At 45.1% G+C, this 70,003-nt stretch overlaps 3 protein-coding genes across 4 annotated transcripts in view; 2 read left to right on the top strand and 1 right to left on the bottom strand.

Annotated features, from left to right (window-relative positions):
* Positions 1-3,386: 3,386 nt before the first annotated feature.
* On the bottom strand, positions 3,387-9,552 carry RWDD4 (RWD domain containing 4). The gene is made up of 7 exons (XM_075421821.1): positions 9,418-9,552; positions 9,158-9,238; positions 5,876-5,985; positions 5,621-5,765; positions 4,651-4,765; positions 3,639-3,688; positions 3,387-3,475 (listed from the first exon to the last, which is right to left on the bottom strand). The coding sequence occupies exons 1-7, from the start codon at positions 9,439-9,441 to the stop codon at positions 3,437-3,439; spliced, it is 564 nt and encodes a 187-aa protein (XP_075277936.1). The 5' UTR covers positions 9,442-9,552; the 3' UTR covers positions 3,387-3,436.
* A 250-nt stretch (positions 9,553-9,802) lies between these two features.
* TRAPPC11 (trafficking protein particle complex subunit 11) lies at positions 9,803-36,793 on the top strand. 2 transcript variants are annotated; one of them, XM_075421822.1, is made up of 29 exons: positions 9,803-10,164; positions 11,034-11,203; positions 11,637-11,707; positions 12,558-12,672; positions 14,768-14,867; positions 15,649-15,722; positions 15,948-16,044; positions 16,896-17,029; positions 17,351-17,498; positions 18,342-18,435; positions 19,776-19,855; positions 19,946-20,024; positions 20,113-20,167; positions 21,561-21,706; positions 22,863-22,924; positions 23,027-23,159; positions 23,876-24,006; positions 24,507-24,662; positions 25,173-25,360; positions 26,041-26,189; positions 27,753-27,874; positions 28,516-28,635; positions 28,994-29,059; positions 29,159-29,315; positions 30,941-31,049; positions 31,765-31,856; positions 32,752-32,885; positions 33,269-33,436; positions 35,812-36,793. In XM_075421822.1, exons 1-29 carry the CDS (start codon positions 9,961-9,963, stop codon positions 35,854-35,856), a joined length of 3,399 nt encoding a protein of 1,132 aa, XP_075277937.1. In that variant the 5' UTR covers positions 9,803-9,960; the 3' UTR covers positions 35,857-36,793. The 2 variants fall into 2 exon arrangements, with proteins under 2 accessions (XP_075277937.1, XP_075277938.1); XM_075421823.1 differs by lacking the exons at positions 31,765-31,856; positions 32,752-32,885; positions 33,269-33,436; positions 35,812-36,793 and having other exon boundaries at positions 30,952-31,026.
* Positions 36,794-55,434: 18,641 nt separating this feature from the next.
* Positions 55,435-70,003, top strand: part of LOC142361511 (storkhead-box protein 1-like) — a 19,046-nt gene continuing 4,477 nt past the window's right edge. Inside the window, exon 1 of the mRNA XM_075422110.1 lies at positions 55,435-55,765. Coding sequence (XP_075278225.1) covers positions 55,435-55,765 — 331 coding nt within the window. The remainder of the gene's footprint in view (positions 55,766-70,003) is intronic.

Genomic DNA, 70,003 nt, shown 5'->3' on the forward strand with positions numbered 1-70,003 from the left:
TTCACCAGAGTGTGTGATTTATAGGCAGGCTGGGAGCTGAAAAATCAGGCACTTCACAAGGTTGACAAGTTTGCCGTTACACACAGTAATGCTATAAAAGCAAGAGATGTGGTTCTTATTCGTCCTTCCTAACTAATCTATCCAGATAAATTGCCACGGCAACTTGATTTATACACCAAGGATACTAGCAGAGACAAGTCAATTCTCCTTGGAGATGCTGCGAACAGAGAAAGTCCTGCCCGTTCTGACGCTGGCAGAGACTAAAGGTAACTGCCCGTCCCTGTCAGAGCCTCACCGTGTACGACCAGCGCAACTTCTCCCCGCAGCGTTACTCCCTGCCGCACGCTCAGGCCGCAGCCATGAGCCTCCAGTTGGTGTCAAAGGCAAGACTGCATCATTTGGAAAAAGTCCTCCCTTGTGTACTTTACCAGCTTTTACCAAAGGTGAGTTGAGTTCAAAAAGATATGACTTTCTGAAATTAAGAATTCTTTAAGAATTCATAGTCTTTTCCTAATTGAGGATGCACATGCATCTACCGACTGTAGCACAAGTGTTTCAGTAAAAGCTACAGCTTCTTGCTGGACGACAGCAGTACAGACCATATTTCTTCCAGGTCTCTTCACAGTCTCTTCAGGAACAGTAAAAAGCACAGAACAAATTAATTACTTTTTTTTTCCTTCACTTGCAGTCACAACATTTCACGTGACTTTTTTTCTTTCTATATATGAAGACAAGCAGTAATTTTGCAAAACATTTCATGTGTCCTCCTTTGTTAAAACAGAAATAATTTAAGAGAATTTAAGAGAACTGTATTAATGTATGTTGCGTATAAGCTCTCCCGACACAGACAGTAGCATAAGCAGTTCCACTCCACCAAGTGAAGCCCTAACGTGACGGTCATGTCAGCTACCCCCCTGCTCCTGGCACCGTTGATCAGAGCGCCCAGCCTGCACCCCTGACACCCCCCTCGCCCAACGCCGTACCCACGGGTGCAGCGCAGAGCACTCCGTCAACGAGACGCGGGACTTGCCGTGTGTACTGAGCGTCACAGATACTCTGCTGTGACTCTCGGTGGGACGACCGACCCTCCTATTCATAACCATAGAATCATAGGTTGGAAAAGACCTCTAAGATCATCGAGTCCAACCATCCAAATACAGCTGCCCTGAAGAACACGCAAACATACACCCAAAGAGGGAAGATGCAATTCTTCCACCAGTTTTTAAGAACGCTTTCTTTGTAATAGAAAATCCTTCGCAAGTCCAGACTTGGCCCTAGAAGTGCACTAGACAACACGCAATTTAAAACAAAATAAAACACATACCACAGCAGATAAATAGGCATTTATTAAAGTTCATCTCAAACCAAACAAAAATAATAAAGGACATTAAGGCATCTTGTATTCAGCAACCATTCATATAATAAAGATGACTTCTCCTTCTGATACAAGAGAGCAGACTAAACAAAAAAAAAAAACACCTCTCCCATCACATCTGGCAGAGCGCTGACTTCCACTGCCCCATCACTCAGTCAGCAAACCCCACCGAGGAATGCCCATTTCCCCACCAAAACAGCTACAAAATCCCAACGCTCATTGCGACGTGCGAGAAAGCACTTTCCCCCGCCCCCCAACTCGGGCACCCATCCTCCGGTAAAGATGCACACGGGAGAAAGACTAACAGATGGGTAGGCAGAGAATAAAGCAGACATACTCCTGCTATAACCACTCATTTTTGAGCCAACTAGAATGCTTGGCCTTGCTTTCACTACTATTTACTATTTCAGCCAGTAATTAGTGAAAATGGGACCACAAGCTCTAGTCTGTATTGCAATGTAACAATTTTTATGTGCTCCTTCTACTTTCATATTAGATAAACAAATGACAAAGGTCTTGTTTCCACGGAATAATTTATTTTGATGAATTATGCTGTCAAGTGACCAATCGCTGTTATAGTGCTTTATCTTCGGGTGGAGTAAGAACATCAGGAAACGTTTACAGTATCACTGGGCTCACTATAACAGGATTTTACTACAGAGTAAAATATAAATTAATAAACACTGCATATAGCACTATTCACTTCACCACATTGGCTCTCTATATCCTTTGTCACATTCTAACCTTCATTTAAGGCAAGTTTGTTTTGTTTTGTTTTTTTTACCAGAGAAGACCACATAGTCTCTAGATAAACTTGTGTGATTAGGTTTACGAGTTAGGAAATTGAGCTTTATAAAATGTTTACTTCAACAAATATGAAAGTTATTAAGAGAAAGATGGTGACCCAAAATTGCACTGTATTAAAAGGTCGAGTTTCCTTGTACCAAAGTCCTTTATTCATCATCTTTAGAACCAGTTTTGCTTAACTATAAAAGAGACACAAAAAGAAAGTATTCAAAGTTTAGACTGCCATTCCATTTATTAGGAAACAAGAACATTATCTCCATCTTACATAGAACATATGTATACTTAATTAATAATACAGACTGATGGTGCTACTGTACCAAGAGACTGAAAAGCATCAAAAATTACTTCTTAAGCTTAGGCACTAAATGAACTTATTTCCTGAACGTGAAATCTGATTTTAGAAAAACAACAACACAAAACCTCAGAAAAACCTCAGACTACTGTTTATATTTAATTTGAAGGATCCATCACCAGCTCTCCAAAATAAGAAAGGTGAAGTAATGGAAGAAGTATCTCCACACATCTCTGAGAGAGCTCCCATATAGAAATTTACACAATACGAAAGGAGACATTAACTTACTATTTCTCACTTTTTAAAGCTAAGTTTATAACTATTAAAAGTAGTGCATCTATCTGGAATCCAAGACATCCACTACAAATGGCCACTTTTAACTCAGAAGGACTCTGCCCAAAACCACCATCATCATTTACTTGCTCTTACTTAGCAACTGGAATCGGGGTTAGGTCTTACACCAAGAATAGTTGTGTAAAACAAAATACGTTTGCTTTCAAAATCGTCAAGCAGCTATACTGATTTCCACTGAATCAGCAAAGACAGGGTGGAAGAAATCAATACTGAGGGGGCAAGTAGAAAAGAACTATTCACTGGAGGAGCTGTGGCAGAGAATGCTCAGGCTTGCAGGGGACAGCGAGGCGCTCCCACTGGGGACAGCTCCCTTTTTCTGCTTATTATCCATTGCCCTCCAGAACCTGGCAGCACCACTAACTTTATTTTACATCTTGTTGCCATATGAAGACAGAATATTCACAGCGCATTTGGCTAGCAAAGCTCTCTCATCATAAAATTAAAATTTAATTGCTCAATAAATAAAAAAGAAATACTAAACCAACAAAGCTCAAAGAGAAATCAAAGTCATTCTGACTCTAATATTTGGATATTCATTTTAAAGCATTTCAGAAATATGTAAATTAGAATCCAAAATGAGCAAGAGTTCTTATTTCTTGCAAATCTTTTTAATGATAGAAAAAAGGTAACTTGAAAATACTTACATGCTGGACGCATACAGGAATTAATTAGACACCACAATCAAATCCAAAGTTAGGAAGAAAAGCAAGAAAAAAAATCAGATTAGTTTTCTTCAGATATCAGCACAAATTATATTTAATGCATATATGCAGTATTTTCTTAATACTGTATTTAATACAGTCATGTTACCTTAATTACGTCCACCCAGTTCCATCCTCGTGGAAGCTCCCCTTTGTTATCTGCAGAATAAGAAGGTTATATTTTCAACACAGAAGCTAAGGAGAATCTTTATTTTTCCTTAAAATCAGCACACAAAATTCTCAAAGATCCAAAAACCTAAATTTCTTCACTACAAAGCCGTGAGGATAAAAATAGGTATTGCTGTCTTAAGCCAATCTTGTTCCCCAAAGTAATTCTGTTTAAATAAAAACACCTCAGTCCACTCGACATTTAACTCAAACATGAGCTGGGCTGACCAGCCATGATGCATTCTGTCAAGGAACAAAATTTTACGTGGCTTTTCCATTATACAGTCACCATTTAATCTGCCAATTATACATTAGGTTAGATAAACCATAGCAGAAATGGCTATCACAGGGTACAACTTCTTGCTGCAATAGTATAGTATTATCCAGATCATTATTAAAAATTAAGGTTGAACACATAAAAGTCACCAACGGGATTAGCTGAAATACTGAATGCTTTTCAATCAAAAAACCTACTATCTCACTGAAAACATAAAATATCTGCAGCAGCACGCCTGTTTTGAGCATACAAACTAAATTAAATGGTTTATTTTGGGTTCCAAAACAAATACTTTCATTTAGAAATTACATTTTTAATAATGTGAATTATTTACAAGGGCCCATCAAAAAACCACACCTTTTGTTGAAAGTGAATTTTTAGAAGTCCCAAATGCTCTCGTCCCATAAGTATTTTTTGAAAACCTCACTTTTGTCACAAATTGAAATTAAAAAAAAAAAAACAAAACCAATGACATCTTGAAATCTCTACTCTATAGAAAGTTGCTTTGACTATAACTAACATCTCTGGCAAGAATAATTCATCTAAAACAAGCAAAATAGAGACCTCAGACTTAAAGTAGTTAATCTTATAAACAACTGACTGCTGATTCTGGCTCTAGCAAAATGTCACTGCTATAAAATCTGGATTCTCAGACAAAATATTACGGTGAACAAACCTGTTTTGTCGGCTAGTTTTCGTTTCTGGGTTTTGGATAACTGCTCCTTTTTATCTTTTTTCTTACTTGCTGGCACATCAGGAGTTCCAATTGCAATACTATTGCTTACTGAAGTCTGAGAAGGATAAAAATGGTTGTTAATATTTAGCATGTTGGTTCCACAGGTACCTCTGTGTGTCAGTACTGAAGCTAACATACTAAAATACCTTGACTGTCAGAAAGAAGCAACGCTGTCAGCAGTCTGCAGCTTTTAATCATAGAATCATGGAATGGTTTGGGTTGGAAGGGACCTGATAGACCATCTAGTTCCAACCCCCCCAAGATGGGCAGGGCCAATCATGACTGTAGTTTTAAAAAACGTGTTGGGGACTGGAATTATTCCCTCTCAGGGTTGCAAATGGCACCTCTTACACTTTGTAAATTTAATCATGAAGTGCAATTTAGTCTGAAGGGGTTCAGACTTCCCAAACACGGAAACCATTCCTTCTTGCTCAGAGAAAATCTGCAGCACCACGGTAGCCAATAATGCCCTTACACAACACAGAAGCCACAAACAGACCCAGCCTGACTCATTCAAGACCCCGGAGGTGCGCTTACGCAATCCACTACGTCCCGGGAAGGTGGCAGTAATTTGCCACTTCCCCCCACCCCCAGCAGACACCTTTTATCTCCGTTTCAGCTCTCCATAGTTTTGCTTCTGCTCCAAGTCTCCATTTTTATCTTAGTCTGTGGGACAGAACTACAGCCCACAAACATTTTGGTGTAACAGCAAAAGAACAATTAAATATAACAATTATGACCACAGAGCAATGTGGCACCTCTCTCTGTGTGTCACTGTTTCGCCACTAACGTGTGTATACCCAATATACTGGTGAACAACCTAAAGACAGAAGTATCTAGGAGTTGTAATAACCTTTTTTTTTCTGCAGTTTTAAAAGCAAGGGATTAAAATTTGAATTTATCTACTTACCACAGTGTTAACTGGCTGATTTTCCATTAACACCTCTTTATTATCTTTGGCATATTCAAAAAGTGTGTATGTCATAGCAGTTCCAAGATTTGCTTCAACTTCTACCATTAACTTATCCAATATACTTTGTTTAATAGCTGAAGATCTAAAAGAAATCATAAAACTCAACTATAATCTAGACAGATGACGAAAAGCTTGTCAACCAAAAAGCTCCCACATACAAGGCTAGGGAGTGAAGTTGTCGTAAATACTTACATCGTGTTGTTGAAGAAAGCATCCATCGATATGACTGGTGCTGTTTGTGGATACGTTTCCGGCCAAGAAACTTCTATTAGAAAGGCTTTGGGATCTCCACTTTCACCTATCTGAAGTGAGAAAAAACACTTTATAAATCAATGTTTCCAGTCACATATCAAGGACTACAATGCCAGTATGCAAGTCTTTCACTTAAGACTATCCAAATTCCTTAAGATAACAACTATTTTCATAAAGTTATCAGTTAGAAAATAAAGCTGTGATCTAGAAAAAGTATTACATTTCTGACATTGGTGTTAACCTCTACCCTGCAGTTTTCATCCTAGGAAAAAGAGCAGAAACATTCAAAGCTCTCTTTATGGGGCTTTTTTTTTTTCCAATTGCTTCATTTTAAAAGCTACTTTGTAGCATCTGCAACCCAAATATTATACGATCATATACAAGAACAGAAAAGATGAAGCCTTCTTTTTCCCCCCATGCATCCAAGCTCAGAGCAATACGAAAACAAACCACAGGCCAGTGCTGAAATAAAGATGATGATAAACTAGTGACCTAAGAGAGCAAAAATAATAGATAAGAATTTCAATATTTATGTCTCAGACCTACAAATATTTTATTTCACTATGAGAAAGAATAAGTAGTAAAACATTCAAGAAGTCAGTAGAATGCGACTAGATAAAATAAATCATAACACTAAACAGAGGCACACTTTAATATAAACAATCACGCACATCAAAACAACTTAGTGAACCCAGATTACATATACAATCCTTACAATTATGTTATATTATACAAAAAACTTTTTTAATTTAAAAGGAGTACAGGTGCTGGCATACTATACAAACAGAAATAACCGTTTCACACAAGGATTTGGAAGACTAGAGCAACAAAGTTGGTTAAATCCGTATTGTAAAACCACACGAAAGTTCTCCCTTATGTCCCTCATTATAGAAAAGGCAAAATCTGGCTTGACCAAATTATGTGGAATGAAGCGTAGCCAGAAGAAAAGTCCTAATCAAGTTAAGGCTACTGTACTTCAAAAAGGAAAGGAAAAGGGAAAGGGAGTTGGTGCTTTTTTATTTACAGTGTCTGTTTCAGCAGAGTGGACTAACTGACATTCAGAAGCAACTGTTTTAGGGGTGAAATAAAGAAGACTTTAGTTCAAGAATCTGCAACGTTTCTCAAGACGTCATCTACAGAGTTGCAGTCCATTTCCCAGCGCTAGCAAGAAGAGCAGTGGCAGTAAGGTTTGCAGAGGTCTTTTAGCAAAGGACTGTCTGTGCACCCAGCAAATCCACACAGAAAGCTGCGTGACCATGCTCCTCCTTGTCAGTGCAACCTAAAAACTGGGTAGCCTCACTTTAAACGATGCTGCTACATTTTTCTCAATATTTGAAAAATCTTTCTTTAATCTCAATTTTATAGCACACTGATTACAAACCAGCTGTGCTCTGTACGTGAGACACGAGGCTCAGAAAAACGGCATACAAATTCTTTCTACCTTCTCAGGCACTTGCTTGCATTATGCCTTCTCCTAATACAAATTCTTCTGCAGGGGAAAGACGTATTATTGCATTTGTCTGACACCAAGTTTTACAGTATTTAAATTGAGTTCTCACTTTTGACAATTATTTTTCGTCTAGTAAAAATTAGCAATGATCAAAGCTAGTAAAAAGTCGAACGATACACTGTAGACTTGTAGGCGTGTCACATTACTCTTTTGAGGAAATTAAATTTACTAGGAATGGGCCTACCAGTGAAGGAACACTGCACTTACATGGATGGGATTCGAGTGTTATTAATTAAATTGACCTATATTTCATTACAATTACTGATGTTATTCTGAGGTTATTTGAGAAGTAACAAAAAGGTGATTTTAGATGCTTCTTCCCCACTACTGGCATACGGCACTTTAAGAAGCCCCCCTTCTGTCCCATGGGTGCCTAAGTTTTCATCAGCAAAGTTCTCTGGCCATCCAAAGATCTGCCTCAGTCCATGCTCAGAAGAATTTCCAGGTCTTTAAATTTGAGAAAGCTGGCAAGAATTTCACACCAGAATCTAACTGAATATCTCAAGCTCAGCACTCCCTGTACATCTCCCCTGAGCAGATCACATCAGTGCATGCACCCAAAGCATTTTGCGGATTTCACAGAATCATAGAATGCTTTGGGTTGGAAGGGACCTTTAAAAGTCATCTAGTCCAACGCCCCTGCAGTGAGCAGGGACATCTTCAACTGGATCAGGTTGCTCAGAGCCCCATCCAACCTGGCCTTGAATGTTTCCAGGGACTGGGTCTCCACTACCTCTCTGAGCAACCTGTGACAGTGTTTCACCACCCCTTTCTCTCTAGCAGTTAGAGAAGGCATGTCAGCTACCTCTGGACAAGAGACTAGAACCTTGTAACTGGGCAATGAGAAAGGTTCAAAGCGTTACACATAAACGTCTCCGTAAGCGACGTTTCTGCTCAGTGCAGTCCAGCAGGCTGGCTCCTTCAGCCGGTCTGACAGTTCTGGCTATGCAGTGCATACAGTAAGATGCCTGGCTAAGGGATGATAAACCCGCACTGGGAGCGGGTCCTTCAGCATAGAATCACAGAATCATAGCATGGTTTGCGCTGGAAGGGAGCTTTAGAGGTCATCCAGCCCAACCCCCCTGCAGTGAGCAGAGACATTTTCCATTGGGTCAGGTTGCTCAGAGCCCTGTCCAACCTGGCCTGGAATGTTTCCAGGGATGGGGCATCGACCACCTCTCTGGGCAGCCTGGGCCAGGGTCTCACCACCCTCACTGTAAAAAATGTCTTCCTTCTATCCAGTCTAAATCTGCCCTCTTTTAGTTTAAAGCCATTACCTCTTGTCCTGCCACAACAGGCCCTGCTGAAAATATTTTCCCCATCTTTCCCATAGGCCCCTTCAGCTACAGAAAGGCCGCAGTAAGGTCTCCCCGCAGCCTCCTCTTCTCCAGGCTGAACAGCCCCAACTCCCTCAGCCTTTCCTCGTAGGAGAGGTGCTCCACCCCTCGGACCACCTTTGTGGCCCTGGCCATAGATCGAGCTCGGAAAAGACCTCTAAGCTCACCAAGCCCAACCGCCCCCACCGCGCCTGCTAACCCCCGTCCCCCGTCCCCACACCTACGCGCCTTCCACACGCCCAACGCGCCGAGCGTCGCCGTGCCGAAGACGCCGAGCCAACGGCCCACGGACCGGGCCTCCGCCCGCCTCAGCGGAACCCCGCTACTGCAGCGACCAGGCCGCGGGATCCCCCCGAGCCCTCCGCCGCGCCTTACCCGGTACTGGAAGGAGACGGGGCTCAGCTCCCTGAAGCACCGGTCCCCCTCGTAGATGGAGCGCAGCGCTTCCAGCTCCATCTGCGGCGGAGAAGGCGGTTACCGACGCCGGGTGCGCGGCCATCACGGTTCCCGACACCCCCCCCCACCCACCCACCCACCCCGCCAGCCGGGCCGCCTCCCCTCCCGGGTCCGGCTCTCCCTCGGGCAGCGGCGCCTCAGGGCCTCGCCGCCCCGCGCGGGCAGGACCCGGGACTCACCTCCTGGTCCTCGTTGGCCGCCATGGCGGCGTGCGGGGGTCCCCACACGCACCCCTCCCCCTCCCCCCTCAGTCACCGGGGCCGCGCGAGCCTCGCCGGGGTGGTGCGGGGCAGGCCCGAACGGCCCCGCCCGACGGGCGCGCCTCCGCCGAGGGCAGCGCGGGTCACCCGGGCGCTCGCTGCTATTGGTCCCCTGTACCCGTCGTCCGCCCCTCCCCGTCTTTCCATTGGCCGGCTCCGCTGATCTCTCGCCGCTTCCTTCTTTAGCTAATTGGCTCCTTCGCCGCGCGGGCGCACTTTGACTGGCCCGGCGGTGGAGCTGGGGCGCCGATTGGTCGCTTCAGCTGCCCTTCCGATGCCCGGCGCCCGCTTCCTGAGGAGGGGAAGGAGGCGGCGGTCTTCCCTCGCCCTGCCCGTGGCGCCTCCCGTGACCCGCGGCCGTCAGCCGTGTCAGCGCCCGGCCAGGCCCCGGGGAAGAGCGGCCGGCCTGGGCCGCGGCGCCGAGAGCCGCCCTCCCGCCGCCTCCCTCTTCCTCCTGGCAGGATGACCCCGACGCAGTGGGACTTCCCGGTGGAGCTGTGCTGCCGGCCCATGGCGTTCGTCACCCTCACCGGCTTGGACGTGGTGTACAACGCCGTGCACCGGGCCGTGTGGGACGCCTTCTGCGCCAACCGGAGGGCCGACCGCGTCCCCATCTCCTTCAAAGTGCTCCCCGGCGACCACGAGTACCCCAAGTGCAGGACGAAGGTAGCGCGGGAGGCCTGCGGCCCGGCGGGCAACGTGGGGTGCAGGCCCGGGGGGAGCTGTGGGCTCCCCGGGGGCAGGGCCCGGAGCGAGGGGCCGGGCCGGGCCGCCCGGTTTGCAGCTGGCTGATCCCCCGCTGCTGGAGGGAGCCTGAGGCCTGAGGGGAGTTGTCAGGGCGAAGGGGAAGCCAGGGGCGGTGTGGTGGGGTGCGTGGGTAACAGGGGTGCCTCGGCTCATCAGGCAGAGGCAGAGAAAGCCAAGATGATCGACTGCCTAAAGTATTTGCTGTTTGTTCACTCAGCGTTAAGGTGTGCTCGTGAAATTTCAGCTTTAACAAAACCCAAAGTTTTACTCTGGAGAAACTAGGTGTTGGAAATCGGTGTATTCTGAAAAAAAGTAAAGCCTTCAAGTAAGTGAAATGCGGCAGAAGGAATGTCTCGATCCACTTTCTGCTTTGCAGTGGCAGTTAAGCAGCAATGTCAATGGCTTTAACCCTTGGAAGATGACAGAACTCTGTGATGCTGGCAAAGAACAAGACTCCAAACTGGCTTCTCCTGGCTCTGTTTGAGAGTCCTCTTCTAAATTGAGCCTAATATTTCATGAAAGTGTGTGAAACGTACTTCTGAACTTGGCCCTTTTCTCCAGTCTACCTGGAATCTGTTGTTCTTTGTTTCTGGTGTCTCAGACATCAGGCCCTGATGCCAGGTGATGAGGGGTATGCCTCAATAACAAAGGTTTGAGGAGAAGAATATAAAGGAAAGCTGACAAACATATTCTCAGGTGACAAGAATGTAGCGACAATTCCCTTTCTCCTGCTGTAAATGCCTGTAAATGGATTTGGTAGCTTGCTTTAATAACCTCAATATTTTCAGAGGACGTCCTATGAATGGTATATTCCAAAAGGAATCCTGAAGACTGGTTGGATGAACAAACACCTGAATTTGGTTCCAGCACTTGTGGTGGTGTTCTATGAACTCGACTGGGATGAGCCACAATGGAAGGAAAAACAGTTGGAATGTGCTACTCGAGTTGAAATTGTCAGGTATAGTTTTTTCACTTGGTTCATAATAGAAGCTAACGGTAAGCGTGAATTGCAGAATCCTTTTCGCGTTCTAAAATGTATAATTTTTTTTTTTTCTCAGACACAAATTAAGGACAGCTTGAACTTTGTGTTTTAACACACAACTGACAGTAAAGAAACGTTTTTTCTTTAATGGTGTATTTGTAAAAGTCACAGAAGTAAAAACAGCCTCTGAAGATTTGCTTGTTAAACTCAGCACAATTGTTCTGTCCTATCTGAACAAATAAGGGAACACAGCATTCTGTGGATGTTGCAGCATATTGTTGTGTTTGGTTTTTTTCCCCTATATAACATGATTTCAGTGCTTCCATCTAGACTGAAATCTAATTGTGTTCTGATTATTCAGAAATAAGGAGTGAGACCTTGACGCTGTGCCCTATTGTTTTGATTTTAGGCAAAGTTTGCAGGGAAGAAACACGAAAGTCGCTGTGGTTTTGATTCAGAAAAAAACACCGTTACCTCCAGGTACTAAAAGACTCGTGTGCACAGTTGTGATCTCACTTTTCAGAAGGGCTGATGGAATGAGCTGACTGTCATTTGTCACGTTATCTGTAGTTCTTAATGTAATGTCACCCACGTACGTTAAATGCGTTGTGGCTGCAGGAAGGTGTACAGATGGAAAGAGTACTCGGGGCAGTTGACCCTAAACATTTGATACTTTTATCCTTAACCTTGTTCTCTTAGTCAAAGTCCATCTTTTGATACATAGTATCAAAAATGGGTTGCTAGCGTAACACACATGACATACCTCCCTGTAAGCAAGTTGCTTTTTAAACCTTCCTTGAGATGAAGAAAAACTGTACAAGCAGTGAGAGCTTAGAGGAAGGGTATTTGGTACCTGCAGAACCCTTGTAGTTTAACTCAGTTTTAATCGATAAAATCTTGGAGCCAAGTGGAGCTGTAAAATGTGGTATGTTTTAACCTTATGTTTCTGTGGAGCTGCTGCTTCAGCTGTGGCTGCATACCGTCTAGTGTCTGGCAAACCGGTTTTTGGTTTTTCTTTTCCTGCTTTATGTGTTTGTCTTTTCTGGATGCTATTGTATTTTTCAAGACACGGGATACTTAATTCTGAGAGAGGGATGGAAAAACATGTCTCATATCGGTAGGTCATGGCTAGCTAAGCCACTCCTAGAAAGTTTCTGCAGTGTGTTCTACTGGATGAAGCACGTAGTACTCTGAAAGAAGTAAGAAAGAAAGGGGTCTTAGTTTTGTCTGTATTAGATTTTTCGATACCTCCTACCTGTCGAGCTTTGAGAGGGAGTTTGACGTTTCAGCACTGCATACTGCTTACTTGTGCTTTGCTTGACTTCACTAGGGGAAGATGTTATTGCTTCAGAGAGGGCAGCGGCTTTATGTAATGCTTGTGACCTTTCTGGAAAATCCCTCTTTGTACTTCCACACACTGATCATCTTGTTGGTTATATCATAAGGTAAGTGACTATGAAAAACACTGTTTTGCGCTGTTTGCTAATGGTGATGTTGAGAGAGTCAATAGCTTGGGATGACTGCTGTGTGACACGCAGACCAGCAGTGAATGTTTTGTCTCTTTGCTGGAATTCTTCAGGTTGTTTTGCAACCTGGTGAATTCCATGCAGTTCCCCTTTCTCTGTGAGGCTGAGTAATGACTGTCGGAGATGTTGCTTTTGAAGAAACATTATTAGATATCCCAAGACATTCCATTCCTCAGGTTAGGTAGAGGCAAAGTGGGCTTTTCTGCCTCTGCAGTGTTTTTGGCCCTGCTGCTCCAGAGTAATTTTCCCTACAAATGTTTTGTGAGCTATAGGTCTGTGTTAGCAGGTCTTTCCTTTTTTTCCCCACACTTCCTGGCTGTGCAGGTATCTCTCTATTTATGCTAAATAGCGTTTGTCTGGTTGCAAACACTATGTCTTTGTCATTTTTTACATTCCTTGTGCTTTCTGTTTTAATATTTACAAGGAATACAGATTCAAATAAATTATGAAGGCCTTTCAAAAACAGAACAGGGAAAGGAAGACAGTCTTGTGTAGACCTACAAAGAAGGGCTCAAACTAAGGCAAATCATGGTTTATTAAAATTAGTTTAAATTTTTCCAGATATGCTCAGGGAGAGAAGGTGTGATGGTCTGATAGACTAATTCTTCCTTCTCTCACCCTCGTATTTATGTATAAACAGTAAAGTTCTCAACATAAATCAGTGCTGTTATCATATCCATGCTGCTCACAAACAGCTACTAGAATTGATCAAAGTAAAGTAGCCATTACTTCTAGTTTTTCATATTTTGCTCAGTGCTAAAGAGGGAGAGTTTACTGCGTGTTAACTAGTGTAAGCCTGTGCAAACTGCATGCAGTTGCAGTTTGACATGAGGTTTGCAACTGTCTTCAAGTTTGTGAAGGTAAGGCTCTATCATTAGGGAATAATAGTTCTTCATGCACATTTAAAAAAAAAATGTTTGAGTGTATAATCATGTCTGAGCATATAAGCATGTCAGAATTCCTGGTATTAATCTTTTTGTTTTGACATTTTAATTGAGATTTCATAGTAATAAAAGAGAATAATTTTTTTTTGTTTACCCCTTGGACTGGCTTGTCTTTTCTTATACAGCTGCGATATAATGTTAAAATAAGTATGACAGGCAGACTTAATTTATCTTGTCTTCCTTTTGTGACTGAACTCGTAGTTAACAATTGCCGTCCGTTGGTCTGTGCTGTTGTTTTCCTCGCCCTCCTCTCTGTTGTGATCTGCCTTAGTCGAAGACTGCGGTGATCCCTACTTGACCAAATGACAGAACTGGTCCTTCATCCTTGATTTCCTGTGGGAATCAGTGCTACTGAATGTATTCCTCTCCTGGATTGTGGTCTTGTTCTAGTTGATTTTAGTCCTTATAATTTGATCATACAGCATACGCTTCTTAGATCCTCCTCAGCCTCAAACTGCATTCAGTGTTCTGGGCCTCTTTTGTTTTTCTCTTCTCCCTCTGTGACTTGCTGTTGGGCTGTTTATCTTACAAACACAAGTTTGACTGTTGCCTCTGCAACCCAGGTAGCTGCTGATGTTCAGACAGAATGATGAATCCTGCTCTGTGCCCTCACAATTTTATTTACTGCTATTTTTTCATTCCCACTCCTCCCCTCCACAGTCCAGCAAATAAGATCTTGACCTGTTCAGACTTATGCCAGAAGCCTCTGCAAGGTTTGCTTGCTTTGACTGAGATGTCTCTCTACTTTCTGTTGCCTTGCAAATCCAAACAGCTTATCCTCAGACTTTCTTACGTTAAATACTAGAGATTGTTGTAAGAGAAATCAATATATAAAGCTCGTGAACCTGCTTGTTCTACTTTGTGCTACCCTTGTGTAAGGTTTTGTGTGAAGAGTTTTTGTCTGCAGACTCTTACCCTGTGTGGTAACGTGCAGAAGAGTTTAGTAATACCTCCTTCTACTTTGCCAACCCTAAAATAAGCACGATTAAAAGTAATTTATTCTGAAGAACTTCAGAATTTCTTTGTATGTGGGAGAAACTTAGTGAAACTTATAAGCAACTTCGTTGCAGGTTGGAAAATGCTTTCTATGAGCATGCTCAGACTTACTATTACACAGAAATACGAAGAGTTAAATCTCATAAGGAGTTCTTGAACAAAACCACTCACCAGGTAACGTTACCCTATTTTTGAAATATTGCACAGGTTATATTGCATGCCAAAACATGAAAATAAGGGTTGTTTGTTGCTTAAATGTTTTTGCCCCCCCTTCCAACTGGAGATGCCTTCTCTCAGTATGCAAAGTGAATCTGGTTTTAATTTTCTTCAACTTTGATTTTGATTGGTTTTGTTCATATGTTTATTTGTATTCCTCACATCTTCCGTAGAGGAAGAGCTGCAGCCCAAAAATGAAGTTGTCCAATTTAAAAAAAAAAAAAAAAAAAGAGAGAGAGAGAGAAAGTTCTGATTACGTATTTGGTTTAACCTATTTGAATATAATATCTTAATAAGTTGTGGGAAGTGCTTCCCTTAGATGTGTCAAACTTAACGTTGCACCTGAGTTGGCAGTTTAACTTTTGCTTTTCAAATTGTTAAATATCTGCTCAGGCACACAACGTTCTGTTGTCAGCTTGCCTCTCTTGGAAGCTGGAATCCAAGCGGTGAGCTCCAAACCAACAATCAGCACTGTTGGTGTAGAGATTTTGGGGTGTTACAAAGCCTCTCCCACATGAAACCTCCTCCAGGGTAAAAGGCTCGGAATAGATTAAATCTGCTGAAAGATCACTGCTGCATCGTGGTGGCAGACACAACTATTAAGAAACAGTTGTGTGGTCAGTTTTTCAAGTCAACTGCTACATTATGTAAACCTCTGAAATTGCCAGCTGTGTCTGCTTTGCAGGTAGCAGGTCTGTTCGGGTGTCTGTGAATGATGTACATTGGTTGTGTCTTGCAGCTTTTATTTGTCAGACACCAGTTCAAAATAGCATTCTTCAGTGAGCTGAAACAGGATACGCAGAATGCTCTCAAGTAAGACTCATGTAATCTTCCCCCACCCTCTCTACCCCAAATTACTGCTAAGCTGTAGACTATGATAAAAATTTTCCTGAATGCAGAATTATTTAAACATGCATGTGAGGGGTGAGTTCTTCACTCGGAAGAATGCTGTGATTGCAAGGCTATTTTCTGCTGCCAGCAGTCCTGTTTTTAAATTTTATTATCTTATATAACTCTAATTTAAGTATTCTTGCTTAGGAATTACAGAACTGCCTATAATCTTGTGCATGAATTGAGGGCTCATGAAACAAACATGCTCGAAATCAAGACCATGGCAGGATTTATAAACTACAAGGTAACAAGCGTACTTCTAATCTTTGACAACTGTTACTTAAAAAAAAAATTAAAAATTGATACGTCTTTAATGTGTAAAGGTTTAAAAGTTCTGTTTCATATTGCTTATAAGGAGATGGATTAGAAGCAGCTGTCAGTGGAATACCAGTTACACTCAGACTTGCAAAGACTTCTGAATTCCACACAAAAGAAAGATCCTTAGCTGAAGTTTGGGAGTATCTTGCAGGATTGGAGTTCATTTGAGATGCAGACATCTGAAAGACTAGAGACTCTCTAGCTCTGGCTCTGTGCAGGGGGAGTGGAAAGAAGGGTTGTTTATTCCTTGAATAGTTTTCTCTTCTTGCAAAGCTTAAGCCAGCAGAGTTTAGTTACTGCTTCTTAGGGGGAGGAAAGTAACTCTTTAAGAATCAGACTATGCTTTTGTGGTATTCTGGGGGCTTTTAGGTAAAACAAAACTGTCCCACCATTTACAACCCTGGAGTTGGACTGCACCAAATTCCATTTGCAGACTGCAGGCTTCAAAGGTAATGATATTCCTAGTGGCTCTGCAGTTCTATCCTGAATTTGGCTGAGAGTTATGCACTCTCCCCCTGATGACCCGGGGGAGAAAGGAGAAAAAAAAAACCCCAAACATTAGGTGAAATAGCAGACCACGTGGTTTCAGGTGTAGTACATTATGGTTTACATCTGTTTTTCTCCTTCTGTTTTCTATCCTATTTGAGCTCTTCAGAAATGTGTAAAATCATTTTGTTTGGGTTTTTCGTGAGTGGTGTTTGGGGTTGGTTTTTTTTTTAAAGCTAATCCTTATCAGCCTAACACATTTATTCTTCCTCTTATTTTGATTTCTCCTAGATCTGTCGCCTCTGTTTTCAGCATAATACTCCACTGGATGCAATTGCTCAGTTCAGGAAACATATTGACTTGTGCAAGAAAAAAATAGGAAGTGCAGAACTGGCTTTTGAGCATGCTGCCTGGATGTCTAAACAGTATGTTTTTCCTTAGTAATGTTTTAGTTCTTATATAACCTTGTGAAGTTCACTGTTTTACTTGTCTAGGCAAGATACACATTCTGAGCTCTTTATCTAAAAGAGATACGCTAGATCATAAAAACTGTATGCTGTTATTTTGTTTTGAATTAGTTATTGACCATTTTCTCTGAGGGTGAACAGGGTGTGACACAAATGCAGCCACAGAATTCAGAGAAGTATCATCTGTCTTAAGACTAACCAGAACTTTTAGTTGAAGTGTACCTTTCAGTTCAAATTGTTGTTCTGTACATAATGTTCATTATGAATTTTTTTAAATAGGTTTCAGGCTTTTGGTGACTTGTTTGATGAAGCCATTAAGCTGGGATTGACAGCAATTCAGACTCAGAATCCAGGTTTCTATTACCAGCAGGCAGCCTACTATGCACAGGAACGAAAACAACTAGCAAGTATGCTTTGTAACCATGATGTAAGTTGGGAGGGGAGAAAATGCTTTGCAAGTAACCAGGCAGTAAATGAGCTAATGTTTTAGTCTCAAATGGTAGTGGAATAGTCTGTAATATGTGTAAATGAAATCCATGAAAAGGATATGTTTGTTTTTTTCGTGATGCTTACTAACATTACAAGTATTTGTTATGTATTGGAAAAGTTACTCCAGAACAAATGCTGTAGTGTTTATTTTATTACAAATAATTCTGACATGTTTTTAAAATACTTATTTAAAAAAATATTTCTACATCTCCAGATGCTTGAAAACTTACTGTTTTATTTTTCCAGTGTATTTCTCTATGCACTGTATCTGGTGACTTACAGGAAGCAGAGAAACAAGAGCATTAGTATTAGAGTGTGTGTTGGGGGGGGGGCAGGTTTTGGTTTAGGTTTTTTTTGACACTTGCCTGGCAGAAAGATTTGCATGGAAAAATCGATCTCTGCAGTCATTTAAACATACATGGTAGTTATATGTAGCTACTCTCCAGCTGATATGTCCCGATTATTTTAAAATGTCTTTGTTCTTATTGGTGCTATTTATTTGTTGTTCTTGGATTATCTTGTTAGGAACTAGTTTTAAAAAGGATTACTCAGTTATTCTTTAACAGTATTTGAGTCTAATGAAGGTGAATGAAGTAGGATGTCAAACTGAATGAGAAGTATTTATAAGTTTGGGTTTCCTGAAGTACTGTTGTTATACAGGTGGCCAGAAAGGTTATATGTTTTAAAGCAAACTTCATCTTTTATGTGCATGTGTATTGGAGCATCAAATTGCTTTTAATGCTTGAACCCTTTTTTATGACTATGTTTGCTGATTTTACAGTCGTCTGTGATGTACCCCAATCCAGATCCCCTGGAAACGCAAACTGGAGTGCTTGACTTCTATGGGCAAAGACCATGGCGGCAGGGAATATTAAGTACGTTTCTGTGTCTTGTATCTGTGGAGTTCAGACAAACTTCTTTAGCTGCTGATCCTGCCAGGTGACTTAGTGGGTGTCAGCATGTAATCCCTTTTCCGCCGAGACAGACGCAGGGCTGGGACTTCGCTCTCTTGGTAGTTGGTGGTACAACTTGGGCAGGTGTCGACGGGAAGTGCGTTTGATCTCTATAACAAATAGAAAAAGGAACCTCAGGTTTATGCAGGATCAGCAAAGTTGCATAGGCCATCCTGAAGCTCTGCTGCTGCTTTGTTTCTGTTGCTGTTTAAGCCACCTGTAATCAGTGGGCTGCAGGAATGCCTGACTGCAGTGAAACGCGCTTCTGGGAAGAGAAGTTGCAGAAGTGGGTACAGGAAAAGTAACGATGTCCCTGAATGCGATTGTTATAAATTCATCCTGCCATCCGTGCTGCATCTTGTCAGCTGTAGACAGGAATTCATGACTCTTTTTCTGAAAAAGCTTTTTGGATTTTGAAATGGATGGAGAGGATGCAATGACCAGGTTTTAATCTAAGAAAGGAATTTGTGATTTTCCTATTAAGGAGGATGTTTTCTGAGAAATTCAGACTTTGAATGTACAGCTTTGAGCTAAGTATGAATACACATGCAGTTCTGAGATCTTCGTTGCCGACTGTGGTTTTATTTCCCTTTCTCCCTCTCTGTTTGGTCTCCTGTTCTTTATTCTTTGCATATTCTTTGGGCTTTGCCACTTTAGCACTGCCCTCTTTTAAAGACTTTATTTCATCTACCGTAAATACAGCACTGTCTAACCTTTTTTATCTTTGAGTGTTACTGTTTTAAATTAGAATCTACTGCCAAGGTTAAACAGTTCAAGATGAAGATGAACTTTAGCTATTAATATATTCAGTTTTTTGGTTCCAGCAAGAGTCTATAGCCTTTAAAAGCCCTATACAGTTCTTTATATGTTGGCACTCTCTACTGCTAGAGAAACATAAGCTTGAATCCTAATTTGAGATCAGATGGGAAGAGGGCTACAAATTTGTCTTAACGTACAGACTTCAAATGTTAATAGATGCAGTCTAAAGACTAGGTTGTCTTACTGTAGTTTGCTATTTTTGGGTAGCTTCAGATAACTTCTTTTAAACAAAAGGCAAGGTATTTGTTCCAGAACTTCCCTTCTAGAACACTGAGGATGGGTGAGTTCTGAAAGCGATATATCTGTCTCCTAGGCAAATGAATGTTTAGGAGTTTGGGTGTGCTTGAGTTGGAGCTTGCGTTGCATATAGCTAAATACATAAATAGTTCCCTTCAGATCTGGACAAAATTCCAACTTCATGGATTTTTTGTTGTGTTATGCAGGCTTTGATCTTTCTGATCCTGAAAAGGAGAAGACAGGAATTTTATCCCTGCAGTTGAAAGAGAAAAATGTCCTTCACTCAGTAAGTTTTATTCTACAAAAGAAATCTGTTTTCCAACACTATCCAAATGTTTACATATATAATGATATCAATAATGGTTTTGTCTGTTAGGAGCTAATAATCACCTTGTTGAGTAATGCTGTTGCACAGTTCAAGAAATACAAATGTCCAAGAATGAAAAGTCATTTGAGTAAGTATAGATAATCAGATGCATTTTTTAGATTAATTAAATACTTTCAATATTCATCTGGAACATCTTTTTTTGTTGTTGTTATCAGTGGTTCAAATGGGAGAAGAATATTACTACGCAAAAGATTATGCCAAAGCTTTGAAGTGAGTACCATCCATGATTGCTTCTTTCACATGTTATTCTTCTCACTAAGACCCCATGTCTTGTAGCTGTGGGATAATGTTGGAAGCTCATCTAAGTGGCTCCTTGTACGTGGCTTTGATTGAAGCACAAGCTTTGGAGTCTATGAACTCCACTTATATTAACAAAAGCAAAACAGGTATGATGAGTCAGTTATTAGAGTAGGAAAACTTCTTGCTGTAAGCTGTTGTGAGGATTTGCCGTATTGGGCAAATATTATTTATTTCTAGCTTGCTCGCTCTTTCTCTTGCAGAAGGAATTTCTGAAACTTGCCTCCTACTTCAGTGAGAATATAGTTATGTTTGATTACAGACTTTGTAGTTACAAAATTCAAAAAATATGGGAATGTAGCTGAATTTAGTTTTTGTTTATATGCCAGGGAATTAGCAGAACAATTCTTTTTATTAGTGTAGTTTTCTGCTATTAATGACTACAGAGCTAGGAAAGCTTAGTGCTGAGGGTACTCTTATGCTTAGTTTCTTAACTTTGTATTTTTAAGGGGAAACACAGTCAAGGTCGTGTTAAGTAGGAGTCCCACAATATTTTCCTTAATTAGGTTTCAAAGATCCCATGGTGTTGTAAAGGGGGTATGTTTGAGGTAGGAGAGAGATGTTTACTGTTGTTTGTAGCTGACTGGGAGCTACATGGAGAAGATAGGCTAGAATAAGCAGATCAATTTGTGTCCAGTCTAGTTTTTATATGAACAAGCATTTCTTATTATTATTTTCTGAAATAGGCAGAAACTTTTGTCTTGAACAGTTGAATAGAGTAAAAAAATTCACTTCTCTGCTTTCCTAGTAATAGCAAACATTGCTGAGTATTAAAGCCTTACTAAGGTGTGCAGTTTTGCCTGATAAAAGTTGATGCATGTGTTGTTCATAGATCTTTGAAACCCTTAAAGGGAGCAGGGGTTAGGAAGTAGGAGGGAAAAGAAACATCTCAGCTTGAGGAATGTTAAAATACCTCAGTTTGGAAGGGAACATTATTGTGGGCTTTTGGGTTGTTTTTCATAAAGCTTACCACATACCCAATAGTAAAGCGTATTTTTAATGCGGTGCTGGGCTAAGTTGCTGTTTTGCTAGCTCTTTTTGTGAAGACAGGTGAGTTTTCCTGTTGTTCACTTGTGAAAATTGTTCTAGCCTGAAATAGAAGATTCATGGAATAAACGTGTTTCTTTACAATAATCTCATGCTATTTTCAATAAATCATTGCTGTGTGTAAACAGTATACTTAACTTTAACCTAGCATTTGTCTTAGTGAAGATGAATTTTGTATTAATGATACCAAATAAATAAGGGGTTCTAAAAGATATTGGTGTGTATAACTTGTTTTTGTCTCAATTTTACTGTGTTGCAGGCTCTTGGATTATGTTATGTGTGAATATCGCAGTGAAGGATGGTGGACTCTTCTCACTTCCATACTGACAACAGCTCTCAAATGTTCATATCTGATGGCCCAGCTAAAAGATTATATGACGTACTCTTTAGAGCTACTGGGTAGAGGTATTCTTTTAAGAAATATACTCAGCCTGTACAGAAAAATCAAAGTACATGTACTTTGCAGTCTGACAAATCATTGTCAGACACAATGGTTACAGTACTTCAAATGATTTGACCAGAAAATAACTGTATAACTGTCCTGAATTTTTACTACCGTCTCTTCATTATTCTTCGTATGCCGGAAGTTGAATTTTCTTGTTCTTCTGTTATAAAATGCATTGCATTTGAATAGACTGTGTCAGAATGTCTGAGGCACAGAGCTTCGTTTGAGGCTGTTCAAGTAACGTAATGGAAACTTCCTGAGCTGTGGGACAGGAGAACAACTGTAATATAGCTAAAGGGGAAAAACTTTTTGCTAGTGAGCAACAAAGCTAACACCATTTTTCTGGACTTCAAAATCCCAAATATGCTTCTCAGACTTTTTACTGAACTCAGCTGATGAAATATGCGTGTGGTATGTTTCAGGGGAAAGATGTGACATAGGGTGGCTGCACAGTAATAATGCAAACACTCTGCTTTGTATAGTGCCTGTTACTTGACACTGCAGAAATCAATCTTCTGTGCCCTAAATTGCTAACTAATACCACAGTTAGGGTAGGTGCGGCAAAAATGGGCTTGCATTTTCCGTTAGCTAGCCAGGCTACTCCACTTTGTATTAAAGAATAGCCGATGAGACAACCCCCCCCACCTCTTCATCTTCGAGAGAAGAGTGCTTATATTAAGTAGACCTTTTTTCTTCCTGTCACCTTCTCTAGTTGTTGTTTCTGATACTATCCAAGCTTGCTTCTTTGTGTGTCCCAGACTCTTCTGTTTTTAAACATCAGTAACAAGAAGGTGTAGGCATTATTCTCTTGGGGTTTTCCTCCAATAAATTATGAAATGCTTGTCTAACCAAAAAATATTGTGCTTGGTTCCAGTGGAAGTAAGAGTAAGCACTTAAAATGGGGGAAGTTCTGAAAACTGAATGAATTCTTCATTACTGGTAGAGAAATGTTAGAAATTTTTTTCCCCTCAGTGTGGTGGGTTTTTTTGTTTCTCTTTTTTTTTTTTTTTTGAAAGATGCAATCTAAAGGAATTATTTATTTTTAAGTTTGAAAAAAAAAAAGAGTAAAGGGACTTGCTTCTGTCTTGTAATCTTTGGTTTTGTTCTGTTTGCTAGCATCTACTCTTAAAGAAGATCAGAAGTCTCGAATAGAAAAAAATCTGATAAAAGTTCTAATGGTAAGTGGCAAAACTACTATTACCCTTTTAAATAATCTGAAGAGTGGTCAGTGTTTGCTAACCTTCTTGTATTGTTGTTTGTAATCCTCTGTCTGGATACAGAATGAAAGCCCTGATCCTGAACCTGATTGTGATGCTGCTGCCGTGAAAGCATCACAAAAACTGTGGGCTGACCGTGTTTCCTTGGCAGGCAGTAATGTTTTTACAATAGAAGTCCAAGATTTTATACCATTTGGTAAGTAAAAAAGCAAATATACACCAGATCATAAACTTTGATGTAGTTACATCTTGAAAATAACTAACTAGAAAAAAATATAGAGTGTATATTAAAGCAAGCAATGCTGAAACTTGTATCAGCACTGCTCTGTTCTTCATCTAAATCAGTAAAGAATTCATGAGAGAATCCAGTGATGTCTTATCCCCAATATGGATTACTAAAGAAGAATCCTTTGAGCATTGTGTCTGAGAGGCAGAAACCTATGAACTTCCAGCTGAGGCTTCCTATGCCTTTAAACGTGGTAGAAGTAGTAAATCCTTGTTTTTTTGAAAGGCTTCTGCCACTCTGGTGTGCTTTGAAGTAGGATTCTGAGGATAAAGAGATAGAGGGCAGAATGTGTGCAAAGTAATACTCCCTATAGAAGGGGGGCCATGAGTGAGCGTTACCCACAAAAGAAGTGTATCTAAGTGTACAGGATTATTTCTTTTCTCTGCTGGACGTCTGCCTCTCCTCTGCGAAGGTTTCAGCCAAGTGCTGAGAAGTGGCTTTCTGTGACAGTGTTAGTAGTCAAATTTGACCCACTTAGATAGAAACCAAGTTTTAAGGGTATACACAGAACAATCCTAACCACAATTATTTCAGGAGTGTGCTTCTGGAATTTAATGTTGTAGTTTGTGTTTAACACCTACTTATTTGTGGGGGTTTTTTTCTTTCCTTTTTTTTTTTAATTGCAGTGCAGTGCAAAGCAAAATTTCTTGCTCCTAGTTTTCATGTTGATGTTCCTGTGCAATTTGATGTATACTTGAGAGCGGATTGTCCTCATCCTATCAGGTTTTCTAAGCTCTGCATCAGTTTCAATAATCAGGTAACTATGTTCTACCTATCTCTGACCTAGTGATAGAAGTTTATTATAAGAATGGGGTAATATCTATTAGTGTCTTTAAACAGAAAAAAATCAAAAGTTCTTTTCCAAACATTATGTTAATACTTAAATTGGAAAAGTGATTTCTTGCATTATCTATCACTTTTGACAAGTATATTGATACTGTGAAAATCAAACTGCATTTTGGAGTTTTAGTTAATCTATTGTTTGTTTTTCTAAGAAGCTCTTTAAAATTTCAGAAGGATCATTTTAATGTCTTATTTATTATTTGCATGATATATTAATTAAGATAATGGATATCTCATCAAAGAATTGTGTTGCAATTACTTGCTAAGTCTAACTTCAATAGTGTGAAAAGTAGCAAGAACCCATATAGTTTGATGCAGTGACACAGAGCCTTAACATTTGCAATACTACCGTTACTCTCTAAAGATGTCTTAAGTCTGGATTTATCAACTCTTTTCCCCACTCCTCCATTGCAGGATTACAACCAATACTGTGTGGTAGAAGAAGCCTATCAAAAAAGTGATATTCTAGAACAGTCATCACAAGGAACAATGTGCTTAGTCCCTGGCAAGACGAGAAAGTTCACTTTCAAATTTGTTGCAAAAACTGAAGATGTAGGAAAGAAGATTGAGGTTTGTCAGGCTTTTTTACACCTTTCTTACTGATGCTTACAAAGAACTTAAAACTACAAAGCTGCATCTAGTGTGGCACCAGTTACTGATGTCACTGCAGTTGCAAATATTTGAATTCTTGAAATGAAATACCAAAAATGAGAGTAAAATTTTATTGACAATACTGAAGTAAAAAACTATCACAAAAAATAAAGTATTGCTTCAAGTTTGTTTGTTTATTTTTTAAATATGTGTAATACCTTTGGAAAAAGGTGGGGGAAGGTGGTATGGAACTACAGGAGGGTAGGAAACTAGAAAATACTACACTGCACACATGAACATGGCTACTTTTTCCACCAGTTCATTAAATGAAATCCTGGAGTAGTGAGGTGTCTTCAGTCTGCAAAGCTGCCAGAAGTTTTTTTGATATATACAGGCACAATAGAGATGTGTATGTTGGAAAACTGTCTTCAGATCGCCTATTGTGAGCATCCAAAGTTATCATTGTGCGTTTAAATTTGTGTCTATCAGATCACCTCTGTGGATTTGATCCTGGGCAGTGAATCTGGCCGATGTGTGATTCTGAACTGGCGTGGAGGAGGTGGAGATGCAGCTTCACCTCAAGAAGTGTTGCAGGCAGCACGTTCCTTCCGGCGAAGACCTAAGCTTCCAGATAGTGAAGTGCACTGGGACAGTTTGACTATTCAGGCAAGCACTATGTGAGTAAAAACGTGAAAATGTATATGATGTATCATTGTGAGTCTCCTGCGAAGTCCCGATCACTCTGCCTAAAAGAAGAAAGACTTGTGGGGACTTCTTTAATATGAGCTTTTTAATATGTCTTTGCTTAACTGGGGATAAGATAGGTACTATCTTAATTCTTTAGGACTTTTGAGGCTCTAGGTAGCTAGAAGTACAGAAAACGCTTGCATTGATCTCTGAGCGTACCAAGTATGCTTTAGTTCTCCCCTTCACCTAACTTTGCCAGGCAGACTTTTCCCAGTTTTTTGTGCAAATTAGAAGGCGCTACTGTTCTCTTACAAAAGCCATCACACAAAGAATCCCTAAGAAACTGTATTGGAAAATAATTATTAATAAATAGGCTAACACTAATTTAGATGTATGCGAAAGAATTGGATCTGATTGCTGTTGGTGGGGGTGCTTTTTTTCTTTCCTAGCAGAACATCTGAGCCATTAATGCTTATTACTGGAGTTCCAAACTGTTTCGATAGAGTTGTTCCCATCATGTTGCTTTTCAGGAGTTCTCGCATCTCCTAGTTGAATAGGAGACCAGTTGTCAGAACACTCTTAAACAATAGACTGTTTTAATATTGTTTAAACTACACTTAAAAACTTGTTATTTAAGAAACATACAATAACTCTGTCTCTTCTCTTAAAGGATTATTTCTAGAGTGCCAAACATCTCTGTTCAGCTCCGTCATGAACCTCCCGCCCTGACTAACGAAATGTATTGTTTGATTGTGACAGTCCAGTCACATGAGGAGGCAGTGGCCAAAGACGTTAAGCTTACAGCAGGTTTAAAGCCAGGTATTTGGGGTTATTTTCTTTTAATCTAGCAGTCTCCTAATGGACTCCTAGTTCTTCACGCACTGCAGAGAAATATAGTAAATGGTTCTCCTGCAGTAATTAAGCGATGAACCAAAGTGAAGGTTTGGTGTGATGAAATGCTAGTGGTAAGAAAAAGCTAACAGACTCATTCAGTTATGGTTATCTTAACCACAGCTTGTCAGTAGTGTTTATGTGGGTATTTTCAAAAGGTAAGTCTTTACGAGTTTGAAAGAAAACATGGAAGCTTTTGTATTCCTTCTTGACCTTTTATTTAACTTGCTCATAACTAAATTTTTCTTTTCCAAAGAGATAGATCTTTTTCTTGCTGAGGTGAAAGCGTTAGACAGTGCTAGATAAGATACACTTTTCTAAGTGTAGTCTTTGTGGGTTTTGTCCCTCCCCCACCCCCCTCTCTCTTCCCCCCCCCCACCCATGGACAATGTTGTTTGGTTTTTAAACCACTTGACATTTTGGGGAGCGGTGGAGAACTGAGACAGTATTCCTTCAAATGAAAAGGAAAAATGCAAATATTCTATGTTTAAGTCCTAGTTAGCTGTACGTAGTTGTTGCTGACAGATTTCAATATGTGAAGTCCAAATGTTATACTTGGTACGCCTATTTGTAGCAATTATCCTAAAAAGCAAAAATATTTTTAAGCCACTAGCATAAAAGATGCAATATGTGCTGTGTACTCTGAAATAGAATCACATTCCCTATAGAGTTGTACGGTTCATTAAAGTCAGTAGGGTGTTCTTTAAACTTACTTAATTGTATGTTTGGGCTTGGCTAATAAAGCGGTGTTTCGTAGTTGGTCTTGATTTTTTTTTTTTTTTTTCCCCCCCCCCTCCTTGATCTTGACTCTTAACACGTGAAATGCAAGGTCAGTGTGGGCTTGCTGGTTACATTAAAAGAACAATGGAAATTTGACATTTCATTTATAGGGAAGGTGATATATTTTCCACAGTTGCAACTCTTTGGCAAGATGTGGCTTGTTTTGCTTGGAAAATTATCCCACGTGATTGCAGTAATGCCATTATTCTAGTCAACCTCTGACTGAAGAATGGTGTCATTTAACATCTATACATTTGCTTTTATGCATTTTCAACACAGATTTGGAAGAACGGTTTTAGAAAGATGTAAAATCATTAAGCTGTGCTCTGGAAAACAGAAGAATCACAGAACAGTGAAACTTCCTTTTTACTTCATATAGAGTACCAAGAAGAACTTGAATCACAGAATCATGTTGTGTTTTGTATATGGTAGAGAACATGTAGATAGGATTTCTGATATTTGAGATTTTCCCCCCCAGCCTAAATAGATGGGACAAAAACCTTGCAGGGTGTGAATGCTCCAATTCAGAAGATTAAGGTGATGTCAAATCTGTCCTCTGCTGGTACTTCCCAAAGTTTCCCTCAACCAAATGAATAGTGTTAATTCCTCATGTATTGCTTTTTGAGATTAATATCTTATTATTTTTAGTTACTGCTTTCATACTTTGGTGATGTAAGGCTGTGTGGATATGAAGACTGTTTTTAATCCTAGGGCAAGATGCCAACCTGACTCAGAAAACTCAGGTGACTCTTCATGGAACGGACGCATGTGATGACTCCTTTCCTGCGCTGCTTCCTGATATCCCCGTGGGAGACTTGCAACCAGGGGAAAAGGTGAAGGCTTAAAACCTTCTTTCTGTATCACACTTAAGAAAATGGGGATGAACTAATAAAAGACTCTCATAGAAGGACTTACGTTTACTTTCAGCTGTCTGAACTGATAAATTAAATACTTAGGCATATTTTACCTATTGTTTACTTGTAGGTTAGTATTTCTTTAGCTAGATCCCCTTTTGGACTAAATTGGGGAATAAGGTATATTCTGGGATTGATGATACAGCTGGGAGATGGAAATAAATAAAGGAGGCTAATCTCAACAGTGAATTAAATGCACCGCCTAATGGACAGTAGATCGTAAGCCAGTAAGTGTGATTCAATATGGCTGAAGATTAAATATGCAGATGTTGCACCAAATTGAGATTGTGACTAGTAGATTAGAAGTTGGGTATATCACACCTTACCCAGTAATGTGTTGGGTTTTTTTCTCTTATACTGCTAAGTAACAGACAAGCATCAGTAGCAAAGTAACTGGAGCTGTTCTACTCTGATTAAAATCATTCACCATGTGATTTAAGATCATGCACTGTAGGAGATTCTTTATGGTCAAAATTATACCCATTTTACTATTGCCCTCTTGGGCCTAATTAGTGTAATTTAGGTATAGCTTGGCTCATACAGTCTCCTTTATTTTGCAGCTGGAAAAACCAATATACATTCGCTGTGGAACAGTTGGTGCAAGAATGTTTCTGGTTTACGTTTCTTACTTAATCAACACTGTCGTTGAGGGGAAAGAAATCCTCTGCAAGTGTCACCGGGTAGGATATAAAGATGCACCAATTGCTGGAGATACATTCATCAAATGCAAGAAATATTCTTAATCTAAGGGTTGTAATTCCAAGTCTCTTAGAAGCCTTACTAGTAGATGGAAAAAATGCAAAATCTGCAGTGCGGTAGCCCAGTTTAGGGTGAGCAGTTTCATAAGTATAATCAGAAGAAAAGTTTTGTATGTATGTTCTTAAATATCTTGGAGACAAGTCTCTGGGAAGGACTTGGTTAAAGTGATGATTATAAGTCATTTTACATTAGTAACCTTTGACATCAATAGCCAGGTCTGAAACTGAATATGACTTTTTCCCCCCCCTCTTTTTCCCACCCTTTTCATTGCCTGTACAGGATGAAACTGTAACCATAGAAACAGTATTTCCTTTCGATGTTGCTGTCAAATTTGTCTCCACAAAGGTACGTGTTTTGAAAAGTTGATATTTTGGACTCGCACCGCTTCCGATAGTCACACCCTGTTTAGTTAGAAATAGCCAGATCTTGTGTCTGTCTTGACAGTTGGAGCACTTGGACAGAGTGTTTGCAGACGTACCGTTTTTACTGATGACAGACATCCTGAGTGCCTCTCCTTGGCCTCTCACCATTGTCACGAGCCAGCTACAGCTGTCAGCTTCCATGACCCCAGTCGATCAGCTGGAATCTTACGTGGAGAATGGTAAGCTTTCTTAGATTATACTCTCTGTCAGGAGGATACATTTTGCACAAGTTGAGAGTAAGAAAGGGGGACATTTTAAACAGCATTTGCTTATCAAACTCTAAATAGAAGAAAGCTGCTTAATAGTATAGTTACCAGCCAGAACAGAACTTAGATAGCAGTAAGCTTCAAAATGTAGTCCTACTGCACTAGATGAAGTAACTAGACTTGATTGATAGATGGTACCCCAAAATCTAAATGTCACAGATGTCAGGGAAAGTACCTGAAAGGAATTCCGATATGCAACTTTGGAGGTATCCGTATGAAAAGATACTCGGTATTTCCCGTGTGTATGGACTACATATACTTTCTGGAATGCAAACACTTTACCATGCGATAGAGGCAGCATCCAAAGGCTGAAGTGATCCATGCCCATGATCACAGTCATGAAACTGAAAAATGTGAAGCTAGACAGGGTAGACTACAAAAACAATTAGAAGTAAGCAATTTTTTTATATTAACACAGTTTAATAGCTCATTACTTAAATGTAAAAAAATTATCTTACTGAACTCTTGAAGGTTGAGATCTCTATGATAGCTTTAAAGTCAAATAAATGGACTACTTAGCAGTAGAGCTGATCCAAAATCTTCCAACAAAACATTGTCTTTGCATTTGCTGAGTCAGAAATGTGAAAACGTGTATTCTGTCAAAACTTGGAATGCAAATGAGTCAGTCTGGATGGCTGCCTGAGTATGGGGCAACCGTCCACCCATGCAATCTTGGTGGACAGAATCTCACTGTAGAGACTTGCAAAACTCCTTTTGTAGATTCAAGGATTACCTGGCAAAAAGTTATTCCCCAGGTCCTTTAATCTTCAAACTATGAGGTTTCACCTTCAGCTCTGGCACCTTGTGTTTCCTGGCTTCCAGTTCATGCTCCTAAAGAGCGAACTGTCGGGAGGTATGAATCCCCTCAGATACCAGTTATTCAGCTGCCTAACCTTCCCTTGATTTTTTTTTTTTTTTTTTTTTTGCCTTCTAAGACTTAATAAAGATTGACTATTATCCTGAATGACTGAAACATCTATTTTTAACACTGTTTTTTTTTTTTTTTTAAATCACTCTCAATGAGAAGGAATTTTTTTTTTTAACTGGAATGAACTTAAAAATGGGGGGGAGGGTGAAAACTCAAAGCTAGTAGATTTTTCTTGTGTTCACTCTCTTCCCCACCTCTCATCCATTTGGGTGAGGGAAGAGAAATGTCCATGTTAATTTTCAGTTTAAAACATGAGAGACGTCTTATGCTGATGTTTCGGAATTTGTTGTGGAAGAGAAGTGTAGAAATTGAATTGACGTTATTTTGCCTTTTTCTGCATATCTACTCTAAATTTGCAATGACTAGTTCTGTGTACACATGTTGTACGCAGACCTCACGGTGCTGTTCAGAAAGTAAACGGTCATATGACACCCTTTTAGATATTTAGATACTTCACAATTTTTATTGAATTTATATATTATATAGGTATAGTTTGCAAAGCACTTCAAGGACTTAATGGCTGAACGTGTGTGTAATACTGGATTTTTAGACTTGGTGGCTTCTGCAGTAATGATTTACACTTTGATTTTAAACAAAATCTTGCTGATAGTTGTTTTACAGACAGGTGAGAGTGCCAGTGAGTGCTTTTGCCTTCGATGTCCTCCAGTTACTAATGGTAGTGGAGTGGCAACTGGATGTTATATAATTTCCTGGAAGAGGTAAATATCTTTTGGCTCTGATGGGGAGAAGAAATAAGTTGGTTTGTTTTTAGGGATGATGGTGGGGTTTAGGGGTGAAGTTTGGCTTTTTTTAGTTTTGGTCTTCCTTTAGCAAGCACTGTCTAGACTTTGGACCTTACTAATTACTGCTTAGCGTGTTAAACTTTTGAATAAATACATGTTTCACTTAAGAGATAAATATCATGTGGTTATGGTTTTAACATTCTATGAAGCTTTATTCTTTGTGAGATCTTAGGTCAATTACAAAGCTGTTTTGTCACTTTCCGTTCCCTGTTTTCTCCAGTCATGAAATACTTGAGAAGCCAAGTCAAAGGAATAGGTTTGAGATAGTAGAAACAACCAAACTTTTGAAATGGGAAAACTACCTGTCTTCCCACTGTAGATTGTGGCTTTATATATTAATTCAATTTTCGAAGACAAATGTTGAGGTATATCTTTCTTCTAGTTTGCTTTTATTTAGTTTTACAGCTGTTTAGTGTTCCTACTTGCCTTTTGCTATTTTATCTCCTTGCTCTAGCACTTCTTTTGCTCACTTCAAATAGTCCAATATAAGGATTTGAGGTTTTTCTTTCCACCACTGAAGTTACTATGACTTTAGTTTAGCCATATATGTGATGTTCTTTCAGTGTACTTATTTGATACTTTGTGTTGCATAACTTTCAACACAGTCTGCATTTGTGACATTTTCCTGCAGAAGTTCACCTGTGGAAAGCGTACCTGTGGTTAGTACAGTCATCACTCTACCACATGTGATTGTAGAGAGCATTCCGCTCCATGTTAATGCAGGTAATGTTAATTTGACAACATACATGTCCCCGTTAGAATTCTAAGAACTTCTGAAGTTTTACAGCATCCAGACCTTGCATATACTGCAGCAAAAGACAACAAAAAGTGGTGCTGGAGCTAGTGAAAGAAACTATACCATTGCTTAGTCTGCCCCAGGCCTTGCCTGCCTTTCTCCCCTTCAGTTCAGGGGAAGAGCTGGAAGGTGGTTAGATGAATGTGTTCTCTTAAAAGCTGTCAGTGCATTGGCCTGTGTTACGTGGCAGCACAAAGGCCAGAGTTACCTCTGCTGATGCCGCCTTCCCAGTAGGTTTCTCTAGACGCCTGTGGCAAGAATTGTTTCATCCACCCATGCCCTGGCTGCATCCCAGAAAAGAAACAGCCTAGAGAGTTGGAGCTGCTTGCGGGCAGGTGAAGTGTTTGTCTTCTAGCGCTTCGCCTGCACAAGAGTAGAGAGGGAGTGGAGAGCTCATGGAAGACACGGAATTCCTGTGCGTTCCTCAGTTCGGTGTCATTTGCACTGAGATTCTTCCACCATCCTTTTCTGATATGTTTTGAAGGAGCTTCCTAGCAGTATCTGATAAGGCTTTGGTAAGCTGAACATACCCAGCAGCAACCAAAGTGACTTCCTAGTTAGCATTCCTGGACAGTGTTAGCAGGTGGAGGTTTTGTAACTAGCAAGTTGAAGAACTGTTATTAAGAAATTGTGATGAAGTTTTGTTCTGTTCTTTAATAATTTTTCTGAAAAATCTTATCAGAAATACTTTAGATGCCTAGTTATTTTATCTTTTTTTTTCTTCAAACTTTTCACTGCGCATTGCGATAGACTTATTTTTTATGTATGGAAGTTTATAACGCATTTTGTATTTGAGATTATTTTCTTACTTTCTTTACAAAGATCTGCCATCATTTGGTCGAGTCCGAGAATCCCTACCTGTCAGATATCACCTGCAAAATAAGACCAACTTAGTCCAGGATGTGGAGGTGTCAGTGGAACCCAGTGATGCCTTCATGTTCTCTGGCCTTAAACAGGTACAAAATTGTCACCTCTGCTGATCCTGCTGGCTGACCCGGTAGTGAGGAATACATTGATTAGGCTTGCACTGGTGTGCAGAGAGGACAAACTCATTGTCTTTTAGATGTTTAAAGTATGGTAAATTCTGTCTGGAAGAACACATGGATGTAGACTGCATTTAAAGAAGGGCCAAATGAAAAGCCTGGCTAGGAGCCGTTTGTCATGTTGTTTGTGGGTAACATGGTGTTTCAGTATAGAAGTAGTAGTTTAACTAGAACAGGAAAGTAGTTGCATCCTTTCCAGCTTCAGAAAGTAAAGAGTGCATAAATAGAAAGCAAACAGAGGACTGCTTTTGGTCACAGAATTTACCTGTTTGTGGCTTTTTTCTCTTTTCTTTAAGATCCGATTAAGAATCCTTCCTGGCACACAGCAGGAAATGTTGTACAACTTCTATCCTCTGATGGCTGGGTATCAGCAGTTACCATCTCTTCACGTCAACTTGCTGCGATTCCCAAACTTCACTAATCAGCTGCTCAGACGGTTCATACCAACACACATTTTTGTAAAGGTAAGACTGGGAAGCGCCTCGTGTTGAAATGGCTCCCTGTGAGGCAGCTCAGTTCTTGGGGACTACCACCCCAGCTCCGCTCAAAGCGGAGTGTTTCTAAGCAGGTTAAAATGGCCAGCTTGTAACAGAGTCATTTGCTTTGAAAAGTCTTGCCTTGAGCATTGGTGTCATCAACCAAAATCCTTAGGAAATCTGCCCGAGTGCAACAGGTACTCGGTTACAATTAGATGAGCTAGCTGAAAGTGCTTAGCCTGTCCCTGTTATTCACAGAATCACAGAATGTTAGGGGTTGGAAGGGACCTCTGTGGGTCACCCAGTCCAACCCTCCCGCCGAAGCAGGGTCACCTACAGCAGGCTGCACAGGACCTTGTCCAGGCGGGTCTTGAATATCTCCAGAGAAGGAGACTCCACAACCTCCCTGGGCAGCCTGTGCCAGGGCTCCATCACCCTCAGAGGGAAGAAGTTCTTCCTCATGTTCAGACGGAACTTCCTCTGCTTCAGTTTGTGCCCATTGCCCCTTGTCCTGTCGCTGGCACCACTGAAAAGAGTCTGGCCCCGTCCTCCTGACACCCACCCTTCAGATATTTGTAAGCATTTATAAGGTCCCCTCTCAGCCTTCTCTTCTTCAGGCTGAACAAGCCCAGCTCCCTCAGCCTCTCCTCATGGGAGAGATGCTCCAGTCCCCTCATCATCCTCGTAGCCCTCCGCTGGACTCTCTCCAGTAGCTCCTCATCTTTCTTGAACTGGGGAGCCCAGAACTGGACACACTACTCCAGATGGGGCCGGCAGAGTACTCCAGATGGGGCCGGCAGAGTACTCCAGATGGGGCCTCACTATGGCAGAGCAGAGGGGAAGGAGAACCTCCCTCGATCTGCTGGCCACACTCCTCCTAATGCACCCCAGGATCCCACTGGCCTTCTTGGCAGCCAGGGCACACTGCTGGCTCACGGTCAACCTGTCGTCCACCAGCACACCCAGGTCCCTCTCCGCAGAGCTGCTCTCCAGCAGGTCCGCCCCAAGCCTGTACTGATGCATGGGGTTGTTCCTCCCCAGATGCAGGACCCTGCATTTGCCCTTGTTGAATCTCATCAGGTTCCTCTCTGCCCAACTTTCCAGCCTGTCCAGGTCACGCTGAATGGCAGCACAGCCTTCTGGTGTATCCACCACTCTTCTCAGTTTGGTGTCATCAGCAAACTTGCTGAGGGTACATTCTAACTCTTCATCCAGGTCGTTGATGAAGAAGTTAAACAAGACCATTTCTTACTCTGTAAAATGAGTTTTAAAGTTGTCTGTATTTTGAATACAATGGAGAGAGCTAAATGTAATGAAGTACTTTAATACCGTAATTTGTAGTGCTCCTGAAAAAAGGAAGTGTTTGAGCAACCCATATGACTGGGTTCATAAACACCACCCTAACCTTCTGAAAACACATCCTCTCAGTGATTCACTCAGTCTAGATTTTTTCTAAAGTGGTACGACTGAAAACTATTCAATCATGTTATGAAAAATAGATCACAAGTTTCTTTTGACTTTAAGAACAATTTAAATCCAGTTGCCCAAAACAATGCTTTCTCATTCCGCTGCTGCTGTGTCCAGAAGAACATGTTCACTTTTTCGTCAGACTCTTGGCAAGCAAGCAGCCTGAAGAGTTTGTTTATATGACTTGAAATGGACTTGTTCAGACATCTGTAAGCCTGTTTCCAGGAGCAGGCCTGGCGTTCTTTCAGTTTTGTTTTAGCCAAAAGAGATAGGCAGAACTTTTTACGTATGCTGTCAATCAGTGGCTCCTCTAGACTGGTTGTCAAGATGTCCTCCTAGGACAATAGAAAAGGCTTTTTTTCCTCAAAAGCGTGGTGTTCTCAACACTCCGGTGGAATCTCTCAGCCTTCAGAATTATTTGCTTTTGCTTTGGAGTTGTCAGGACCTCAAAAAACCTTATTGCAAGCATGCCCTTTCTTCTTTAAAACTGAAGTCTTGCTGTCTCCCATCTCTTGTAATTGTGCTTAAAATTCCTCCAAGAAACTCAGTCTCATTCCTGTTTTTAACTGATTGATAACTGTCAGCTCTTTATACTGCAGTAGTACTCGGAGCTCTGATCAACCAGGCCTTGTGCTAAGCTGTCCCAATGCGTACGGAGATGCTCTTGGCTTTAACAGAGCAGTTGGGGAGCTCAGGCCTCTAACGGGTACGCACTGGGCCAAACCGAAATTGCGCTTGGATGTCCTCTGTGCTGCTACTGGAAACCATTAGGATGGGCTTAATGCCACATGTGTGTACTAGAGCTACATTGATCAACGCAATGTGTGGCAAAGTGAGTTGCAGAGCAGCCTTAGTCTTCTGCCTGTTTTTAATTCTCGGTCTTTATTTTCTTAAAGCCTCAGGGTCGTCAAGCAGATGATAACTCGATTGCAGCTGCGTAACTTCGAGACCCGTACCTCTGCACTTACAGAAAATGGGATGTTGCACAGAATATATAAAACTCACTTTGGAAACGTGGCTTTGATCAAACCATAAGAATTAAATTTTATTTTTAAATTACAACTCTTAGCAGAACTAATGTTTTAAAAAAAGAAAACCAACCGCCTAGTCTTGCATAGACTTTCTTTAAGGAATAAACATGTGGGGAAAACCTGGTGCTTTATTCAACAGAAACGTTCTTTGAAGTTAACTTTGAACATCAAACTCTTAAAAGTATTATTAAGGCATATTAAATGTCTCGAGTTTAAGTGAAGAAACGCTAATTCATTTGACCAAAACAGAAAAATGTTTTCATAATTAATAGTAAGTTAAAGTGCAAAGTTTGTACTTGCTGTTAGAGATTTACAGCATTGAAAATGATCATCCTTTACAGAGGTTTGTTCTGTGCCGCTTGTGTTGAGGACAGAACAGGGTGTGCAGTGGCACAGTGAACTGCAGATGGTTACATTGTGCTGGTGGAGTCGAGTGGCTTACTAGTTCTTTAAAACCATAAATCTGAAAGGCATTATTTCTCCTGGGTGAGCCATCCATCCGACTTTGAATTCAGCAGCTAGTCTAGTGAATGGAGAGATTCATTCGTAACAGCTGGACCATCCAGCCTGAAGCTGATGTGGGTTTGGATTATTTTTACACGCACAGCTTCCAGATTGAAGAGATGTCTTGGTAGTTTCCTGCTGTGTGAATTTAAAAAATGGACATCCTACTGTTGTACAGCTCCAGATGAAGTGGTGTTTAAAATACAGTAAATCATGTGTATATATAAAAAAAAGCATTGTGTAAACTTCAGTTGTTGAACTTTCTAAATAATTACATTTTGATTGCTTGGGAGATACCTTATTTATTGTCAAAGTGAAGTTCTAATAAACAGCTTGTAACAGAGCGCTTCTGAAACTGTGTCCTTAATTGCATTGTTTTCACAGCTGTTGTTTCGTAACTCTGGTCTGCCTTGTGGGCCGATACGTTCCTTCATGGCACTGAAGTCCAAAGTAACAGCCGTAATGCTTGGAGACAAGCGTTAGAGAAGCGTGGAAACATTCCTCACCAGTGAAAGGACTCTAGGCTAGTTGGCAGTCCTGAAAAAATACGCATGAGCATATAGAGCTTTTCCATGGAGCACAGCTGTAGTTATGAGTTTTTTGGTGGTAGTATAGAGGAGGGAAAGAGAAGACATCTGACAAACCATGCCGTGACGAACAAATGAAACCTTCCTTATTGTTTGTTTAAATATCACGAACGGAGCGGCAGTCGTGGAGCAGGCATCTTATCTCTTGACGTAAAAGACAGGAGTGGAAAATGTATTTCATTTCCAGATATTTTTTTTTCCTTTAAGTAGCCACTCAGATCACGACGACTCTGGCACCTGTGCTGCTGCTTCTTGAAAAGATGTGTTGATGCAAGTGGTGCAAGGGTTTGGTGGAGAACTGGGGTGCCTTTTCCTCCCCCCCCAGAAACAGTCTAACAGCAGCATAAAGATTTGCATTCCTTTGAGAAAGGGGATGGCATGAAATGCTTTCATAACTACAATGATATTAAAGTCTGACGTGAATTATGTAAGTAGGTTTCTACTTAAAAAGGTGAGTAGTAAAGTGGGAACTGTTATAAAGAAAATAAGATGCAAACTTACCTCGCACCATGGAAAAAAATTACTTGCTACTTTGCCATAGTGGTAATTTCTGTTCTTTTTTTTCATTCACACAGAGAATCTCTTCTTGTTTTGCGTGAACTTACTGTAGCTGTGAACGCTACAAAGCAAAGATTTTTGTCTTGGTTGTCTGTAAAGTGCTCAGCACACCTTTTATGCTAGCTGAGCGACTGATGTGGATGAAAACACGCAGCAAGCAGGAACCACCTTGTTAAAAATGCTTGAGAAGTGATTAATGATGACTATCTTCCTGACTCATAAGACTCTAATGCTGAGGGGAATGTTTGTGATTCATAACCCAAATCCCTTTGGAAGTCTGGAGGAGATAAAAGGGGCACATATATTTCAGTGCAAGTGCAATTTTTTATCTTTTACTGTATTTTGATGAGCACCATTCAAACTTCAACCTATACTGCTTAAATGTAGTCAGTTTTAATTGGAGCTAATTAAACATCAAAGAAAAGAGAAGCTACTTTTAGACTAGTTTAAAAATAGCTTTTGGGGGGAAAAAAGTTTGAGAACAACATGTTCAGACTGCTGCTGAGCTGGAGACTTGGCCCCAGCAATATTGCTTCCTCCCCTTTTATGCTACTGAGTGCGTTAGAGGGCAAGAACATGTCCCATCACCTCAGATCTCCTGGCTTACAGCGAAGTCTAGAGCAAAGAAAGGTACTCGAGCCTTTCTTCACGGCTTCTGACCCCTAAGCTCTAGTTATAAGAAGTTCAGGAAAAATTATTTAAAAAGATATTTTTTTTTTTTCTTTTCATTCCTGATCAATTTTTGGAGTCTTGTGCTATGTGTTCTCAGATCTTTGATTTACACAGGGGTTTTGGAGGTTCTACTAGCTTCCTTTTGCATGTCCTAATGAACAAGGTGTTTCTCTTCACACTTTCTCTGCCTTCACTTGCGAGACTGGAAGTCTGTAGGTAAGAATACTTCTGCTGTGACTCTCCTTCAGGTTTGAGGTTGCCATACGTACAGTAGGAAAAAAAACCATCTCAAAAGCGCCTCGTTCCTTAAACCTAATCTGTTCCTCAAAAGGAAGCAGCAATGAGCTCCTGCTCCTTTGTAGATTTTAACTGAAGAAGGCTGAAGGAGAGCGAATGTGGGTATCCTCCCTCAAACTACTTTCCCTGTCCTCATTCAGGGATGCTTTTGACAAGCGACTGATGGGGCTACAAGAGTAGTAATCCCTTCTCTGTTCCCAGGGCTAGGTGTTTTACCTGGTTAACAGAGAAGGAAGGCGGAAAACATTGCTTCATGGCACTGGGTTGTAGAACAGTTCATGTTTGTAACATGAATTTCTCACCTCACCAGGAATGTGGCTGTTGGATAGCTGTAATGTGCTGCTGAAAGTGAGTTGTGTAGTCAATAAAAATTGGGATGTATCCCAATTAGCCATTGTGTTTAAAGAAGGTTCAGAAAATAAGTTTATCTAGTGTGTAGAATAATTTTAGAGAATTGGTTCTTTGGAGCTCTCTGTGGGGACGGTTCCAGCACCATGGCCCGATAAAACCAGCTAAGCAGAAAAGTAGTTTCAGCTGCTTTGAGGTTTCTGCTAAAGTGAACCCCAGGTTTTGTTTTTTTTTTTTTTAATTAGGGAGGAACAAACCCAGTCCCACCTGGGACCTGTTTAATCCTGCTTAATTTAAGGGCTAGTATGGGCTACACCTCTGTGTGCTTTGCAAAAAACCACGGAGATAACTTCAGATAATATAGATACAGACTGGTCCTGAGATAAGTTTTAACCACTTCGCATATCTGAGCTGTTCTGCTTCGCTTCTCAGATACTGGCAATCTCTCTCCACTGGCAAGGATGCCGTCCGTGCAGAATGTGACTGCCTGCCCTTGCCCTTGCTGGAGGAGCGGGCTCGGCGGGAGCAAGGTCCCCGCTTCCCAGGAAGGTCCCTCGGAGGTTCCCTTCGATCCCAGGCAGGGCACTTTCTGGCTTGCTCGCTTGCCTCTGCAGATAGCTGCTTGCTTCCAGGAATCGCTGTGACCTTCTGCTTGATCTCCCGTATGTTATTGTGATACGGTTTTTTTCTCAATAAGTTCTGCAAGTTTCCTCTAGAACAAGCTCTGATTTTTGCAGTTGGTCAGGGAACTAGTTGGTCTGCTGCTGCCTCTCCTGGTGCCCAGAACTCTGTGGCTGAGATGTCCTTTACCTTGGCCATCAGGCATGCCTTAGCTTTCTGCTTGCTCAGGGCAAAGTACTCCTGGGGAAACCCTTGCTTTGTTTCTACAGCAGATTGCCTTGAGACCTGCTGTGAGATTGTGCCCGTGGATTTCCACAATAAAAGCCTGCTCTGAGAGAGCTCCTTCAGCCTCTGGCCCGGGAGGGAATACTGCTTGGCATGGCCCCGTGTGGAAACGTGCACGTGCGCTCTCCTGCTGTGGAAATACCCAGGCACGGAGCAGGACTCGGAGAAGTTTCCAGTCCTAACGCTGCTCTGCAACTCGTCTGCATTTACTCTGTGGAGACAGCTCGGTGTCCCCTGCAGCGCGGCCAGGCATAGGGACAGCACCACACAGGAGAGCGGATGGTCACCTACTGACGGACCATTCCTTCGGACCACGTGAGCAAGGTCATTCAAAAGATGCTCACTTGCTCTTTCTGCTCAATTTCAAAGTCTTTCTGGGAGAAGGCAATTCTGGCTCTGCTAGACTGTCTAAAAAAGCTCTGCTCCCTTTTTATCCAGCTTCTGAACCACCTCTTCTTTCGCACCCCAAGGGGTGTCATGCAGAGCTTGGAAAGCCTCCCATCTTGATGTGTGCACGTTTCGTCATAGATCTTTAAGCCCCTCGGGCTGGAAGGAACCAACCTTCCTCACCCTTTACTGCAGAAGGCTTCACGTTCTTTGCCTTGTTGTCTCGCTGCCAGCGAAACTTTGCAAAATGCAAGATCATTTCACATTGCTGGGTGTTACAGTACTTTGACTTGTGCGTGATAAGCTAAATGAAAAAGAATAAGCTCAATTAATCTTGTTTGTCCTTTGTCTTTGCAAGCCTTACAGCAGCATACTATCCTGAAACGGCTTTCATTTTGGAGAAGATGAGGAAGGAATACATGTTGCAAACATTAATGGGAATCAATCAGATTTTAGGAAAGCAAAACTCTACAGTTCTCCATGTTTTCATTTTTCTTACTTCCAAAGAGATAGCAAGTATTGGATAACTAAACCCAGACATTTATGTATTTAAATACAATTTTAAAATACCCCAAAGAGTTATTCAAGATGATATAAAATCCCTCACTTGAACAGAATGTAAATACTTTATTCTATTTTATTTTTCAAGAAAATGATGTCAAATTTCCTTGCCAGATCTCTAGATAATTTGCCGGAGAACATGATATTGTGCAAAGGCAATCAGGTTTGCATAGCCATGCTGATGGGATGTGTTGTATCAATGCAAAACTATGTTAACTATGTGTGCTAGTTACCACAGCCTGAACTTGCCAGTGGGATGGGGAGATCTGGGAGTCAAAAATTTCTCCCTGGAAAGTAAGTGAAAACACGTAACTGGCATTCTTTTGTTTGTATCTAGGAGTTACTAAAAAGTATCTGATTCCACTGGGACATTCGAAGCTGGCCTTCAGGCTGAGATTTCAATTATTCGTTCTAAAAGCTTAGCTGTTCATCATCCAACGATATTTCTGCTCCAGAGCATGCACCTACTTTTGCCCTGTAAACCATTTTGCATGCGAGTATTTAGCTTTTATGTCTTATCTGCCCTCTTTAGCAATTACTGTGGGTTTTTTGAATGTTTTAAAGTAGTTAAAGGAAAAGCTTGAACTCTTAAAAATATTTGGTTTTCCATAGTTGAATAATTTTTTAGCCAGCTAGTATTTAAAATATTCACTTCCCAAACTATTTCAATATTACATCTAATTACTTATTCAATCCACGTGGTTCTCATTACGCAGCTTTTATATATGCACGTGTATACACATCTATGTATGCCAGTGAAATAAAAAACATCCAGTAAAACAGCAATGAACACTCCAATGAAGATAAAACCCCTTCTATTTCGGCTTCCCGTCCCGCACGGAAGGTAGTCCGTTAGCCTGCAGCGCGGGCTGGACTTTGCCGGATTCCTCTTCACCGTTTGAGTTCATGATGCCATCTTGGAGATCTTCTTCTGTCTGCTTCAGCCCGAAAAAGTCAGCAAAGCCACGGAGCTGCTTCACAGCAGCCACTACCCTGTCCCTCCCCCAGTCACCGCCTGGCATAAGCACGTCTGTGGCACACAGAGGTGTGTATGCACGTAGATACATCCTCTGTTTCCTCACTGACATCGGGGATCTCCTGGAAGCTTGGTACCAGATTCCTAAGAGGAATAAGATAGTGATAAAGCAAACAGCTGCACTAAATATCAAAACATATATGATAATCACAGATGGAAGGAAATTAGAAATGCCCTCGAAAATATCGGGATGCTTACTGTTTGTTTTTCTGTATGACGGTTTTTCTGTGAGCCAACATTAGGAAGCTAAAAAGCAAAATAAAGATATTTTAGTCCAGTTTTCAACTGCTGGCCTCTTTATAACAAGCAAACTGCTAATTTTTTCTGTATCTGCTACAAAATAGCCTGGTTATAGGGTGTTTACCTGGCTAGGAGGTTGCAGAGATGTCAGGCAGATTTTGTCTTTTAATAAAGTCTCTCTCAGGGTCACTGCTCCTGCACTGAAGGCTTTTATGTAGGTAATGTTAATTTATGACCTTGAAAATACTCATCACTAGGAGTAGATTTGGACTTGAGAAGTTTTTAGTTCAAATATGCTTATAGCCCAGGAACAAAGTGGTTGCTGATAAGAATGGTTAATAAGTGCAGTGAAGGAGTTTTTAGGTAGTGAGAGAGGAATGCTCCTATCCCCCTCAGCCAGGTACTACTGAGTGCGCAGCGTAATTCTAACAGAAATGGTTTTCTGTTTCCTAGGTTTGTTACACATCCCTCAGAGGCCGTCCTTATTGTGGGAGCAGCCTGATGTTGCTGCGCTGGCTGGGAAGGAGCCGTGCCCGTCTGCAGCGGGGGGAACCTGGCGCGATGCTCTTTGTGCCGGGGTGAGCCCAGGGGACGGGATGAAACGTGCACTGCCGAGCAGAGCATGTGGGACTTGCCTGGGATTTTGTTGCCAGGGGAAAACCAGCATTACTTGCAAGCACTGTCAGTTATCAGCTATCCATGACGAGGAGAGGGCATAGCACTTTCTGTAGGGAAACAGAGATGTACAGCTGTGATTAGGCTTCGTGTTTGTTACTGTAATGCAAATCATTGTGGTGAACTTTGGCTTGTGATTGCTGTCCTATTTCTAGGAAAATTAATTAGATGTTTTATTAATTTCTCCATATGAGGAGATCAACAAATGCTGGCTGTCTGAACTCTGCTGTACGGCTTTACTGCAAGGAACCTGCCTTATTAGGTTGTCAAGCCAATGGTCATCCAGGCTCCAGATCTCCTGGAGCTTCCCCTGCCCGGTACCCACAGGCTGGAAGGAAGGCTGTGCTCCTACCCACGCCGCACTTTCATAAGGATGGCAATTTTCTGCATGATAAAAAAACCCCAACAAAACAGAAGATGGGATGGGCTTCTCCACTCGCGCTCCACTAAGCCTCAGAGAAATGACTTTCTAGGAAGCTCTCAGTTCCCTTTGGGTTAATGACACTTAGTAAATACTTGATTAAAACTTCCTTTTCTTGCTCATAGGCTGTGTTTCTCCTGGTAGCACTTGGTTTGTGCTCGGGGTTTGTGTTTTGCAGCCCACAGAGCTCAGGCATGCCCTCCCCAGCCCGGGCTGTCGCTCAGGCGTTGTACTGACCCTCACCTCTTCTGCTCCTAACTCGCAAAAATAACGAAATGACATTTTAGCAACCACATGGTATTTCAAAATCAGCTGGCTATGTTCCTCGCCCTTGCCTTGGAAAGCCAGCTAGCACCGCGAACAGGAACCGGTCGTGTGCAGAACAGCGGCCAGGTCCCGCAGCTCTGCGCTTGCTGCATCCCGGAGCCACAGTCTGCATCGCCGCGGGAAGGAGGGGGTGCGCTGCAGGGGTGCCTCTCCTGTGACGTCTCCTGAGGGTACACACACACCGGTGATCGATCATGCGTAGCTACTTCCAGAAAGAAAAGCCCTCAAAGCTTACATAAGTCTTGAACTGGGAGCATCTCCTTTGCGATCAAGCGGTTGCCAGTTGGAGCGTGCCCGTGAGCAAGATGCTCTGCCCCGGCAGCCCTCGGCGAGGCTTCGCACACATCGGGAGCATGCCTGTGATGTCGAGGCATCCAGCCACGGCCCCAGCCCAGGGCTGGACAAAAAGGTGGAAAATGCCCGTGGTAAAAGATACTGCTGCTCCTCAGCTGGTGGGCATGCTGCTGTCAAAGCTGGGGAGATCTGCTGTGCTCCCAGGCAGAAACGGACACCTCTTTCCCAGGCTTGCACACGGATCGAATGAAAATAATCACCCCTCGGCACAGCTGGGGCACAGAAGGACTTTATTGTAAAGCGGTAAAATGTTCATAAATCTTCTTAAGTGGTGGATAAAGGACCAGATGTGTTGAAAGATTAACACAGTGCGATGGGAAAACCTGAATGCTGGAGACTGCAGTGGTTAAACGGCGTGAAAGAAAAACCCGATCAGCCGTGGAAAGCGGACCGGGCAAGCGACCCTGAGGCACTGCAGACTGTGAGGAGCGGGAACTCCCAGCCGTGAAGCGCTGCTGCCCGCTTTGGGGCCTGAAGAAGTCTTGCTCGGGGCTTTGACCCCCCAGGAAGAGGGATAACCCAGCCATCCTCTCTCTACCCTGGCCTCGGTGCCACCTCCTTCCTCCCATTCTCCCCCTCCAGCCCTGGAGAAGACGTTGGAAAGGAAGCCAAGCTCCAAGGGCCACCTAAACCAGCATCAGTGGAGCACTGGGTCTGCCCAGTCCCTCGTGACCCCGACGTTATCTGCTGAACTCCTTTCACCGTTGGTTTTCAGTGAGTGCCAGGCGTGCCGGTCAGTGCTCTCTGCCATCAGCTTCGCTCCTTTGGGCTTTCGGGCTTCCCCCAGGGGTGCCCACGGCTCAGGGTGCGGGGCGAGACACAGGGCTCGCTGCCAGAGCCCCATGGGCGCCCACTGACTCCACGCGCATTGCTCTGCCCGTCGAAAAGACCGCGAGTTTGGAAACGGGAGCCGCTGAGGCTCGGATCAGCAGCAGCCAGCGCAGGTTCCCCTGCTCCCCGCCGTACAGCACCGTCCGGCAGTACCTGCAGAAGCGGGGCTGCCGCAGCCGCCGGCCGGTGCGCCCGAAGCCACCCGACCCTGGAGAGCAGCAGCAGATGGACCTCAAAGAGGACCACAAGGTCGAGCATGCGCTGACCACGGTCGCTAGCTGCAGCATCTCTGAACGTGCTCTTTCAGCACGGGGAAGCAGGAGGACAAAAGCTGGCTGTTAGGTTCTGTAGCTTCCAGCATTTCCTACGGCAAAGAGAAGGAAAAGCCTAAATAGTGGGGTTTTTTTCTAAATCTACCACATACTCTGGCACAGCTCCTCCCATGACACTCAGGGTAAAAATTACTCATTCCCGTCTCTTCCTCGCCAGAGATTATCTGATTCTTGCCTTTTGTCATGAAACTCTCTTGTGCACACATATGAAACAGTGATGTCTCCATTTTTTATAAACAAATAGACAACCTCACTTCCATGAAAACCTAAAGAAAATTAGTTCACAAGACTCACCCTTGCTACCCTAGCAGGAAATGATATTTTTCTCCTGGGTTTGACATTTGCCAACGAAGCGGGCTCAGATTTAGCTGCTGAAATTTGCACCAGCCCAAGAAACAACCCCAGATCACTCAGACCAGTCCCTGGTACGTCCTACAGCCCCGCTACCGAGCTCTTGGTGAACCTTCCGTCTGAGCCAACCCTCCTCATCTCTGCGGGGCCGGGATTTCCCCCGGCAGCCACGGTGGGGTCACGGCAGGGCTGCTGCCATGGCCAGCCCCTGCTCTCCTCTTCCGCAGCGGAGCTTTGCTGCGTGCTGGGGACAGCGGCGAAACACGGGGTGGCTTTGCACGGAGATCCCAAGGGAAAGCATGAAAATGAGTGAGGGAAAGCATGAAAATGAGTGAGGGAGAGGAGAGGATGGGTTGTGCTGGATGGGGAGGAAGGAGAAAAGAGGTGCAGAGTGGAAAGATAGTCACTGCTTATCATGCCTGAGATGTTTAAAACAATAAGCCGATAATGGCTACTAGAAGAAGAAAAGCTAAACTTTCTCGTTTAGCCTGGTGCTGGCTCCGTGGATAATCTTCAAAGAGGAGCTACAAAATTTAAAAGGAATTAAGCTCTGGGAAATGCTAAATCTGGCACACCTGGTTTACAAAGGTGGTTTTTTGGGTTGTTGGTTTTTTTTTTTTCCCCTGGATGCTGCCGTGTTTTCATTTTTCTGTCGGAGTGCCAAAGGCGATTCTCTCTGTCAGGCGCAGACTCCTGACCTCCTGGTGGGGATGACAAGAGGGTTACCCAGGGTGTGTCCACACCTGCCAGGCACTATTAGCCACAAACCAGAGCCGTCTGTCTTCTTTAGCTAAAGTGGTTTCACAAGTACTTCGTAATCGCCCGTCTCCACAGAGCAGAGGATCCCCGGCATTATCTCGGTGCGTTCAATATTGAGATGGATGACAGCCGGGGTCACTGGTTAAACTGTCTAATCCCGGCAAGCCGAGGCAGGCGAGCGGCAGGACGGCTGCTGGAAATACCTGCGGGAGAGACCGGTCCCCGGAGCCGGCCGGGCTGGCGAGGAAACCGGCGGCTCTTCGCCGCGACTCGCACGCCGCATCCCGACGTCCGGAGACGCTGCCTCACGGGCTTGGCTGGGCTTGAGCATCACCCGTTGTGACATTGGGCAGGTTTACCTCGGCTCCCATAAAATAAAAGCAGAGCCTGCATCTGCAATTACAGCTGTTGTAAAAAGTCCAACGCAAGGGAGCAGCGCTCAGGAGGTGGGAGCCAAATTGCCGTCTAGGCAAAAGGCTTAGCTGTAATGAAGGGCTATTAAACCAGGAATAAATTCTCTTACATCCACCCCCACCACCCCTTTCACCGACTCCGCGTTGCCAAAGGGGACCTGGAAGCGAGCATCTAGCCCATCAACCTACTTCTTTCCCTCCGCTCCGAGCCAAAGGCGAATGGCGGAGGAGAGGAGAAGATAGCTGACGGCTGGCAGACGTTGGAATCTCGATGCGCGCCCGTTCTTGGCACTCGCCCGACGGGTACAAAACCAGCGCTGGCAGAGCTGCAGCCGCTCCCGCTGGAGACGGCGGCTGTGGCCACCCTCCCCACGCACACGAGCCTTCGCTGGGCTGTCCCACCGCCCCTCACCGCTTAAAAGGGCAAAAGGGGATGATTGGCACCACACCAGAACCGGTATCAGACTGTTTTAAAAGTAATAATTGCCTATCCTAGGCAGCTGTAAGGTGCCTGTTACTCTGGTATTTGTAAACCAAGCATGGCTTTGACTGAACTGGCTCACCGGGGGCGAGAAACTTCAGTGCTGAAGTGACGTGAAAAGAGAGAAGAGAATTGAACAGAGCAAATTGGATAAGAAATTTCTGTAACAACACAAAGAGAACCCCTCCCATGATCGGAATGTCTTTCTCAGAGCTATCTTGTTTTTTCCAGAGGCATCTGTACCAGGCAAAGAAACACCAGAAATTGGTATGCTAACCAAGAGAAGACAGGGATGTGTTAAATGCAGGCTGGCAGGATGTCAGTGGCTGGAGAAGCAGCAAGTGGAAGCGGTGAATTAAAAGGCATAGCATCCAACATTCCTTGCTACATCCAGCCTTCCCCCGGAGTGCCACGGTCGTGGTAGTGGTTAGTCCCCCTTCCCACAGGCATTTTTCCTTGCTTGAGTGCAGGAATTTTCTTGCTGCAAAGCTCTGGGGGTTGGAAAGGGATGACCCTGCTTTAGGGGAGCCCAGAGGAAGGCTGTAAGCCTGGCTCGTGTTTTCAGAACTGAGTCGTGGTCAGTGGATCGATGCACAGACAGCGGAAAGGTGTCACCGGGCAGTTACAGAGAGCGAGCCCGCCGGCCAGCCTCTGCTTTCACAGAACCGCAGAACGGCAGGGGTTGGAAGGGACCTCTGTGGGTCACCTGGTCAAACCCCCTGCTGAAGCAGGGTCACCTACAGCAGGCTGTACAGGACCTTGTCCAGGCGGGTCTTGAATATCTCCAGAGAAGGAGACTCCACAACCTCCCTGGGCAGCCTGTGCCAGGGCTCCATCACCCTCAGAGGGAAGAAGTTCTTCCTTATCTTCAGACGGAACTTCCTCTGCTTCAGTTTGTGCCCGTTGTCCCTCGTCCTGTCACTGGGCACCACTGAAAAGAGCTTGGCCCCATCCTCCTGACACCCACCCTTCAGATATTTATAAGCATTTATAAGGTCCCCTCTCAGCCTTCTCTTCTCCAGGCTGAACAAGCCCAGCTCCCTCACCCTTTCCTTGCAGGAGAGATGCTCCAGTCCTCTAATCACCTTTGTAGCCCTCCGCTGGACTCTCTCCAGTAGTTCCTTGTCTTTCTTGAACTGGGGAGCCCGGAACTGGATGCAGTTCTGGCAGGAAAAGCAAGAATGTCTTGGCACAGGTGGTGCCTCCTTGTATTTTGACTTCTTTTATCAGGGTTGGTGCCTGCCTGCCTAAAAGGCAAGGCAAATTCTCAAAGGGCTTTTACCCCAAACCAGCAATGCCAGTCGCTTTCCCTTTCCCCAGACAGAAAGGAGGTGTTGTCATCCAAAAAATGGCATGCCAAATGACCATGGAGCTTACACGTCCTGTGACCTGGGGAGGCCTCCCCAGGTCTGTGCTGCTGAGGGAGTCTCTGAGAAGCCAACGTGTGTCAACCAGTCCCCCAGCGCCTTGTGCCAGCTCCCCCTGTGCTTGGGGCACCAGTGAAGGTCCCTCAGCCCCACCTGCAGGGATGGACTGTACGGTTCCCGTCAACACAATATTTTATAGCTCCAGTTATGGTTAGAGACATGGTATTCCTGCCCTTTCCAAGCCCCCATCAGAGCTGCTCAGCCGAGACTGACGTCTGCTCATTGCCCACAACTCCGCTGCCAGGGCAGAGCCAAGGCTGCTCACAAAGCCCGTGCCCAGATCTGGTTCCTGCACCCTGTGTGCCGATCACCCTGCCTGCAGAGTGGCTTGCTGCACAGAATTCTCTTTTTTAATTTTTAAAAATTCTTTTTAAAATTTTCCTTTCCCCCTTTTCCCCCAATGGGTATTGCAATCACAGCCCCTGCTTAAATTCTTCTAGAAGGCAGAAGAGTTCACTTAATTGTTCATTTAGCTGTGGTCAGCTCTATCTACTTCACCTTCTTGCTTAGGCTCAGAACATACTTGCAGAGTGAAAGCACAGGGTCCCCACGCTCTCCTTTTTGTCCCCGGTCTGATGGGCTCCCTGCAGGAAAATCGAGCCTGGACAGGCTGGAGCTCCGGGCTATGCGTGTCACATGAACAAGGGTTCCCCTTTACCTCGCTGTGCCTATATGTGCCGTTTACATCTGCATACTCTTAGCCGTATATGTATTTTGTGGTAATTTTGTTCTCCTGAGCGCAGCTTGGCACTGCCCGCAGCACTTACGCACAGGACTTGCCTTGCACTACAGGAGACGGGGCGGTGGGAGGAAAGCACATCTGTTCAAAGCAGAGAAATTTCAGATTAAAATGCCAAGGGTGGTGGAGACCTTCTGATCTCCTTCAGGGTCATTAACTCAGCGATGTGAGAACCACCCGGGGATCAGCTGCACACCTTGGCTTGGTAGGGACGCTTCAGGCCAAGGGCTGTGAGAGGAAATACGAAAAAGGGCCGAGAAACAGATTTTATTGCTCTTTCTTCCAGAGCGCTCATGAAAATTAACGGCCATTTCATTCACAATTTCTTTCCATTACTGTTTGGGGAATCATAAAAACAAACCCCAGGTTTTTTGGAACATCAGTGCCTGAGCTGCCTGAATGTGTTTTCTGCGGTTCTTCCAAGGCAATGCCACAAGCAGACAATTTAGGCAAACCAGTGTCCCATTTCCATAATCAGAATTGCACCTCACCTGCAAGTATTGAATCCTTCATGGCTCCCGTAGAGCAGAACCGCAGAGTTTGAAGCAAAATCCTGTCTCTTTCAAACACATCGTCCAAGCTCCCACCTTAGTGTCTGGCTGTAATTTGGCCAAAGGCAACCAACAATGTCATAGCAGATAGGAGACAATTTTAGGTTGGAAGGCACATAAAAATTTCTCCACTCTAGAGAAACATATTTAGAGGGTTAATGGAAGTGTTCAAGGCCAGGTTGGATGGAGCTCTGAGCAGCCCGGTCTAGTGGAAGATGTCCCTGCCCATGGCAGGGGAGTTAGAACCAGATGATCTTTAAGGTCCCTTCCAACCCAAACCATTCTATGATTCTATGATTCTAAGATATAATCATACCCTTCTCTTCCCTCCTTATGAATTTCCAGCCAGGAACTTCCCATGCAGGCAACCTGTTCTGTCCCCATCTACCTGCACCGCTGTGACGAGCCGTTTACCAGCTTTTTGGCTTCATAACATCTCTAAGTCTTGCATGCCTCCTCTGAAACTTGATAACTAAATCAAATTAAAGGGCTTTTCAGACTGGGGCTTTTAGTGCAGTGTTATTTACCCGTCTAAATGTAGGCACTTGGGTTTGGACGTGAGAAACCCATGCCCCGTATTATGCGTGTCCTGTGAGTGAGGTGGGAGCTTGTTTTCCATGTCTGCTAGGAGGTGATTTTTGTCCTGGCCAGAATAACGTCCCCAGTATGCGTAGGCTATTGTCAAGCAGACAATAGATAATTGTCTACCTACTGGGTCACCTACCCAAGCGGTAGTCACCTCACTGCAAAGATTTAATGCCGCTGCCAAAGATTTTCCTGAAGAGGAAGATGGGCACGCCTGCCATGACCAGGGATCTCCTCTCCTCCCTCAGGTCGCATCCTGCCCCTGGGATCCTGCTTGATGCCAGCAAGTCTGAGTCAGGTAAAAGCACAGAGCTTAAAAATGGTGCAGTCAGCTGTTTCCTACGCTGCTTATTAGCTGGGTGTTTAGTTTGGACCCAGCTCATCACTCCTCACGTGGGAAACTCCCATTGACTTCACTGGGAACTCTGCCTGAGCAAGGACTTCGGAGCAGGGCTTCTTGATGGACGATGGCAGGACAGGACCCAGAGCAGAGGCTGTCAAACAGCTGTTCCCGGGATGATTTTTAACAGCAAATCTCAAGGGGCTTTATAAACGTGAAGAAGTATTATCCCCGTATTACAAAAAATGGTTACCAAACCAAAAGGGTAAAGCTGAACTAGGTGCTGTCTTAGGAATCCCTGGTGGCAAATCAGTGTCTTCATGTGATGCAAGCCAGGCAAACGTAGAGCTGTATTTACCTACAAAAGCTGCCACGCTTCGGAGAAGAGTTTTAAAGAACAACTACTAACACCCCCCTTCCACGATCTTCCTCGTCTTAGATGCAACCCACCATCGCTGTTCACGATCTCCGTTGTTTCAGAGCATTCAGCCTTCTGAGACTGCTCCTGGTCTTTCTCAGGGTGTGACAAGAAGAACATCTGGGCTGTGTGTTAAGGACGTGCCTGCTCCCGGCCCTTCTCCGACCTGCACATCCGCAGCGGCAAAGCCAGGCGCCAGAGCAAGTTTACATCGACCCCACATCCCAGCAAGACTGGCAGGGCTCACGTAGCTCTCGGCTTTGGTAGGAGGAGAGGGCAACCCTTCTCAAAATGTATTGCTGAGGTCTGCAAGCTCTGGTCTCGTTAGGGCTGCAGCAAACACCCTGTTTGACGATCGCCCCAAGCTCTGTGTCACTGGGCTGCCGGTGTGAGTCTCCAGCTTCTGTCAGCCTTCCATATATGTTCAAGCCCAGCCCAGGCACGCTGTAGCCGGTAGATCTGCGACGGCGTGCGAGTCCCTTGCCAACCATACTGCAGCCACCTGCAAGTCCATGTCATGGTGAGAGCAGCTTCTTCCCAGGAATGAGGCCGCTCGGCTGGGAAGCGTGCAGGACTCTCACCAGGTAACAACATTGGACAGAAAATAGGGAGGGAAGGTATCGTTTCTTCTTGTATGTAACCACTAGAGAGATTAGAAAAAAATTGTTTTCTGGTAGGAAAGACGCTTTCAAAAACCTTCACAGAATAAATGCTGAGTAAGGCGCTTGCCTGCATCTGAAGCAGATCCTACTCTAAGTGACCCTGCTTCAGCAGGGGGGTTGGACTCAGTGACCCACAGAGGTCCCTCCCAAGCCCTGACATTCTGAGATTCTGTGATCCCTTGCTGACATACTACGTAGGCTGCAAAATCATGTAACTCGCCTTGCTGTGTACAAACCAAGGATGCACAACCACCATTAAATAGATATATTTCGCCTCAGCCTTTACTTTCCTGTCCATGGCCTGGACGAATTCTGGGGGAACACTCTTTTCCCAGAGGGTTTTTAAGAAGGCGACGTTTGCAGCAGACAGCGATCCCACCCCTGAGCTCCGGATCAGGCGGTGCAGGCAGCCGGAGAACACGGCTCCATCGGGTTTGTTTGGCTTTCTGCTCCTGCCTAGAATAAATCAGGCGGTTTGCTGCGGACCTCCCGCTGCCGCTGATGCACTTCAAAGAGACGTGTCTACATCTTCAGCGGTTTCGCCCCGCCAGCCGGGTAAACTTCTGCCTTTCCAAACACTTCAGAGGCACTTCGGAGTTCCACCTCACCCACTCTCATTGCTTGGCCATAAGGAGATTGTAGGCTGTCTGCTTGCTCATATTTCTGTGGGGAAATACAAGATAAGCTTTGGTCTGGCTATAGATTTTGATTGCTTGGAAGAAGTCCCTTGAAGTGAGAGTGAATGAAAAAGTAGGAATCATAGAATCATCAAGGTTGGAAAAGACCTCTAAGATCAGCAAGTCCCACCGTCAACCCGACACTACCATGCCTACTAAACCATGTCCTGAAGTGCCATATCCATATGTTTTTTGTTCAACCCCCAAAGGGCAAGTGAAGAAACGTAAATAAACCAAACACACCCCCCCCCAAATCCTGAGGAAAAAAAGAGAATTGTTCAAATCAGTGTTGAGATGGGGAAAAAAGGGGAATAATGAATGGTGAATAGTTTACTCAGTACAGACTCATCACCCGCAGCCTTTCCCCAGGCCCTTGAAACAAGGGGAGTCTCTTCAGTGGGGTCTTGAGGTCCAGCCCCGGCAATCACAGAATCACAGAATCACAGAATGGTAGGGGTTGGAAGGGACCTCTGTGGGTCACCCAGTCCAACTCCCCTGCCGAAGCAGGGTCACCTACAGCAGGCTGCACAGGACCTTGTCCAGGCGGGTCTTGAATATCTCCAGAGAAGGAGACTCCACAACCCCTCTGGGCAGCCTGTGCCAGGGCTCCGTCACCCTCAGAGGGAAGAAGTTCTTCCTCATGTTCAGCTGGAACTTCCTCTGGTTCAGTTTGTGCCCATTGCCCCTTGTCCTGTCGCTGGCTTTTACAGGGATGGTGACTAACCCCCAGTACCTGGTGTATTTTGATCTGGGCCACAGTCACCACGCCCCGTCCAACACGTTTTGGAGGAATTACAGAGTACCCTCTTTCGTTACCGCGTCATGACGACATTCCACATGTGCAGGCTGCGCAGAGGGGCAAGGCGCGATGGACAGAGGGCGGGCGGGCAGCCTGCGAGCGCAACCACGGATCGGCACTTGGGATTTGGGGGCTGTGGGCAAAATGTGGGGCCCGGCATCGGAGCGCTCAGTGCATATCAGGTGCAGAAACCTAAAAACAGGCTGAAGGCTTAATTTGGCTCCTTTGTCCTTGCAGGTAGGAATGAAAACTGAAAACCCATCCACGCCCTGAAGTTACCTGGTGACTGTGATCAGCGAGCGAGCTGTCAACGTGATGGGCTCCACACAAAGGCAACACAAAGGTGAGCCCTGCCCAGGAGAGCTGAAACCCAGCGTGATGGGCGAGATAAAAGGCTGATATAATGCAGAGGGGAGGAAGGCACCAGGTAAGAATAACATGGGTATGACAAGATCCTGACAGCAGTTTCAACACACTGGGACTTGCTCATTTAGCAGGCAATCAACGGCTCAGGTGAACTTTGGGAAGCAGTCTGGAGGACAATGAGGTTGCTGGGAGGTCCTCTCACAAAGCTCAGGGCTGAATGACAACGTTAAAGCGCCTCTTTGAAGTATTGACAGCAGCACCATCAAAACTATTGCTGGCTGAGGCAAGGGGCATCTTGAGTTCTTGCTGTGCTGGGTATTTGGGAAGGGGTCAGAGACTTGTGGTCCAGCATCGATGGGCTCTGCTCCTGGCTCAGAATGACTCACCGTGATTCTGGAGAGTTTATTTCACCCCTGGTTTCCCCTTCAGTAAAGCTGGTTTCACACAGGTTGTCTCCTCGTAAAACTCTTTGGGGTGCTGGTGAATTCGACCTTCCTGGGTACAGCGTCCAGACAGCACTGAACAAAGCCCAGAATGGAGGGAGTGGGAATACCAGAGGAGCCTGACGGTTGGTTACATGGTGCCTGGAGATGGAGATGGATTGAACCGGATGGAGAGTGCCACAGGTTTTCAGTGAATTTAGAACCGAATGGGTCATAGCTTAAGGGAGTCAAAAGTGCCGAGGGATGTTGATGTGAGTGAATTCAGGAGCAACAGGTAGAACACCGTAGCTTCTGCACCACGCAGAGCGTGGTGGCTGTAGCCTTCTCCGTTGCAGCTCCTAAACCGCTGCCCAGGAGAGCAGCCACTGCCTCTTGTAGAATCATAGAATCACTAAGGTTGGAAAAAACTTCTAAGATCATCATGTCCAACTGTAAACACCACCATGCCTGCTAAACCATGTCCTGAAGTGCCACATCTACACATTTTTTTGAACACCTCCAGGAATGGGGACCCCACCACTTCCCTGGGCAGCCTGTTCCAATGCCTGACCACTCTTTCAGTAAAGAATTTTTTCCTAACATCCAATCTAAACCTCCCCTGATGCAACTCAAGGCCATTGCCTCTTGTTCTATCGCTAGTTACTTGGGAGAAGAGACCAACACCCGCCTCACTACAACCTCCTTTTGGGTAGTTGTAGACAGCAATAAGGTCTCACCTCAGCATCTTTTTCTCCAGACTAAGCAACCCCAGCTCCCTCAGCCGCTCCTCATCAGACTTGTTCTCCAGACCCTTCACCAGCTTCGTTGCCCTTCTCTGGACACGCTCCAGCCCCTCAATGTCCTTCTTGTTGTGAGGGGCCCAAAGCTGAACTCAGTACTTGAGGTGCAGCCTCACCAGTGCCGAGTCCAGGGGCACGATCCCCTCCCTGCTCCTGCTGGCCACACCATTCCTGATCCAAGCCAGGATGCTGTTGGCCTTCTTGGCCACCTGGGCACACTGCTGGCTCATGTTCAGCCGGCTGTTGACCAGCACCCCAAGGTCCTTTCCTGCCGGGCAGCTCTCCAGCCACTCCTCCCCAAGCCTGCAGCGTTGCATGGGGTTGTTGTGACCCAAGTGCAGGACCGGGCACTTGGCCTCGTGGGACCTCGCACAGTTGGCCTCGTCCCGCCGATCCAACCTGCCCAGACCCCTCTCCTCCCACTCCCCTCTCCCCGCCTGCGTTCTCGCCCCCTTCTCTACAGCCCGCTTCTCCTCCTCGCGTCCCTCGCCCTCCCGCACCGTTCCCGCTCGGCCCACGCCGTCTCCCCCCGCCGCCGCCGGGTTCCGCCGCCCCGCAGGGCCGCGGGCGGGGCCCCGCCGTGCCGGGGCGGAGCGGGAGGGCCGGGGGAAGGCGGCATGGCCGCGGCGGCGGTGCCGGGCGGCGGGCGGTGAGCGGCGGCCATGCCGCGGCGGGCGGAGCGGTGCCTGCAGATCGCCCCGCACTCCCTGGCCATCGTGCTGGGGGCCGCGGCGGGGGGGGCCGCGGGGCCGTCGGGGGAGCTGGGCCGGCACCGCGTCGGCTACGAGATCTTCGCGGACTTCAAGCGGGAGAACATGCAGCACTTCTGGGACCGGCGGGCCACGGCGGCGGTGGCCGAGACCTTCTTCCTGGGCTGGATCGACGAGCGGGTGCTGCTGGTGCAGGGCAAGGAGGAGCACCTGGAGGTGCTGCGGCAGGGCTGGGCGCGCCGCTCCCTCAAGCCGCCCACCGGCTTCCACATCAAGTGCCTGGGTAGGTGCCGGGGGGGGGGGGTCCCCCCGCTCCCCGGGACGCGCTGCGAGCCGTCGGGGTGCGGGGGTGCGGGGCGGTTTGGGGGTGCTTCCCCCCCCCCCCCCCCCCGTGTCTTCTTCAGCGGGCGAGGTCGGAGCCGCGCAGCGCGGGTGCGGGGTTGCAGCCCGCGCAGGGTGCGGGGCCGGCTCCGCGACCCCGGCGTGTCGGTGTCGGGGTTCCCGCACCTCCGCGAGCCCTCGGCGCAGTTCGGGGGTGAACCCCCAGCGTTGCGGTGTCGGGGTTCCCGCACCTCCGCGAGCCCTCGGCGCAGCTCGGGGGTGAACCCCCGGCGTGTCGGTGTCGGGGTTCCCGCACCTCCCCGAGACCCCCGACGCCGACAAAGAGCACGAGCTGTAACCGGCTCATTAAAAATAACCATTTCTAGCATTAGATGTCTTAAAAGTTCATCAAAAATTAATAACTTCAGCATCTCCAGTCTTGCTAAAGTGATATTTCACTTTACAGTTGGATCTGCCATGCGAGCTGGCGTCGTGGCGCAGGTGTCGTGTGTCCCTGGCCAGAAGCGGTGGCAGGAGATGAAGAATACATGGGGGGTTTTTTCTTGGCGGTGGAAGGCAGGTGGCTTTCGGGGTGGCAAACGGCGAGCCCGTCACGCCGCGGTGGGCTCAGGGCTGAAGTGACGCTGCGGTCACCCAAGGGAGCCCCGGCAGCGTGCAGAGCAGCCTGGGGAGCAGCACACCTTTTCCTGAATTTTCTTCAGGGGCAAAAGAAAAAAAATAGCATGGGCAGCAAAATTGTTTGGGGCGCTTATTTTGATGCGAAAAAGAACCCCGAGAAATAAAGCCGCGGCTGTTTGGTGTATGGAATATACCGGGGAGTCGTGAAGAGCGACAGACCTGAGGTTTTCCTGGGGATTTAGGGTAACGTGCAACCTGCGCGGCTTGAAGCACGCAGCTTCTCTTAGGGAGAGAAGACAAGTGGTGAGGGTTTGGTTTGTCGCTGCCGAGGTCTCCTCGCTCCCGGCGGCCGCCGCAGCGGTGGTGGCGAGGCGAACTGTCGGTGCCTTTTGTGCGACTTCCATCGTCTGCGCCTCGCGCGGCGGGCACCTGGAGCAGGTCTTGGAGCGAGAGATGCCCTCTCTGCACCGGGGCTTCCAGCTGCTTAAAGCGGGACGCCTTCGTGTGTTTCTTGTAAAGAAGATGAGCTGAGTGAGGTCCCTGCAAAGACTGGAGTGCGAATATTTGGTGTTTCTCAGTTTCCTTTTTGAATCTCGGTTTTGGGTGTTTTTAGCCGTTGCTGTCCTGCTGGAACAGGCAATGCAGAGTTTGATCGCTTCTGTTCGTTGGCAGTCTTGTCTCTCCTACGGTTTTCAGACGCTGCTCTGTCACTCACTATTTCACTGTCAGACCTACTCATATATTACCATTCCCTCCGTGCTGAGAGGGAAGCTCGGGACAAGCTGCCTGTTTAGAAACGAGCCGAGGGACCTTTTTCTCCTCATCGTAGTGAAATTTCCTCTGAACCTCTGATGACAAAGTGGCGTTGGAGAACAGGTGGTAAATCCCTGTGTGGTGATAGAGAAATTTTCTGCCTTCCACCAGTGTTTAGGGGAGGGTGAAAAGTTGGGTGGTGGACTTGCATGTTGGCGGAGGTTTGGATGGAGTCGCTGTTCAGGGCCACCAGACAAGGGGGAAAGCCTGCGCATGCTGCTTTCCGCCCCAAGGCTGGTGACTCCTCGGGCCTTGGCTTTTGCGGCCAAGTGCGGTGGGGAGCATCGAGATGCAGGCAGTGGTTCGTGGCCGCTGCTCAGCGGAGCTCGGGTGGGCTCTTTGGCTCCAGCTGGACCGAGGGTGAAGAGCTCTGGGACGGGCGCCGTCAGCTGACGGAGTGTGAGGGGTCAGTGTTTGATTTTTGGGGTGTCCCCAGACCCTGCTGACGTTCCTCAGCACAGGAGGGCGGTGGAGGGGTGCGCTGCGACCTTGACCTTACTAAAGCCGGACAAGGAATGTAAACAGGTCTCTGTGGTCTCTTTTGAAATACGGAAACACAACTTTTGCTAGAAGTTCGCGTTAATAAGTAAGCTCGCTGGCATGTAAATAATATGCGTTCCTTGGGGGGGGGGTTATCTTCACTGTGGATTTACAAAACACTGGAGCGAAAAGCTTGCATTTGACTTTAAATATAGCAAAAGCCTCTCAGTATTTGATTAAAGGCTACGAAAGAAGAGCAGGGACCTGCTGGAGTCTTGCCTGTTGCGCAGTGTCCTTAACCACGCTAAATGAGGTGGGAGCGACTGATAGATTTTTATTTTTTTTCACTGCCTATTTTTTCACACCCAGACTGATAATTGAGGTCTTGTATCTAAGCAGATTCAACTTGCACTTACTGCAAAGTTAGGTAAAGAATTGTTGAAGTAGCGGGCCTGGCCTGTGGGCATGAGCATCTGCTTAAATGTGTGTAATTGTATTTTCAACATAATTAGGTGCCTAATGCGTAAATGGCTGTGACTTATTTAGGAGCTCTCTCACACTTTTATTCTCCACTTTGTAGCATTAAAGCAGCAAACCGTACACCTGCAGACAAAAAGAAAAAAGTCCCCATGCTTTTCAGCTTTAAAAAAAAAAAAAGTGGTGGGTATCTCACGTTGAGAGGAAAACCTGCCTGGCTGGGAGGTGAGGAATGGTAATATTTTACTACTGTTAATAAATAACTGGTGGGTTCAGGGGGAAAAAGTGGCACGGTATTTTTGATGAAAGTGAAGCTGCTGTGGTGGGAATAGGGGGTTGCAGGGGGCTGGCTCGGGGGGGTCTTTCTCTGCACCCCAGGGCTGTGGGGGTACGTGGGCAGTGCTGTGGCAGGCTCTGGGGTCTGTTCATGCCTTTTCTCTTGCCTGTCTGGCTGCTTGCGGAAATATTTGGGGTGGCTTTTTGCCTCACCTGCTCCTGGAGCCTGGCTGGGACCGGGTGGCTGGAGGATGAGCTGTCTGGCCCAAGGTGATGCAGGGAGAGCATCCCAACCTCCCGCTGCTGCCTGGCAGGGGGCAAGGGGCAGAGACACCTCCTCGGCTGCACAACCTCCATGTGCAGGTACCGGAGAGCCTTGGACAACGCTTCCCTTCACCTGCATCGCTAAGTGCTAGCGTGACCCAGAAATGATGACCGCAGCCTGGCTTTCAAACCAATTCTGGTGTTGCTGACGTTTCTTCTTCATAGTGGTCCAGAGCCTTGGCTGGTCTGACGAGTGATGGGTTGTGACGGCCACAGAGGTCATAACTGGAGGAAAAAGTAGCTGAGGAGGAGGAGGGAATACCGAAGCTCTAATATGCACAGCGTGTTTTCTGCTGCTAGGATTGTACAGTGCAAACCAGGAGACTCATCGCTGAATGGTCCTTCCACATTTAAGTCGCCCCGGCTTGATAATGAAAAGTTTGTGAAGAAGAGAAGGCTGCGAGGGGACCTAATAAATGCTTATAAATATCTGGAGGGTGGGTGTCAGGAGGATGGGGCCAAGCTCTTTTCAGTGGTGCCCAGTGACAGGACAAGGGGCAATGGGCACAAACTGAAGCACAGGAAGTTCCGTCTGAACATGAGGAAGAACTTCTTCCCTCTGAGGGTGACGCAGCCCTGGCACAGGCTGCCCAGGGAGGCTGTGGAGTCTCCTTCTCTGGAGATATTCAAGACCCGCCTGGACAAGGTCCTGTGCAGCCTGCTGTAGGTGACCCTGCTTCAGCGGGAGGGTTGGACTAGATGACCCACAGACGTCCCTTCCAACCCCTACCATTCTGTGATTCTGTAATCCGTAGTCAACAGGGACCGGGCAGTCCTGGTGTGCTTCGTGCAGGTGCGTCTGAGCCAGAAGGTAAAAGGATTCAAATCCACATGAGATTCCGGTGTCCAAAGATTCGACTCTTGAACTGTGAAATTAGACCCTGCCGTGGAATAGGGCAGGGATATGAAGCACATCAGAGTTGCTTTAGCACCTCAGTTTAGGGTTTGAGGAGACAGGGAATGAAGAGTTTCATGCGTTTCTTTAAGAAAACTGCCAGAGAAGTAAGTTTTAAACTAAACGGTTACGCCATAAAAGCTTGCTCAGCGTCCGTTTTTGCAGTGATCAGAGTTACTTTGGTATTGGGAAATGGGTGGGCGTATCTAGGTTTTTAAGCTGGCTGAAGGGGAAGCTTTGGGAAACGTAAGCAGACTTTGAAGAAACAAAACCCCCAAACCTAAATTTGCTGAGTTAGAGGGTCAAGGAAACCTTATGCAAACCTATAGGTCCCGTGATGAAATTCATGGTCTTTAGTAAGAGCGATTTGAAGCTTTCTTGTAACTTTGCAAGACTTTTGCAACTTAAGTCTTTAATGAGCGTTATTATTTTAATAAGATTTCTGTCTTTGACACACCTTCCATTTTCACCCACTGATGTCTGTCATCCTGGAAGCTGAATATTTTCCTTTCCTCTTTCAGCTCTCCTATGCAAGGCGCTGCTGGCGTAGCAGGATGCTCCACCCCGTTGTCGTGTCTTCGTTGCCTTTTGTGTTCCCAGCTGAGACTTCCTTCTGTGCCTCTCGCTCTTGATTCCTGTGTCTCGCACAATGGGCATCTTTGAGAGGTTTTCATACGCTTCGTGGAAGGGCCGTGCCCTTTTGTGATGACTGCTCGAAGAGAAGTGACCAAACTTTATAATAACCCTTCGGTCTTGCCCAGAGCAATTTCTCCAATTAGAAGCTGATGTTTCCAATGGAGTTTTCGAGAAATGTATGTGCAATAATTAAACTAACTAGCAGGAGTTATAATTCAGCGAAGTCGGCGGGGCTGGGCTGTTGTGCATTGTGCCTCCTCGGCCAGGCATAGGGGAGGGAAAGTTTTTTGCCGCGCTGGGAGCTGGAGCTAAGTGCTCCCTTTCTTTTCTCTCCCCTCCGTGTTCTCTCTTGCCACCAAAAATTAACACCCCACCAGTTTAGGTTCAGTAATTTTCACAGTGAGTTTTCCAGTCATTAGTGGATGATTATGGCGCAGTGTAGACTGTTGGACATCAAATGTTCTTCATTTATAGCCAGTCATAAAATGTAAATTGTCTTTTTTCCTCCCAATTATCTCCTTTATATTATGAAAATTTCTTTTCAGTGAGGGAGCATGAAGTTTCATAGTAATAAAACCTCCAAGGAGGATTTGACCGCACAGTCATCTACACCCTTTGTATGCCTCGTGGTATTACCATGGGAACTTCAGGTGGTTAAAACTACAATTTTTGTTTTTCTCCGTCTATCCCACTCCAACTTAGAGGTGGGTAGAGTTCCCTAAGCACTTCTTATACCCTTGAGGTGGTTATTGCAGCCTGAAAAAAAAAAATAAAGGTAAACTTGGGGAAGCTTAAGTGGATGGCCTGGCTGAGTGCTTGGGAATTTACTTCCAACTTTGAGCAAAGAACTTTGCTGCTCAGAAGTGCTGGGTTGGGCCTTCAATGTACTTTGTAAAAGCAGCTTTGAGAGACGGGGGGGAGAGAGGCAAGAGCTGAATGAGTGCGGACTGCATATAATGTGCCTGATTTCTCAGTATGTGGTTTGCGCTCACATTTTCGTACTGAAATCTTCGAGCCAGAAGTGCTTTTTTCTCTTTAAAGAAAGGTGTGGATGGTCTGCCAGACTAGCGCAGGTTATGTAAAATGTGTTGTGAAAACAGCAAGCACAGAGGAAGGAAAGACATGCCCTATTTAATTTCATTTCTTTTTCTGTATTTTCATTCCATGCAGCTTCTCATGAAGATGCAAAGCCAAAAACACTGATACGTGGTATTCATTGTGAAGGATTCACAGAATGTTCAGGGTTGGAAGGGACCTCTGTGGGTCATCTAGTCCAACGCCCCTGCCGAAGCAGGGTCACCTACAGCAGGCTGCACAGGACCTTGTCCAGGCGGGTCTTGAATATCTTCAGAGAAGGAGACTCGACAGCCCCTCTGGGAAACCTGGGGGCTCCGTCACCCTCAGAGGGAAGAAGTTCTTCCTCATGTTCAGCTGAACTTCCTCTGCTTCAGTTTGTGCCCGTTGCCCCTTGTCCTGTCGCTGGGCACCACTGACAAGAGTCTGGCCCTGTCCTCCTGACACCCACCCTTCAGATATTTATAAGCATTTATAAGGTCCCCTCTCAGTCTTCTCTTCTTCATAAGGTTAACGGCCACCGAGTTTAGTCTCCCCACCTCCTTGCCCCAACAAAGAGTGCCATTGTATAGTAAAGGGCCCTTCCTGGTGGCCAAGAGGTCATCCAGCCTCCCAAGTGAAGCGTGCTCTCCGTGTAGAGAAGCGATGCTGTCAGGGAACCATGGTGACCGAGAGCAGCCCTCGGCCGTGGGGCTCTGCCCAAGCAGAAGCGGCACCCAGGCCGGCACTCTCTCCGTCTCTTTGTCTGCGGTCTTTCATTCCATGCTCCTCGTTTCCCTCGTCAAAGGGCCCTTGTCTTTGCCGGGGAGCAGCGCAGCGGGCGTGCGCTGAATGGAGCCCTTGTCAGGTGTTATTCCAAACGCTTCAAGTGGGCTCTGGGCTATCAGCGTCTTATGCTGGCAGGCCACCGGCAAACTCACCTTTCCGTCTGTCCTGCCCTTCTTTTGTACCGGGTCATTTCTGGTCTTGCAGAAGCTGAGGGGGATGGGGTGCCTGGGGACCGTGGCGAGGGATGTCCGTGGGGCCACCAGCCCCAGGCACCTTCACCTCGTCCGCTCCGCTTCGCAGTTCTGCGGCACAAAAACCCAGTAATGCGTTCTCAGCTTTGTAATTTGCTAGTTAGAGGCCTGTTGCCTAATATTTTATTTATCGAATTGCAATGATCTTAGTGGACGAAGTTCAGACCTTCTGCACGTAGTTTAAAATTTAGCTTGAAATGGGTTTGCTGTGATTCCTGCAGAGACGTGTTTAGTGCAGAGGTGCTATAGGAAGGGTCGGCCACGTATGAGAACACGTATAGTAACTTTCTGTCTGTCTGTCCTTGGGCTGTCCCTGGGGCTGAGGGGCAGGTTTTTGACTGGGCTCCTTTGTAAAGGGAATGGGAACAAAGTCTCTCCCAGCTCTTCATCTTTTGAACCAGATGATCATTAAGGTCCCTTCCAACCCTTACCATTCTGGTGCCATTGCCCCTGGCCGTTCATCCAGATGGTGAACCTGTCCTCCTTGCTACTGGCCAGGAGAATTATACCTTGTCTCCCAGGTAGGACATGCCAGAGCTTTACCATGCTCTCATCTGCATCTGAGACATCCGTTTAGAGAGAGCAGCAGAAAAGATGGAACCCAGATGGATAGGGTGTCCTCCAAGACGCTCAGCATCTGAAGCTGCCTTCTGAGCAACATCACACCTTCCCTTGGCTTCAGCAAACACGTGATGGCCAGGCTCTTCTTCTCTTGGTAGTAAAGGAAAGGCTGACGTGTTTAGAGAAAATAAAAGCTGCAACCAGATGGTGGTTTCCCCTGGAGAAACTGTGGCTGTGAGAGGTGAGGATGGGAGCAACTCCTTAATAATTGTTTTCTGCAGTAGCAGAAATTTTAATGGGGTTCTGAAAATTCAGGCTCTCTCCAAACTTTGTTTCTTTGTTTGAAGTATAAAAGCACAAATGTTTGGATTATTTTCTAATGATGTTGACTGCTGGGAATGTTACTGCAGTCTCCAGTTTCCAATATCGAAACTGTTCCCTGGGTGGGCCAGATCTGGAAAGGTGTTTAAGGATTTGATGTTCTTCTTGGAATAAAATCCATTCACCTAGTAGGTAAGCATGCTTTCTTCTGTCTGGTGTGCTTGATCCCTCAGTTTATGGACTGGGATTTCACCTGAGACCTGTGATGAGAAATACCTGAATGGTGAGAATGCACAAACACGGATATTTTGATGAAACAAAGTGCTTTCCTGTTGACATTTGAGCAGGTCTTCCCTGCTCCTATTTTAATCGGGCTCCTGTTCTGAGCCACAATAGCAGTAGAGCACACATTCAAAGGTCAATAACTACCCAGGGAATCTGAATAGTGGTTCTTCTAGCTGCCTTTTTTTCCCTGTAGCAGAAAAGCAATGGGGTAATATTGCCGTTGGCACTTACTAAGCCTATTTTTGGTTTTCTTATGAAAGAAAGTTACTGTACTGTGCCCTTAAATATGCCCAGCATAATGACTTCTGTACTGTGTTTTCTGGAGCTGGGTATACTTCTAACCCGTGCAGTATGAGACCTCGTTGTTCGTCTTCCCTGGGGGGGATGGGATGGGATACCAAAGCAGCGGAAGTCTGAGTAAAATATAGCAGCTTTTTAGCTTAACCTTGAATTCCACTCTCAGATAGATGATTAACAAAGGGCTATGCGGATGTGTGAAATATTGCTCTTTTAGAAAGGCAAACCAATTCACTTAAACTCTAGGAAACGACTCCAGACTTGGTTCTTTACAAAATCTGTACAGTGTGACAGTGAAAAATGTTTCTGTCTGGAGAGCGTGGTTTGGGTACCTTCACGAAACTTGAGTTTTAAAGCGGTTTTTGCTAGCTGGTGGTGCTTCAGAAGGTACACATGCTAGCTCATGCTTGCCTTCGGAGGAGAGCGAGGATGCCGAAGGGGCTGTTGCTGGGCCTGGTATGGGGAATCCCACCGAAAGAGCGGAGAGGGGCTCTTGGAAGGTGACAAGTCCCAGTGGCTTTCCCAATAACATGGCCTACAATGCAGTGGCCAGCAGGACTAGGCTGGCCATGGGGGAGGCTGAATGCTCCTGCTGGTGCCTGCAGAAGGGGAAGAAGGGTGGATTTTGGGAGGGGAAGACGACCTGCGGCCGGACTGTGGCTGCTCAGTGGGTTGGTCCCTGTGTTGGTAGCAGGGCAGGTCATTGCTGTGTCTGTCCTCACCAGTCGCCACAGCTCCAGTAGCTCCTGCTTCCCTGCTGCCTTGGAGTTGGGTGTGAGTGGCGTATGCTCTCACAGGCGTTCAGAGGCTCTCCGGAAGGAGCGAGACTGCAAGGACCGTGTTTAACGCTGGAGCTGTAAAGCTTGCAATGTGTTACTGTCTTTGGAAGAAGTTGGGTGCTACCACTGTGTCTGAGATTTGGCCGCAGAGTCTTAGGTATTACTGTGGGGCTGTAAAATGAGCATTTTTTTTTTTTTTTAATGGGAACGTTTTTTTGTCCTTTTAAAAAAGCCTGTACCAGGTCTGGTGAAACTTTTAGCTTAAGAGGAAAGACAAATTAATGTTCACCCTTTCAGACTGTAGTTGTATCTTCCACTCTGGTACTAACATCTGTGGATATCTTTAATATGCAAAGAATATGGGAGAAATAGATAGGTTTCTGGATGCATCAGCCTTTCTCCAAGTCATTGTGAGGAGAACTTAATAGCCTAATAAATATGTCGTGTCTGCTTACCTTGTCTTACTGGTATCCTTGGGTCCGTGAGCTTACAGAGCCCTGCAGCTTTGCTAATAGCAATGCATACAGATCATTACCAGTGTCCCTTCCCAAAGAGATCAACCCAACAGAAATGGGGTTTATCACTGCCCGTTAAGTTATTGTGCTGAAATCCTACAGAGAGGTAAGTGAAGTTCCGTAATCTCCATGTGATGCTGCAGTGAACTTCTGTATGTTTGGGTTTGGTGGTTATTGGGTTGGTTTTTTTTTCTCCCCTTTTATTTTAGGGGGTTGTTTTACTGCCAGGATTGTTGATCTGTGTGCCAGTAGTGCCCAGCCTGCCCTCGAGCCTTCCAGCCGCTCCTCGGCCCGTGTGGGAGCAGACTCTGCCCTTGCCTCCCGCTCCGGCAGACCGGCATTAAATGTTTGCTCTCCCCCTTGCGCGTGTTGCAGGGTTGGTGCCCAGACACGTTCCCTTTTCACTGACAGATGAAATAACAATAGCTGGCATTAAGAGCCAGCCGAGTGTTTGCTTTGGGTTTCCCTGAAGGGCCTCCTTTGTCTCCACCGTCTCCGCTCAGGGTGACCCGTACGCCTTGCTTAATCCGCGGGTGCTGTCAAGATGCTCGAGCTCCTGGAGCCAGAAGGAGGTCAGCACCCATGCAGAAGACTTCCACCCTCTCGGCTTGCCCGCTGGCGGGAGCCTCCTGCTGAAGCCTAGCAATGGGACCTGTCGAGCGGGACGGGCCAGGCTGACGTGGGCAATCTTGAGAGCCCAAAGAGAGGGCGAAACGTCCGCAGCGCCGGGAAGGAGAGGAGGTCCTGGTGGACTGCCACGTACTTGGGGTTGGTATGGCCGTCGCGGTCAGCGGAGGAGCGGGCTGGGGGCAGTGGGATGAGCCCGTGTGGAGGTTTTCAGGCGCCGCATTGTGTGGGACCCTGCTCCAGCTGCGAGAAGTCTGCAGCTCGCCTGGGCTGTCGGGATGTCCTCATTAGCCGCGACTTCACCAGGTGGTTTAACCAGTTGAAAAACAGGCTTTTAAGGGCTATTTTAAAGTAAAGACAGTACCTAATGCACCAGACACTATTAGCGTGAGAGGTTATTAAAAAATAAATAAAAGGGCGTGAATTTTCTCCCTGGTTTAATTTGAGAAAAGAGAATTTAAAGGGGCACGCTCACTCACTGTTTCTGAAGTGGGGCTGACAAAAGCTTTGAGGACACTGAGCTTTCCTGCCGTCATTGATAATTTGTCACAATTATACTCTGGTTAAAAAGACATACTTTCTTGGTGTTACTGACTGAAAAATCCTATGCAGTTAGAGAGGAGAACATCAGTTTTGTGAGAAGCTGTGGAGAGGAACAGTCATGAAGGGGTAGACAGTGGGTGAACAAGGAGCAGGAAAAGAATAACTTCCAGTCTCTGCAGTCTTAGATGCTCTAGAAACAAGTGTACTTTTCAAACAGGCACCTTCAGACGAGACATCAGCCTTGTAGAGAAGCCTTGTTTATGAATACGAACATCTGGAAGGAGTGGGAGCCTGCAAGAGAAGGGAGGTCAGCCAGGTTTTGGTGATATGAACAGACAATCTTGGATGTTGTGCGTCATGTCGTAGGGAAGCAAGGCTGATATGTGTCAGGTCTGCTCTGTTTTTGTCCAAAGCGGAGACTTTAATAGTACTTAATGCATTTTCTTAGGAGGCCTAGCTACATGGTATCATCTCCATCTTTCAGCAGATTGGGAGGTGCCTGCAAGGCAGGGATGGAAGAACATGGAACTCATAGGGCTGTGCAGCTTTGCAGCATTTCTCAAAGAAATTTTACGTGCTAAAGCATTCCATGGTACAAGCTTAGGGTGATTTTCAGCTGGAGTTCCTGCAAATAGCTGGGTGTGTAAGGGTGTATATAAAGTTTTAAGTGCTATACGAACAGAGGTTTCCCATTAGAGTGGTCTTGATTCAACAAGATGCGGGTGCTCACATGTGCACATAGCCAGTTAAATCTGACGTTGGTGGGCCCACTCACATTTTTAAATCTAGGCATGTTGTATGTTCTTGCATTTGCCTGACTTGTGAAGAGATTCGCCAGAGGAATCTCTTCCTGGGTAATCCCAGAGTGCGTCATCTGTGTCTAAGCCGGGAGCCCCTTGAGAATTAAGCTTGCAAAATCAGGACTAGTATTCTCTGCATTTTTATTTTTTGCTGTGTACATAAGTCTGAAAAATAAACAGTAGAAGGGTTTATCCGGGGCCTGTAGGTGCCTTCAGGAGAAGTATGAAGAGGAAGTCTTCATCAATACTTTGTCAATAAAGATGAAATCACAAAAAATAGGCAACATGACCTGCAATCGTTCTGGTTTCTTTCCTTGGGCAGGAATTAGTGGCTATCATCTTGTCCTTTTTTGTATATGGCAGTAGCTTGTAGCCTTTAGTTCATAGATTTCTTGAATGAATTCAAGTTCTTTGTGTTTGTTTCCAAGGTATTTTCTGACTGTTAGTTTGTCTTTGTTAGAGGGGTAGAGCGAGAGCTCCGCGGTGAAGCTGGTGCCGAATAGCTGGTGGAGGGTCTGCAGGGACTTGCTTCTTGGCTACCTTTCAAGCGCAGCATGGCTGTAAAACGTTTTAGTGTCAGAATCACTACGTCTGTCATTGTGCTGCTTTTCTCTGTCAATAACTGGTCTCATTCAGTGACATATTTGATCTTTAAGAGGGAAAGCAGATTTATCCATGTGCCAGCGCATGAGTCTTTTTAATTTTTCAGCTCAGGTAATTGTTGGGATTCAGGTTTCAGTGGTTACTTAAATTAATCCCAGTGCTGGCTTTCCAATCTCCTGAATGTTTGTGTTGAGAGAGGGGCCAAAACAGATCCTGTCTGTTGGGAGCTGCTAGACACCAATCACCTTGTGAGATGGAAGAAAAGCGAGCTTCAGACTTCAGGGTTGATTTTTGTGATGAGTGATAGGGGTAAAAAGGAAATAATTTTGACAGAACTTTTTTCCCCACTAGCTAGGAAAACGTTGAACAACTGGGACATGCTGTTTCAGCTTTTTTCTTGTTTCCGTGCTGCTGAACGCTTTTGCTCTGTGGCTCGTGCACCCATTTCCAATTCATGAGGATTTTCTATTGCTTTGAATCATTTACGTTGCCTCCTGTCCCAGTGAGTAATAAACCTGTAGTGTAATTGTCCTCAGCTTTCTTTAGTTTTCAGATTGCCGACTTTCCAGTGGAAATACAGCAAATATAAGCTGTATTTTATCTCTTTCTAGACCTTTTGGAAGGGAGTTCACAGATCACTTGAGGTTCTGCAGTCCCCAAGTTGAAAACCACTGACCTCACCAAGCCCAGCGTGTAACACCTGAGCGTGCAGGTACCTGTACAGCTGAAGCTTGATCTCCCCTACCAGCCTGCTGCAGACTTCTGCAGGCCTTTCCTTCTCATAGCTCACAATTCGTCATCTATGGCAGCTGCCCTGAACCGTGGTGCTTGCTCTGCACCCTCTTCTCTTCTCCTCTTTGCTTGGAGGAAGCCTGCGGTGGTAACTTTTGGAGCAGCCCAACCTAACCGTGTACAGGGACGGCTGGCACTTTGAGGGCTGTCTGCTGGAAAGCCTGGTCCAAACGCTGCTCCTTGCCTTGTGTTTGACAGCACGAGTGCTTCGGGGCAGAGAACTCGGTGGCTTTGTCAGACCGGTGCTGTGCTGCACGCTGCAGCGCTGGCCCGGGGCTGGAGACCGTAGGTGCTCCCGCGGTGCAAAGCCCTGGATAATTACACTCACATACGAGGTTAGTTGTGAATGAGACGTAATCCGTAAATGGGCAACCAGGAGAAGAATTCTCACTCAAAACCTGCCTGGATTTGCTTTGCCTGTTTTCTCACCGCTCGGGCTGTAGTAATTACTTGTTGTGGCACTCCTCAGCCTCCTTCATGAATGAGCTGCGTGCGTAAGTCTCTGGAAAGCTTTAGTAGAGCCAATGATAAGTTTGCCATCACAGGTACTTGGATAGCTGTTTGGCTTGAATCTGGAGCCATAAACATGTAATACTTCATAAATGGCGATCCTTACCTGACTTGCTCTGGTTGCTCATGAAGAAAATGAGCGCAGGGCCCACTGGGTCAGTAGACACAAGTGTAGGCGTGTCACGCTGTCCCGGTCTGTGGTCTTGCATTCTTGGTGTCTGCCATGAAAACACCAGCAGTGATTGCACAGGGTGTTACAGAGGGGAACTGGAGCCCTGTAATGGTTCATATGGTGTTTCTTTCACTAAATTGCAAAATAATGATTCTTGTGTGATGTTACCTGTATATGACTTCTCACAGGCTTGTTCTTTCCTAATGATGGTGCAAAAAGATGAGATTTGCACCTCAAGGCAACTCTGTGTCGTCTATCGAAGCACGTTGGTCGGTGCTGCCTGGTTTGCTTCTCCCTGTGGCAGTGCCCAGAAGTACATCTGGGGAAGTGACCTGCTCTCACCCTGGAAAGGCGAGGGTGGAAGGGGAAGCGGTGTCCCGTGAGGTTTTCTTTTCCCTTCCTGGAACCACAGGTCTCCGTGCTTTTGAAAGATGACCAAGCTTTGTTTCGTTAGGCTCCTTGTTTTTTTGCTACGTGTGTTGGAGATGAATGTAAATGTATCTGAGCTTGTTTTGAGCTGGCCAGCTCAGGTTGGCTTCACATTCTTCAGCTGTAATTATGGTTTTCAGCGGTGGCGAACTTGCCTTGCTGCTCAGGCAGCCTGTGATGAGCTGCTGCAATAAGTGGCTTCAGCCTGAGCTAGTTTTAATCTAGGAACTTTAGATATCTAGACTACGCTGCAGCGTGGGGATACCGTAACCCTCCTTTACAAACTGAGCCGTTGCAGTGAATTCCTTGAGGCTTTTCGCTTCCTGCCTTTGG

The sequence above is a fragment of the Opisthocomus hoazin genome, chromosome 5 (genome assembly GCF_030867145.1).
Source record: "Opisthocomus hoazin isolate bOpiHoa1 chromosome 5, bOpiHoa1.hap1, whole genome shotgun sequence".
NCBI classification, from domain to species: Eukaryota; Metazoa; Chordata; class Aves; order Opisthocomiformes; family Opisthocomidae; genus Opisthocomus; species Opisthocomus hoazin.

Coding starts and splice junctions, on each gene's coding strand:
- RWDD4 (XM_075421821.1), bottom strand. CDS start 9,441: ATGGCGGCCAACGAGGACCAGGAG. Junction 5,986..9,157: donor CCGTCTCCTTCCAGTACCGG/GTAAGGCGCGGC, acceptor TTCTCACTTCAG/ATAGGTGAAAGTGGAGATCC. Junction 3,689..4,650: donor AAAACTAGCCGACAAAACAG/GTTTGTTCACCG, acceptor CTTATTCTGCAG/ATAACAAAGGGGAGCTTCCA.
- TRAPPC11 (XM_075421822.1), top strand. CDS start 9,961: ATGACCCCGACGCAGTGGGACTTCCCGGTGGAGCTGTGCTGCCGGCCC. Junction 11,204..11,636: donor ACTCGAGTTGAAATTGTCAG/GTATAGTTTTTT, acceptor TTTTGATTTTAG/GCAAAGTTTGCAGGGAAGAA. Junction 22,925..23,026: donor ATCTGATAAAAGTTCTAATG/GTAAGTGGCAAA, acceptor GTCTGGATACAG/AATGAAAGCCCTGATCCTGA.